The sequence below is a fragment of the Ixodes scapularis genome, unplaced genomic scaffold (assembly GCF_016920785.2).
Source record: "Ixodes scapularis isolate PalLabHiFi unplaced genomic scaffold, ASM1692078v2 PGA_scaffold4__175_contigs__length_147842914, whole genome shotgun sequence".
Classification (NCBI taxonomy): Eukaryota; Metazoa; Arthropoda; class Arachnida; order Ixodida; family Ixodidae; genus Ixodes; species Ixodes scapularis.
In genome coordinates this window covers 29,060,121-29,132,209 of record NW_024609879.1, presented here as the reverse complement: position 1 = coordinate 29,132,209, position 72,089 = coordinate 29,060,121, and the positions used below count along the sequence as shown (strand labels likewise).

The following is a 72,089-nucleotide window of genomic DNA, read 5'->3' as shown; positions in this document are numbered from 1 at the left end:
TTTCATCGCGTTCGTTGGAACTAGTGTGTGGGACTATAGAAACCCGTGTCGGCGGTAACGCGTTACAAGTAACTGTGTTCTCGCAAACGTAGTAACTTACTCGTTACATTTTCAAGCAGTAACGGGTAACCTACTTAAGTTAATTATTTCAAGTAGCGTGTAACGTAGTTATGTTACTCGTTAAGTCTTCTTCCCAAGCCTTAAACATTTGGATTTAATTTTTTCTCAAGCTTATAGTTTTCATGGAATTAACATTTTTGTGTTTTAGTGTTTTCTTTTTCTCTTTCCTTGTGAGTACAGAGGTAGAACCGTAAAACAGATAATCATGCTCAGTTTCTTAATGGACATAATGGTTTTTGAAATATGGCGCTTTTGCATACCTGTAGACTGAGAGTAAAACTTGTCAATCCATAATTGAAATGAAATAACGCAACAGTAACGTGCGTTACGTTTTAACAGTAACGGTAGCAGTGACGCGTTTCTTTTATTTTGAGGTTACATAGCTTGGTAACGCGATCCCTTTTTGAAAGTAACGGGTAACGTCTTTCGATACATATTTTCAGTAACGCGTACAACACTGCTAGAAACACATTAAAGACATAATGAAGAAGAAAGCAGATGTATTTGGGACATAATAGGTGCAAAAATCCCAAACTATTGAGCAAATTTGCCATTGTTGATGACGTCATTGGTCTGAACGCATAGGGAACTGAAACGACAAGAGCGTGAAACAACCATGTGCGATCGTCCCAATTGTTGGAATTAACATTCATCTATGAAGATGTGAACTCTCAATTGATTTTCAGGTGTCGCAAACAAAAACTTGGAGTGAAAATCGTGCACTTAAAATAGTAAAAAGTGTCTCATGTACCTATTCAGTCGGTCTTACCAATGAAAAGTTGTCCTAATTATCCGACGTTCTAGAACTGTATTGTCAGGGAACACTCGCGTTTGACAATGATAGGCACACCCTCCGAAGCAGCATTTTGTTTTTTGTTGTCCAATTGCAGTGCCCCGTTAAAGAGAAGCTGAAGAGGTTCATGAAAAAGACAAGTTAGAGGTGAATTTTAGAGTATTTTGACACTGCATTTGATTATCAGGTTGATTTTATTCGAAGATGTAATTAAAATGGAGAAAGAACGAAAATACTTCCAACGAATCGTTCCGTCACATAAGCATCTTTCAGGCGACAAGCTCGTTTTGGTCGTGTGGGGAACACGTGCTGTTTTAAGCTTGCCAGGGATATTTTCCCGCACTGACAACAGTAGTGACCATATACTTATTTTGTGTACTGTAGAGGCTCAACTGACGCCAATGTGCTGCTGCAAATTGAAGCGGAGAGCAACCAGTAAGAAATTGACTTCTGGCAATGCATTTCGATGTGAAAAAGCGGGTGCCTTTTTTTCCAGCGCTTGACTAAAAGAGCAAATGTTACGAAAATTCTTGCGCGTTTGTAGGTAGACAGGAGCATTTCTCAGTCACGCAATTAAATTAGGTGGTCAGTTACGATGTTTCTTCTTTAATTCGTGGCATCGAAACCGTGCTAAAACCGATTCTTAGATACTTATATTTATTTGCACTGTCGGACACTGTTTGCGCGAACACGGCATCGGCCCTTTGTAGCATGGGGAATATACGTGCCAAACGAACGTGGAAAACCGACAGGGACGTCTAAAAACCACGCAGTAACACTTGATCACTACGTCCGTGCGCGTGCAGACGATCAAAATAAAGTGAAAACCACGTAATTTAGTGCAGTTTAGAGTATATAAATACTGCTTATTCTTTCTGTACCTGAATATGTGCGAAAATAATAGTTCTGCATTGAAAACAACACCCGCATGCTCGGAATCTTTCAAAATAGGTAACAGCCGGATAACAGGTGCAAAATGAAAGCTGCCTGACATAGAGAATTATAAAATTACAACCTTTTATAGCCCATGTACTTCTTTATGTTTCGAATGTTTTTTTTTTAGCCGCTCTAAAATGACGCAGGACAGTCATCTTGATAATGTGTCAGAACGAGGATGTTTGCAATGTATAAGCAGAACCAGGAATTCCGGCGAAACTTGAACGCGCTTTACGTTCCTTTCGCTTGTTATTTTGCTTAGAATCGTCGCTCTTTTTACATACCGGCCATGCAACAGTGCAACAGAGGTTCGGGTCTGAAATAGAGCGTTGGTGTTTGCAGGTTTTATGGCGCAAGGGCTCCGACAACCATACTACGCAAAACTAGGCAAGCTAAAAAAATCATTGGTGAAAATACACTAAGGCTTGACTAGACTTTTCTCAATACCTGTAGTTTTGAGGAAAACGAAAGGACGTTAAAATAATATGAGAGGGTGCTCCCCTGGAACCAATACAGTGTCATAGGGGATGTTGTATTCGAAGAACGCAGGGAAATAGGTCTTGTAAAGTTGTAGGATGCCAGTGGAAAGAAGAGAACATGCAGAACAGGTAAAGTTTCTCCACAGCGCTCCCATATTGGCGGTTCCTCACCTATAAGTAAGTGTTGATGAGTTTGGAAGGAGTGGCCAATTCTCAACCCTCACAGAAGGACTTCGCAGAATTGATTTTTATTATAGAAGGTTTCCCATGTACGGAGTCTTTGTTTGATTCTATAAATGTTATTATCGGCCAACTTCCATTTAGATTGACAGTAGAACCATCATCATTCCACCATGGCTTACATTTTTTGGGAATGCTAGAGGGGGCCTGAGGGATAGATCAAAAAGTGGCATTAGTGTCGGTTGTGTAATGTATGTTGTGGCTTCATCGTATTGTCACGAATTAAGGCGACGAGAAGACGAAGAGTGACATGAAAGATAAAAGTTTAATTGGCGAACTTGTGCCAAACGAAAATAAGTAACGGAAGAGCGTCGAGTCAGCAGAAAAGGGGCGGCGTTTCGGCGACACTACAGAGCGCTATACTTCGTCTCATCCTACGATGGACTAAAGGCCAAATTCACGGGCCGCCGGGTCCAATCACGTTCCACGCTAAACTATGACACGCTTAGCATTGGTTAGGTTTGGACAAATAATAGCCCGAATCCACAGACGCTGAGTCATTTTTATAGCTTCGACACTGCAATGAGCCAGTAAGCAGTGGCTTTCTTTGCAATGTAAAATTGCTGAGTCACTCATTGCTCGATCCCATCCATTGTCGGCCCATTCCCATCAGTCATCCGAGACGTGGAAACCGATACGTGCTTCGAAGCGAAATACCACACAATGTCTAAGTGGCTCGTGATTGGATCTGGCGGTTCGTAGCTTCTGCCTTTAGTACATCGTAGGGTGAGACGAAGTATAGCGAGACTGGGATTGACTCGACAAGGCCGCGGGCAGCTGCTTATCTACCGTGCGTCACTATCTCGAAAGTTCGGCAAAGAAGATTCGAGCGTCGCGCGCTCGGGGCGAGGATGAACTGGCACTTTCGAGAATAACAAAGCAGAGGGAAAGTTACGTCTGCTGCGAGAATGACCGGTAATCTTCTAGAAGACCGTGACCAAGCGTTGCCTTCTCGGCTCTGCGGGCGGCATTATCCCCCTTTAAAAGTGCATCGCCCCGATGCAAAACGAAAGGAAAACGGAAATGGCTAACACAATTACGGCGAAACAAAACAAACATGCAATGTCACAATCCTAACGCGCGTAGAACGGCTTGAGTCGAACTACGTGGACGACTTCGGGTCGTAGCTGGCGGCGTCCTGATGGGCGAGTTCTGTCGGGGAGCACCTCGTAGTTCAAGTTGTCAAGGCGGCGGATGACCTTGTAGGGTCCGAAGTAGCATTTTAACAGTTTCTCGCTGAGGCCGCGGCGGCGAATGCGCGTCCACACCCATACTCTGTCTCCGGGCTGGAACTCCACGTCGCGGCGGCGAGGGTTGTATCGGCCAGCGTCCACACGTTGCTGGTCCTTTATTCGAAGACGGGCTAGCTGGCGTACTTCTGCTCGTTGGGTGACCAGCTGGGCGTCGTCAGTGCCGTCGTCCGTCGGGTCGTGGGGCAGCATGGAGTTCAGAATCGTCGCCACCTCTCTGCCGTGCACCAGCTGAAAGGGTGTAATGCCGGTAGTCTCTTGAATCACCGTGTTGTACGCAAACGTGACGTAGGGCAACACTTCATTCCACGTCTTGTGTTCCACGTCCACGTACATCGAAATCATGTCGGCGATGGTCTTGTTTAGTCGCTCCATCAGCCCGTTGGTCTGCGGGTGGTATGCCGTGGTCCGGCGGTGGTCGGTGTGGCTTAGGCGGAGTATCTCTTGTGTCAGTTGCGCCATGAACGAGGATTCTCGGTCCGTAATCAGGACTTGGGGAGCGCCGTGTCGGAGGACGATAGACTCTACAAAGAACTTGGCTACTTCCACGGCGGTCCCCGACGGGAGTGCTTTTGTCTCGGCGTACCTGGTGAGATAATCAGTTGCCACGATTATCCACCGGTTTTCCTGCGTTGACGGTGGAAAAGGTCCGAGAAGATCCATTCCAACCTGCTGGAATGGTGCAGTTAGGGGCGCGATCGGTTGCAGGAGACCTGCCGGCTTCGTCGGTGGTTTCTTGCGTCGTTGGCATTAGTGGCACGAACGGACGTAGAGGTGGACAGTCTTCGGGAGCTTGGGCCAGTAGTATTTTTCTCGGATCCGTGCAAGAGTCCTACTGTAGCCAAGGTGACCAGATATTGGGTCGTCGTTGCAGGCTTGGAAGATCTCTTCTCGAAGACTAGCAGGAATGACCAGGAGCCACGTCGAGTTGTTGTCCCCGAAGTTCTCTTTATAAAGGAGACCTCTCCGGACGGCGAATCTTGGCAGGTCACGCGAGAAGGTTCGGGGAATCGTACCCCCTTGTCCCTCCAAGTGGTCGATCGGTGAATGCAACTCAGAATCGTCCCGCTGGAGCGCTGCCATGCCGTGAATGCTCACCGCGCCAAGAAAGTGGTCGTCGTCGTCGTCTTTGGCACATCCGGTAGCTGACTCGACAGGGGCTCTGGACAGGCAGTCGGCGTCGCTGTGTTTTCGGCCTGACTTGTAGACCACGGTCACGTCGTACTCTTGCAGTCGTAGGCTCCACCGAGCGAGGCGTCCCGATGGGTCCTTCAGGCTCGCTAACCAACACAGCGAATGGTGGTCGGTGACCACCCGAAAAGGAGTCCCGCACAAGTATGGGCGGAATTTCGTGATGGCCCAGACGACGGCCAGACATTGCTTCTCGGTCGTCGACTAATTGTGTTCCGCGTTCGACAGCGTCCGGCTAGCGTATGCGATCACGCGCTCCGCACCGTCTTGTCGTTGGACCAGTACCGCTCCGAGTCCTGTATTACTGGCGTCCGTGTGGACCTCCGTTTCGGCTGATTGGTCGAAGTGGCCGAGAATCAGTGGTGACTGGAGCCGTCGCTTTAGTTCGTCGAATGCCTGTTGTTCTCCAACCCATTCGAAGTTCACGGCGTCTTTCGTAAGGCGTGTTAGCGGCGCAGAAAGCTTGGCGAAATCCTGAACGAATCGTCGGTAGTATGCGCAAAGTTCAAGGAATCTTGGGACGGCCTTTTTGTCGGTGGGCGGTGGAAAGGCCGCTACGGCGCGAGTTTTCTCAGGGTCAGGACTTACACCTTCGTTGCTCACAACGTGGCCCAGGAACTTCAGTTCGCCGTAGGCAAACCGGCACTTCGTCGGCTCGAGGGTGAGTCCTGCGGTCCTGATTGCCTCAAAAACGACACGAGGGCGTCGCAAATGCTCGTCGAAGTTGGCCGAGAATAGCACGACGTCGTCGAGGTAAACGAGACAGCTCTGCCACTTGAGGGCTGCCAGGACGGTGTCCATGACACGTTGGAACGTTGCCGGCGCCGTGCACAGTCCGAAGGGCATCACCTTGAACTTAAACAGTCCGTCGGGCGTGACGAAGGCAGTCTTTTCTCGGTCCCATTCGTCGACTTCGATCTGCCAGTAGCCACTCTTAAGGTCCATCGACGAAAAGTATCGGGAGTGGCGCAACCGGTCCTGCGTGTCTTCGATGCGGGGGAGCGGAGACAAGTCTTTCTTGGTGACCCCGTTGAGCCGCCGGTAGTCAACGCAGAATCGAAGCGTTCCGTCTTTCTTATTTACAAGCGCGACTGGAGAGGCCCACGGGCTGCTCGAAGGCTGAATGATGTCGTCGTTGAGCATCTCCTGTACGTGTTCATGAATGGCCTCTCGTTCCTTTGGGGAGACCCGGTACGGCGGCCGATGCACAGGGAGCGCGTCCTCGTTGATAATGATGCGGTGTTTGGCAACTGTTGTCTGGCGCACACTCGACGTCGTCGCAAAGACTTGTCGAACTCGGCGAAAAGGTCTCCAAGCTGTCGTCGTTCTGTGGCGCTGAGCTTGGGGTTAACGTCGAGCTGTGGCGGCACTGTATTGGACGGCTGACATGGCGAGGGCTCGTCGGAGATCGCGCCGATTTCGGCGTCGGCCCGGCGTTCCTCGACGTGTCCTATAGTGGCACCTTTCGTGAGATGTAGCGCCTCCGGTCGAAAGTTCGTCACGAGGACCACACAACGTCCATCCTGCAGCTCTGCTACGCCCCTTGCGACGCCTATTCCTCTTCCGAGAAGCAGTTTGACGTTGCCTTCCAGAAGGACTTTCCCGCTGGCAACTGCGTCGGTAACGACGGGCACAAGAACACTCGACCGTGGCGGCAGGTTCACGTGGTCCGCAATGACTCGGACGGCGGCTGGCGACGTTTTGGATCCCTCCGGAGGTAGCACGGGCTTTCGCAGCGTCAACCTCTTTGCTCCAAGGTCGATCACAATACCGTACTCACAGAGGAAGTCCATGCCAAAAATGACGTATCTCGAACAGTCTTTGAGGACGACGAATTTCACGGGGCAGGTCTCTCCGTGGATGTCCACGCGCGCAGTACACCTTCCCACTGGTGTGATGAGATGTCCGCCGGCGGTTCGTATTTTCGGGCCATCCCACGGCATCATGACCTTCCGAAGGCGGCGAGAGAGCTTCCCACTTAAAACCGAATAGTCTGCTCCGGTGTCGATGAGCGCCTTCGCGTCGTGGCCGTCGATGATTACGTCGAGGTTATTGGACACCTTCGCAGAAGCTTCGCTCTGATGAGTCTCGTCGCTAGTGGGGGAGCCCTCCGACGTTTGTGGAGGATATTGGCGTCGTTGGTCATCGGCAATACCACCTCCCGGTATTGCCGCACTCAGTTTTCCCGGCGAGGCAGGGGGGGCAGTCTTTCTCGGCGGGACCTACGCTGAGGCGATGCAGGGCGTTGTGGTGACGGCGATCGGTAACCGCGGCGGGGAGACGGTCCTGGTGATGGCGAACGGCGGAGGTATTCGTCGCTGTCCCTAGGTCGCTCCCCGTAGCGCGGTACGCAGCAGCCGGTACCGGCAACGGCGGTAGACATGATCGGCTTCCCCGCAATGGTAACAAAGCGGGAGTCGGTCGGCCGTTCGCCACACGTCGGTCTTCTTGGGCGCCCGTTGTTCTCGCCGGATGTACTGAGGTCGATCGTCGATACGTCGGGGGTACGGTAATGCTGGTGCGTTTTGTCGTTGCGGCGCAGGAGCTTGACGGGCAGCAGGTGGCGGTCGTCGGGCCATGGCGGCGTAGCTCACCGTCGGTTGTTCCGCGGGCACTGAGGCGTAGCACGTCCTCAACGAAGCTGGTGACACTTTCGTTGTGGTCTTGGGTCCTTGTGTGCAGCAGGTCCTCAGCCCGCTGTCGTCGATGCTGGCTTGCGAATGTTCGCTTAAGTTCAGCAAAGCAGGTGTCCCACGTTGTAAGGGAAGCCTCGTGGTTCTCGAACTAATGCCTCGCAGTACCCTCTAGCGAAAAGTATAGGTTCTGGAGGCACTGCTCCGCAGTCCATTCGTTGTGGCGCGCCACACGCTCGTAGTTCTTGGTCCAGTCTTCAACATCCTCGTGGATCTCGCCATGGAAGGGAGTCGGCGTACGAGGAGCGGCGGTCAGGTAGACGACGGCAGGAGCGGCGGGGTTCGGCGACTGGTTGGCCATCGTCGTCTTCGCTTGCCTTGTCCTCGCCGGGAGTGGTCGGAATTCAGGAGCTTGCCCTTGAAGACGGAGGCTGGCACGATGCTCCGAGTCTTCAACGGAAGGTCGTCGGGAAATGGGGTCTTGCTGATCGAGTTCTTGTAGGGGTACGCTGCACAGGTTTCTTACCCAGCACCTCCACCAGAAATGTCACGCATTAAGGCGACGAGAAGACGAAGAGTGACCTGAAAGAGAAAGGTTTAATTGGCGAACGTGCGCCAACCGAAAATAAGTAACGGAAGAGCGTCGAGGCAGCCTAAAAGGGGCGGCGATTCGGCGGCACTACAGAGCGCTAGCGAGACTGGGACTGACTCGAGAAGGTCGCGGGCAGCTGCTTATCTACCGTGCGTCACTATCTGGAAAGTTCGGCAAAGAAGGTTCGAGCGTCGCGCGCTCGGAGCGAGGATGAACTGGCACTTTCGAGAATAACAAAGTAGAGGGAACGTTACATCTGCTGCGAGAATGACCGGGAATCTTCTAGAAGACCGTGACCAAGCGTTGCCTTCTGGGCTCTGCGGGAGACAGTATGTTAAGAACAAGAATATGCAAGTGAAAATTTTACCGACGTTTTAAGGTCTTGGCAAGGTATGCGGACATTCGATGGTAAAAGGCTCTGTTAAGAGGCGTCCAGTCTATCTGCAGCCAAGTGTCCTGAAATGCCCACATGGCTTGGGATCCAGCAAAAAGTTATGTACTTCCCACTGGCCAGTTCCTTTGAGCTGTTGCCCGTACGACCTGAATCAACTTGCTCGTAGCTGGTGTAACGGAACATACTGCAGTAAGAACTCTTGGAGAGCATACAAAATAATGGCTTTCGTCACTTAGCTCCTGATTTTATAGTCAGGTGTGCCAGAGCACCATATAGTTTCGCAGTAAAAATGCTGCTGACATTGTTAAGCCTAAGAACACGGGTAAACGAATGAAAAAAATGAAAGCCCTTTACAACTCCCTGTAACGCCGAATTAGAGCGCAGCTCTTTAGGAGGAGGAGGGAACGGTACTGATGGTCCCGTGTTCTCGGGGCGGAGGGGTCACGTGACCTCGGGGGGGAAGTAATGTGACCTTGGGGTCTCGTGATGTCGGGGGGTCACGTAATGTCGGGAGTCACGTGACCTGGGGGAGGCGTCACGTGACCTGGGGAGGGGTCGCGTGACCTCGGGGGGGGGGGGGGTCACGTGACCTCGAGGGAGGTCACGTGACCTTGGGGAAGTGTCACGTGACCTTGGGGGATCACGTGACTTCGGGGGTTCATGTGACCCCCCTCCCCGAGGTCACCGAAGGAACCCGAGGTCCTCCCGAAGGAACCCGAGCTCCTCCCGAGGTCCTCCCGAAGGAACCGGAGATTCTCCCGAGGTCCTCCCGAAGGAACCCGAGGTCTTCCCGAAGGAACCCGAGGTCCTCCCGAGGTCCTCCTGAAGGAACCCGAGGTCCTTCGAGGTCCTCCCGAAGGAACCCGAAGTCCTCCCGAAGGAACCCGAGGTCCTCCGAGGTCCTCCCGAAGGAACCCGAAGTCCTTCGGGAGGACCTCGGGTTCCTTCGTTAAAATTTACCCATAATGCACCGCGCGGTTATGCCGACGGCGACGGCGACACCGACGCCGCTCAAGCCGGAAACGGGCGCCTAAGAGCTGCGCTCTAAAAAATCAAAAAAACAAACAAACAACGGAGCCGGCATACATTAAGGACTCGGTACAGTCAGTGTAAAACTGGCTATAATGTCTCTAGTTTCTTGCAGAGCTAAAAATCATTGTTGTGAAATGAGTGTAGAGATGTTATGTTTATTAAATTTTGTAAAATACCAATCACCAGCTATAGGTTTCATATCCCATGGGGCAGAATAACATGCATTTCTAGGAAATGCATGTCTCAAAACAAAGACTCAAGATTAGAACAGCAGTTGGTTTATGTTCAAAAGTACAATAAAATTTAGCCTATCGAATACTATGCGGCCACCTTTTATCAAGTTAGATTTCATTGGAGTCAGCATGTAAGCTTAAAACAGATGTCCTAAAAGCATCACTTGCAAGACGCAACCTAAGGTGATGCACAAGGTCAAACAGTTTTAAGGCAGACGACCGAACAGACGCAAACACAACAGACCCATAATCAAGGCGCGATCGTACAAGAGAGAAGTACGAACGAAGTACGCAACTCCTATCAGAACCCAGAGACCTATGCGAGAAGACTTAACGGATGTTCAAAATCGTCATACATTTCTGATTTATCCATTTGCGATGGGAGACAAAACTAAGTTGGCTGTCAAATATAACTACCAGAAACTTATGTTCAGCTGTAACTTTGAGACATTTTCATTCCCAACGAGAGTGGGATCATACCAGAGCCCTCGCCTCAAAGAAAAGGGAAAACAAATAGTTTTTTTTCTGAAGAGAACTTTAAACCACTCTCATTAGACGATTTAGTCATTTTTTTTATTGCTAGGATTAATGAATATGCTACTGAATAAGGTATGACATGGCAAAGAAAGTTAATTTAATGGCGAAGAGGGTGACACTAAGTACTCCGCCCTAGGAACGCAATTCTCCTAGAGAAAGCAATTAGATACTGTCGCGCCTAACCGCGCACGGAAGAATCGTCCACTAATATAGTTTATCAAACAATGGAGCAGTCTTCCACGTACTCCATACGTGAACAAGTCACGCAGGATGCCATGTCTCAAAGTGGTATCGTTAGCGTTTACTAAATCGAAAAAGACAGAAACGCGATGCTGCCTATTCACAACCAACGCAAGTACAAGTCTCCAGCCGAACTAAATGGTCTATGGTGGAACGTCCTGAACGACACCCGCATTTATTTATATTCAAAATGTTGTGTTCCTCCAGGAAATAAAATAACTCGCTTATTAATCATTCCTTCGAACGTTTCCCCTAAACAACTAGTGAGTGCAGTCGGCCTGTAACTTGCCTGAAGTTAAGGATTTTTCCAGGCTTCAGCTGCGGAATTACTTCTGCCTGCTTCAATTCCGCGGGGAAGTGTGCATTGCTCACAAGTTTACTGAAATATGTCAGGAGGGCTGCCAGTGATTCCTCCGATAAATGCCGGATCATCTGATAATGCATTCCTTCAGGGCCGGGGGATGAACGCCTCTGAATTTTGAGAGCCATTTGAGGTTTAACCATTGTAAACGTCTGGTTATATGGTGCAGAGGCGCCTCCTGCGAAGCTGATCTTTGTTCTTTCTGCATCTGTTTTAAACTTCAGATACACTGGCGAGTAATGAGAGGATTTATAAACGGCTCCAAAGCGTGCGACTAAAACATTTGCCTGGTCGTGTAGCGAGCTTACAGATGGAAACAGAGGGACTGTAACGCAACAGAATTTGCCTTCGACCTTGTGCGGTTTATCCCACACTTCCTTTGCTGGGAGGCAGCTGCTGATAGATGACATATTGTCACGAGTGACAATTGATGAGGCCACGATAACCGAAGAATCTAAACGTTTAATTGTGCGAACTTGTGCCCAAACCAAAAAGGAAGCAAAAGGTAACGATAGATCGTCGCCGGCGTCGATGGCGGCGTAACACAGGAACGTACGCTGGGGCGAGACTGACTTTGGCTCACCACGCGAAGACCCTTATGTACAAGCGTGGGCTTCTGAAATAATCAACGTAGAAGGTTCGACGGGTAGAATAATCGGGCCAAGAATAAACAACAATGCTTTCCAATTCACCAGGATATTAAACCAAATGAATAAATATAAAACGCGGAACTCCCAGGAATCGAACCCTGGGCTTCCGCACGAAAGTCAAGTCAAGCGCGGTAGCCACTCGGCCACGCACGCGTTCGTTCACCGACGCACGTGACAATATAGCCTTTTCAAGACTTCCTCTCGGCCTGCTTCCAGGTTGAACGACCTTAGGCCCTTACGCTGAAATTATATCAAATTCCTAAACTTCGGATATGCGTGAAGTGTACCCCACGGCTTGTCCTTGGTTTTTTTGGTGGTGGAACAATCATCAGTTTACCGTGTTTACACTTCTTGTTGATTCTAGAGGAGGCCTGAGGGACAGAGAAAAAAGCGGCATTAGTGATCTGTTGTGTAATGTATGTGGTGCCTTCATGATGTGTTAAGGACAAGTAGATGCAAGGCCTAAGCTGTACATTTAGGCTGAATAGAACTCAGTTTGCTTTTCAAGTTTCCAACGAGGGGTACGTTTCATTAGGCTTGGAACTGAAACCCGACTCTTCAGAATTACTGGAATGTGGTAACATCCAAAAGGATTATCGCGCACTTTCCCTGTAAATAAAGAAAGCACTGAAGGGGATGTGATGGAAAGATCGATATATGTAAATGAATGGCGAGCTGCATTGAAAAGGTTGGGTACCTCTTATTCATAAGGCAGGGCTCACGTGATAATATAAACCGCTCAAAGACCCCACCACGTGAGTCTTGACAGACGCTACCAAACCAGGGATGGTGAGTGTAAAAATTTTCTTAAAGTAAAATAGGCCGAGGAAGCTGTGCAACAAGTCTTCGGAGATCATGAAGATGGAGTGGTGGAATGTAAATAGAAACAAAATATATAATGCCGTCTAAAATAAGACGTACAGCCACGGCCTCAAGAGGCGAAGCAAGAGGAACCTTAGAGCAGTAAACTCCATTCTGGACAACCACAGCTACTCCACCAGATGAATTCCATGCAGGGCAATCTTTTCTAAAAAATTGATGACGGCAGAATACGGACATATGATGATCATTTGGGTGGGTATCTTGTAAAGGAAGAGCAGTAGGACGATTCTAGTTCGTAAAAATTATTATCGCCAATATTACATAAAACAGCGTGGCAGTTCGAATACATAATATAAAATTAAACCATTTCTCTAAAAAATAAAGGAAACATTTATTTAAAATGCTGCTAAACCTGTAAAACTAGGAGGGAATACATAAAAAAGTCACAACTCTGCCGTACATTGCAAGAATGGTTCAACCACATCACTCGGGGGGGGGGGGGGGGGGGGAGGGAGGGGGATTACGGGTTTTTGTTCCTGTGCTTACTCTTAAGAGTCTGCCAGTCCATTTCGTCTTGGTGAGACGCATGTATGGAGACTTCCGCGTCATCATCCATTGCCTCTGGTTGTTGAGGTGAGCCCTTTGCTGCAGGTTTGGGTAGGCTCGGAGAAGGGAGCGCCATGCCCTGTCCACGAACAGCCTCAGCCAAAGGGGCGAGGGAGGTGCTAGGCGGGGCATCGCCCAAGTTCCTCCGTTCCTGCCTCTAAGGCGCTGCAGGTGCGAGACGGGAGCCATGCCGCTCCTTGGATGACTCTTCATTCAGGAAGTGTGGGGGAGAGCGTCGACCCTCCCTTCTGGAAAAAGATCGCGGATGAGGGACAACTGCCGTAGTCGCCGGCCCATCCTGAGTTTGGGGAGCAGCTTGCGTAGCGTCTACATGAGAAGGCAGAGGCTAATGTCCCGCAGGCGTGCGAGTGTTTACGCTCTGGCTGAAGGGGAGGGGGGGAGGGGTTAGTAGAAGGATCAGCTGAGATTGCACGACCTGGAAGCTGAATCTACAGCTGTAGCGTGGGGGACCGCCGTGACTTTCTATAGTCTAGAAAGGACGTCGGGGTTACCACTGCGCCTTTCAGTGGTGGAGGTTCCCGCTGCACCTCCTGCGCATAGCCACCCTTGAACAAGAACACAAAGCGACGGCGCGCTTCCGGGTAGGATAGGCTTTCTTTGACCTTCAAGGTGAGTACTTCTTTCTCTTCTTTTCACGTCTTGCGAGATGGGGATTACGGGGGGTGCGGATCACTACAGTTCACACAATGAGCTTCATTGGAGCAAGAGTCCGCAGGATGGTGATTTTTACCAAACTTGGCACAAGTGGCTTTACCACGGCAATTCTGAGAGCCGTGGCCAAAACTTTGGCAGTTGAAACATCTCCGAGGGTTAGGCACATAGAGCCAAACCCTGCAGTGCAGTTAGACAGCCTTCACCACGTCGGAAAGTGTGGTGGACTGGAGAGTTACAACTATGTGCTCAGTTTTATGTTCCAGGTGGGCTATGACGCAAGGAGATGCACCATGCAGCAATAACTCCTAGATCAGAAAGGCCCTCAAGTTTTTCGCTGTCAGTGGTCTCAAGAAGGTCATCCTTGCAGATAACTGCTTGGATGGAGTTCAAGGTGTGGTGAGGAGTGACCGTTACTTTATGATCAGCTACTGAACTCAAGGCAAGGAGAGCAGAACTCTGCTTGCCTGTTTCAATTTGGACGAGTAGGTCACCGGATGTCATTGTATTGGCTTTAAATTGCTTACCAACAACACCTCCGAGTGTTTTTGCGATAAGCAATGTTGATATTTTCGACAGCTGTTTCTCACTTTCACATTGAAGAACCAAAAACTTAAGAAATCTGGTAGGTGTAAGTGGTGTCTTTGTACTTCGGACATCGGTGCGTTCTCTTTTCAGGGGCCTCTCGAGGAAGGTTTCTGCTTGGAACCCATTTGAAGGGCAGGAACTTTGGGATCTGTAGCGCACCACCCACCACGGAGTCCAACAACGGGAGAGGTCCCACCTCACAGCAGGCCTGGCTTGTCTGAGTATGTTACTCTACCAGTGCTACCAGGATGCCATACCCAAGTGTGAATCAAGAGGGAGTTCTGTCGCCACCCAATGTTAGCCCTTTCCGCCGAAGAAGGGGAAATAGGAAAGAACATGTGAAGGAGAAAAAGGTTAAAGATAGGAGGAGGAGAAGAAAGGCGACTGAGTGAGGCATCCTGGTCAGGCCAAGCCAGGACACCCGTCTGTGAGAAGCAGGAACCGAAGTGGTGTATTTCCTCTCCCCGGGGGGCCCCGAAGGATCCAAACCGACACCGGGTTCAACTCCACCACCAGGAAGTACTTTTCCCCGGACACGGGAAAGGCACGCACAGCCAGACGTGGGCGGGCGAACCGACATGGCTTGGGGTTCGTGGTAACGCCACCCACTAAACAGCTGGCTTCACAGGTGCCCCTGCTGGGCCGAAAATATAGCGAAGTTTGACATCGCTCAGTGGTAAAGAAATACCGTGCAACTAAAGCAAATAATCTGTAAAATTTTAATGGAGGTACATTTAACTCAGTGCAAAACGAATAAGAAAAGTTATCTATGTTATTTGCCGTCGAAGAGACGAAATGCACCAGCGTTTTCCCATAGGAATTTACAGGAGCACCGCAAAAGTAGACTGGATGATATCTTCTTCGTGTTGCCACCCTTAATCGGCATTGACACAAGCGCCAATTGGACCTCTAACGCACAAAATCATACCTCTTATGGTCGTGACGTCTTTTTATGACTTGCTTGAAAATACCAAGAGTGCGCGCGCATAGCTCTGATAGGCGCTGAAGATGCTTGAGAGCGGAGATTTCGGAAACTCCTTTTATGCTGTAACGCTACGGAAAGGGAAGACTTCAGCGGTAGTTTAAAATGATTTTCTGCAGCCTCCGTTTACTAAAGTGAAACTTAATCTTGATATTCATGATCAAAGAGGCCGAATAAGAAGACTTAAATGTACTCATTCAAATGAGACGAAACAAGAAGTTATAGGCGTACGAAACTTCCCCAAACGAAAACGCTTCGAAATCGGGGAATTGCGGTTTATGGTGCTTTAGTTCTATTCAAGGCGACGCGACAGTGCATGGCACGATACAGCTTTGTTTTGCGCATGGCCTTTAGGATATACCCGTTGGAGGGACGTTTATCGCGTGCTAGGGCCGATGTGAGGCGAGTGCGAAGATCCAACGAGATCCAACGAGTCCGAAGGTACAAAAAAAAGTGAAAGCCGTTTACAAATCCCTCTAACGCCGAATTGGAGCGCAGCTCCTGAGGAGGAGGAGTGAAGGGTACTGAGGGGAGGGTAGACCCCTCCTCCTTCTCCTCCTCCTCCCCTCATTCTTTAATATGCTCCGGGGGAGCTGTCACGTGACTTCGGGGAGGGGGGTCACGTGACCTCGGGGAGGCGTGACCTGGGGGTCACGTGACCTTGGGTGTCACAGGGGGGTCACCTCAAGGTCACGTGACCCCCAAGGTGACCCCCACGTGACCTCAAGGGGTCACGTGACCTCAGAGGGGTCACGTGATTTCAGAGGGGTCACGTGACCTGGGGGGTCACCTTGGGGTCACGTGACCTTGATATTACCTTGGGAGGGGTCATGTGACCTCGGGGGTCACGTGACCTCGGAGGTCACGTGACCTTGGGGAGGAGACCACGTGACCTCGGGGGTCACGTGACTTGGGGGTCACGTGACCTTGGGGGCCACGTGACCTTCAAAGGGTCACGTGGGGCCATCTTGGGGTCACGTGACCTTGAGATGACCTTGGGGGTCACGTGATCCCAAGATGACCCCACGTGACCCCCAAGGTCACGTGACCTTGGGGGTCACGTGACCTTCAGGGGGTCACGTGGGGTCACGTGACCTTGAGATGACCTTGGGAGGGGTCACGTGACCTGGAGGGGTCGCGTGACCTTGGGACGAGCTTGGTTACGCCGACGCCGACGCCGCTCAAGCCGGGAACGGGCCCCTAACAGCTGCGCTCTAATATAAATCTAACGAATCCAAAGATCCCATTGGTCCATTGACTGATGAGGCGAATGTCCAATGATGTGGTGTATTGAGCGCGCGCAACTGGCCAAGTGAGGAGGGCGACTGGGGCCTAAAGGTTATTGTGTTTGCCTCCCACGCAATGAGCCAGTGTTCGATTCCCGGGAGTGACGTGTCCTTTATTTATTCTTGCAAATTCGTGTTCTGGTAAATTCGAGAATCTTGTTGCTTGTTTGATGTCCGAATATTTTCCACGCCGAACGTTCTACGCCGACTGTTCCAGAATACCCCGCGCGTACATAGGGCTCCGCGTGCCGAGGCGGAGTCAGTTTTCGCCCCGGCTTTCGACTCTGCTGTCACGCGCGACGCTCTGCCTTTCCTCGGTTCTCTTTTTTTTTATGCACAAGTTCGCTCCTATAAACGTTTCAGGTTCCCCAGTTCTTATTTGTTTCTCCTTGTCGTTCGTGACATTTCTGTGGAGGGGGAGGGGGGGGGTTATAACTGTCTAAGCTCGTGGGGTGTACACCTACGAAGACATCGCGGCCAAATGACGTGCTTAGCCCAGGAAGGGTACCCGACGCTGAAGACGCCGACGCCGAAGCAAGCTGCCGTACCAGAGCTCAACCTCCTGACCTCGGACCCCTGCCTCAGAAACCAAAAAAGAAGGCCGCGACGATGACTGCTCCACCCGTCGTTGTCCCACCCGTCGCTGCCCGTACGCCCGCGTCCTTCCATCGTGAGGCTTATGAAGACATCCAGGACTGGCTACAACAGTACGGCCCAGTGACCCAGCACAGCCGATGGACGGACGAAGAGCCCCTGCAGAACCTCCAGTTCGCACTCGAAGGAACGGCTAGGCACTGGTTCGAGAATCGCGAGACTTCGTTGATCTTGTGGACCGCCTGCAAGGATGAGCTGAGAGGGACTTTCACGAACCAGTATCGACGGGAGAAGGGCGAGGACCTTCTTCAAATGAGGACCCAGCGCGCAAACGAGATCATCACCAATTTCTTCGAGGGTGTCCTGCACCTGGTCGTTTGCGCCGACCCCCAGCCACCGACGAAAAGAAGTGGCGGATCCTAATGCGAGGTGTAAGGGATGGCATATTCGGAGTCCTCATCCGCAAACCGCCGACCACCGTCGAAGCCTTTGTCACGGAGGCGACCAACGTTGAGCGCTCCCTACATGCGCGCTTGCCCCTGCCAACGACATCTAGGCGTCGGTGCATCCACCCTGCTTAGCGGCGAAACCTCCCCTGTAACCCCGGACATCCACGAAATTATCCAGGACGTCGTCCGGTAGGAACTCAGCAGGTTGCTGCCAGCCTCGAGTCATCCAGCAACACTCTCCATCGCTGAGGTTGTGCACAAGGAAGTCAAACCAGCGGTCCGACCTGAAATTCCCATCAACACGACGACGCCAGAAGAACCGACGTTAAGCTACGCCGCTGTGGCCCGACGACCGCCGCAACCTCCCCGCCAAGGTCCGGCGCCACCACGAAGAGACGCCCAAACGTCGCGGTATACTCAGCGTCAGGAGGAACAAGCCCGCTACGTCCGCCCGGGGCGACCCTCTCGACAGGAAAACCGACGTATGGTACACGGCCGACCGGCGCCTCCTTTGCTACCACTACGGGGAAGGCAGCCACATCTACCGCGGCTGCACCTACCGTTGACGTGGGCTGCGTGGTTTCCACCCGAAGGACCCACGCCGGAGGTGCGGCGAACGTCTTCGCGGCATCGAGGCGTACCTGCGGAGTTCGCTCTCCTCAGTGCCGTCTCTCCGCCGCGAATCTCGCTCAACATCGCCAGGACATTCAGCCTCTCAAGCGCCATAACCCTGCCAAGAGAGCTTGTCTCCTCTCACCAGGAAAACTAAGTGCGGCAACGCCTGGAGGTGGCGCTGCCGAAGACGACTAGAGTAAAGAGTCTCCACGAACGAGGCAGCGCTCCCATTCTTTCGACGCCACGCATTGTAACGAGGCTTCTGCAACGGTGCCCAATCACCTAGAAGTTGTTATCAACGGCCACGACGCATCTGCACTCGTGGACACTGGAGCAAACTACTGAACCATGAGTGGGAAGCTCTCTCGCCGCCTGCTAAAGGTGAGAACGCCGTGGGATGGATCTCTAATACAAACAGCCGGAGAGCACCTCATCACACCAGCCGGAAGGTGCACTGTTCGCGTCGAGATTCATGGTGAGGCATGACTTGTGAAGCTCCTCATTCTGTGCGGGGGACGTTATCCTCGGAATGCACTTTATCTGTGAATACGGTGCCGTCATTGACCTTGGAGAGTACAAATTGACTTTGTGGCCATCTGTTCCGCCCTCAGAGAAACCCCAAACAGCGCCAGCCGCCGTCCGAGTCGTTGCCGACCACGTGAACGTGCCGCCGCGATCAAGTGTTGTCGTACCCGTCGTGACCGATGCAGCTACCTGCGGTGAAGTTGTTCTAAAAGGCAGCCTTCAATTACTCCTGGGAAGAGGAATAGGCTTCGCAAGAGGAGTGGCTGAACTTCAGGATGGGCGCACCGTGGTCCTGGTGACGAACTTCGGACAAGAAACGCAACACCTCAGAAAAGGTGCCGTTGTGGGCTACGTCGAGGAACTTCGTAACTTCGCCGAAATCACCGTGATTGATGAACAATCATCGCCACCTCAGCAAGACATTACGCCGGCAGCGCAGCCCGACATTAACCGCAAGCTTCCAGGACTGAAACGACGGCAGCTGATTTACCTCCTCGCAGAATACCGCGACTGCTTCTCGACGTCGTCGAAGGTGCGCCTAACCGCCGTTGCGAAGCATCGCATCGTTACCGAGGGCGACGCGCTCCCTGTTCACTGATCGTCGTACATAGTCTTCGTAGAAGAAAGGGAGGTTATTCAAGAGCAAGTGAAAAAAGTGCTGAACGACCACATAATCCAGACTTCAAGCAGTCCATGGGCCTCTCCATTCGTGGTTGTTAAAAAGGAGGACGGACTACCTACAGCTGAACGCGGTAACGAAGAAAGACATGTATCTACTCCCCCGCATAAATGACACGCGAGACCGGCTGCGCCATCGATGGTTCTGAAGAGCGGTTACTGGCAGATCGAAGTCCACGAGCGGGAGAGAGAGAAGGCAACTTTCGTCACGCCGGATGGACTGTACGAGTTCAAGGTGACGCCCTTCGGACTGTGCACGGCGCCAGTAACTTTCCAGCTTGTGATGGAAACCGCACTGGCAGGACTGAAGTGGAAGAGCTGTCTCGTCTACCTTGACGACGTCGTAGTGTTCTCAAGTGACTTCGGAAATCACTCGCGACGACTCCGAGCGGTTCTCTAAGCCATACAGACCGCTAAACTCACCTTAAGCCGTGCAAGCGCCGGTTCGCCAGTGAAGGATTGAAGTTCCTAGGCCACGTCCATAGTAACGACGGCGTCCGCCCAGACCCCGAGAAGACTCGCGCCGTTGTGGCATTTCCAGCGATTTCACACAAGAAACCGTGCCAAGATTCCTTGGACTTTGTGCCTACTATCGACGCTTCGTTCGGGATTTCGCAAAGATTTCCGCACCGCCCACAAAACTCACGAAGGACGCCGAGAAGTTCGAATGGGCCGAGGAGCAGCATTACGCATTTGACGAGCTGAAGCAACGACTCCAGACATCTGCTATTCTTAAACACTTCGATCAAGATGCGGAAACCGAGATGCATACGGACGCAAGTAACCAAGGACTTGGCGCTTTACTGGCTTAAGTGCAAGAAGGCACCGATCGAGTCACCACCTACGCAAGTCGTACACTGTCGAAAGTAAAGAGAAAACTCTCCACAACTGAAAAGGAATGACTTTCGGTGGTCTGGTCAATCAGGAAGTTTCGCTCGTATTTATACGGGAGTCCTTTCCGCGTTGTCACGGACCACCTTTCACTCTGCTGGCTGGCGAGCCTAAAGGACCCTATCAGGACGCCTCGCTCTATGGAGCCTCCGAGTGCAGAAGTTCAACATGACTGTTGTCTGCAAGTCAGGCCGCAAGCACAGCGATGCCGATTGCCTGTCCAGAGCCCCTGTCCAGACATCTCCCGGTAGCAGCGACTACGAGGACGACGAGTGCTTGCTAGACGCGGTGAACACAGACGACATGGCGCCACGTCAAAGAGACGATCCTAAGTTGCGCGCGCTAATCGAGCACCTCGAAAGACGAGGGGGTACTATTCCCCATGTATCCTTGAGAGCCCTGCCGACCTTCGTCCTCCGAGAAGGTGTACTCTACAAGGAGAACGTCGGAGACAAGAGCTCGCGATGGCATCTGGTAATCCCTGCCGACCTTGGAGAGGAGACCTTCCAAGCCTGCCAGCCATATTGAAAAAACCAGCATGAAAAGCAAACTGGCCAAGCTTGTAACTAAGCTGGTCAATCTGGTCAATGTGGTAGTCAAACTGGTGTAACTCTTAATCAAGCTGGTTTAAGCTGGGCAAGCTAGAATTTAAGCTGGTCAGTCTGGTTTAGGTAAAAACCAGCATGGTCTCCCTAGAATCTGGTTTTAGATTCAATCTGGTGTAGCTGGGATCCAGTCTGGTCTTAAGTGGTCAAACTGGTTTTTCATGGAGCCAATGTGGTCAAGCTGGGAGACAAGCTAGTCATGCTGGGAGACAAGCTGGTGAATCTGGTCGAACTAATAACCGTGGTGGCCAAGCTGGTTATGCTGGGAGCGCGCACGCCAAGGTCGACTAGAAATAGCCGAACTGGCATTGCTGGGAGCGCGCGCGCCAAGCTCGGCTTAGGCTGGAACGAGGCCACGTCCTGTTCTTTGTCCTCTCGTTTTTGGTAGACGACCGGGCGCGTCAGGCGCGCTGCAAGCTACCTTTGCGTGCGAGAAAATAGAGAGAGAGAGAGCGGCAGGAACGGAGAATTTGCGACGTGTCTGGCTACCTTGGACAGATTTTCGAAGGGACGGCTGTGTGCGCAATGTTTTGAGACTACTTGAACGACGGTGCAAGCAAAGCGGGTTTTGAGGAGACAGCGAGCGGCAGTCCGTTCGCTGCGGGAAGATGTCGGACGTCCCGACTGAGGCGTCGCTTCGTGTCTTCGAACGTGTGTGTGCTCAAGAATGACGGCGGTGCCGAGGAGTATCGCCAATGCCATTCAAGCCACACGGATTTCCTTGCCTCTGCCGATCACGCAAGTTGCCGCTTCGCAGCCATCACTGGCGGGACTCAGGTTCGCTTCTCTCATCCGTGTAGTATTTTCGTTTGCTATTGCCTGTTTTTGGCGTGTGTCTAGTATTTTTCGTGTTGAAAGATAAGCAATCTGGTTTCATTAACATTGTAGGCTTTGCACCGAGAACCACTCTCTGTGCGTCGGTTTGTACTGTGTCAGCGCCGAGGATGTGTAGCATCTGAGTTCATGTGAGGCGGCCGCAAGTACGAAAATAATAAATTGGATTCCGAGTTGGCTTTTCTGAAGAGCTTGGCTTGTTTATCCTGTGTATTAATTTAAACAGGTTAAACTGGTTGGGAAATTCACCAGCATGACCAGTTTAACCAACAATACCTGCATGCCAAACTGGGCGTGCTGGGGCAATAACCCAGCTTGAAGCTGGGACCAGCTTAATCTGTTTTTTTCATTTGGGAGACGACCCAACGGCTGGGTACCTTGGCAACAGCAGGACAGTCGCCATTATTCGGGAGAAATGCTATTGGCCAAGACTACCGAAGACCGTTCACCGCCACACTCGATCATCCCAGGAGTGTCAAAGCTTTAAACCAAGAGCGCCAAAAATGTTTTCCAGAACTTTTTCGAGATACCTCCCCTTTCATCTATATTTCCTGTTTGGCGATCAATCATTGGTACCATTCGATCGAGTTTTAAATTTCCTTCATAACACTGGCCTTTTACATCAACTGTAACTTGCAGTTCTTTTAGATCACACCTCTAAGCCCTTTGTGAAAACCTTTGTTTGGCGCAATATGGCCTAAGTTGCTCTTGCGCCATAGAGCCCCACCGAGTATCAGCGACTCAGGAGTATCAGCGACTCAAGAAACCACCGACGAAGCCGTCAGGGCTTCTGCATCCGATTGCTCCTCCGTCCACGCCGTTTTAGCAGCTCGAAATGGATTTACTTGGCCCTTTACCGTCGTCAATTCCAGGAATCCTGTGAAGAATCGTCGCTACAGATTATTTCACGCGATATCTGAAACGAAAGCCCTTCCATCAGGAGCTGCTGTTGAAGTCGCGATGTTTTCCATCGAGTCTATTGTCCTCCGGCACGCTGCCCACCAACTCCTCATTACAGCCCGTCGATCATCGTTCACGGCTCAGCTTCACCAGAAATTCTTCGTCTCAGTAGCAACCGCCACCGTCTAGCCACTGCGTACCATACACAGACAAATGGACTAACAGAACGACCAAACAAAAATATCGCCGACATGATCTACATGTTTGTCGATGTTGAGGACAAGACTTGAGACGAAGTGTTACCCTTCATTACGTTTGCTTACAACATGGCGGTGCAAGAGACCACAGGAGTAACCCCGTTTCAGCTGGTGCATGGCAGAAAAGTAACGACCATGCTTGACGCGATGCTACCTCACGAAGTAGCTGACGATGGGATCGCCTGCGACCAGGTGGTTGCTCAACGAGCCGAACAGGTGCCAGCTGTCCCGACTCTGAATTCAAGATCAGCAGCGGGTGGACGCTACCCGGTACGACCTTCCCCGGATCGACGTTCGCTTCAATCCCGGAGACCGTGTGTGGGTGTGGACAACGAGTCGCCGCCGTGCTCTCAGCGAGAAACTTTCTGAAGCGCTACTTCGGACCCTACAAAATGCTTCGTCGACTTGGGGATCTGAACTACGAGGTGACGCCCGACGGAACAAGATCATCACGCCGCCCACCACGACCTGAATTCGTCCACGACCTGCGCCTGAAGCCTTACTACGCTCTATAAGACTGTGGACCTTATGTGTTCCAAAATACACTTTAGTTTGGCGTTCTTGTGATTTTCTATTATTTGTTTTGTGTTGCATCAGGGCGATGCACTTTTTAAAGGGGGCAGAATGCCGCGCGCGCGCAGCTGACCAAGTAGGCAGCACGGCTTTGGCCTAACGGTTATCGTGTTTGCCTCCCACGCGAAGAGTCACGGTTGGCTTCCTGGGAGCGACGTGTCTTCTCTTTATTCCTGCAATTTCGTGTTCTGGGAAATGCGAGAATCCCTTTGCGCGTTCGACGTCCAAATGTTCTCCAGGTCGAACTCTACGCCGATTGTTCCAGAGTCCCACGCGCGAACACAAGGGACTCCGCGTGCCGAGGCGGAGTCAGTTTTCGCCCCAACGTTCGATTCCGCGGTCACGTCGACTTTGACGCCCGTGACGCGTCGCCTTTCCTCTTTTCCCTTTTTATTTCTTTGGGCACAAGTTCGCCCCATTAAACGTTTTAGTTTCCTCAAGCTTTTTTTTTTTGTTTCACCTTGTCATTCGTGTCAATATCAAATTGGGACAAAATCTTGAACGAGTATGAATAATAATAATATTAATCATATATTTATTGCACGAAGAAATATATATAATTTCCAACAGGTTCGCCAAAGCACTTGAGTGGTTGTAGTCGTGACCTGTGACCAGCAGAGATATTACTAGCAACATAAAATAACGCAACTCACATATAAACAGAAAAAAAACAATTTTCGTAACCCATACAACAATTTAAAAATCGTAGGTACAATACCACTTTCTAAGCTCTTTTTTATCACTTTTAACGACTGCAGATGTACAGGTCCATTGGCAACAAATTAAAATAATGTGAAACGTAAAAAGACGGAACCCGCTTACCGTAATTTGTGTATACCCTAGGGAGGGCGAACCGCTCTATTTTTCTCAAAACCTTTTGTTTTTTTACAGGTTTCATAAACGTACTATTATAATATTTCCTAATTAGTATTTTATGGACATATAGTCTTTCAGTTGACAAAAGCTGGAGCGAACGCATTTTTAACTCAGTTCTTAACTCTTCCAATTGGTTTCCAGGTGCTAAATTTCTACAAATGTTATGCAAAATATTATCTAATTTACTTTTCTAGAGTTTGAACAAGAACCATAAAGCGTAACACCATACCGAAGCACCGGCTCCTCCCAGAGCTTAAAAAACCCTCATTCTCAAAGTCAGGTTGGTTACACCTCGCAAATGATATAAATATGCAGATACTGCGCGAAGTCGTTTCGCAAGATACTCAATATAACTATTCCAAAAAAAGATGTTCATAAAAAAAGAAACCCGGATATTTTATCGAAGATACATATTCAAGCGGCATGCAATTACATCTCTCGCAGTTGGATCGATGTAGAACCTGCGGTATATTAAACGTTATTGTTTTATGAGGATTCCGGAAACACATACGTTTGGTTTTATCTATCTTAACACAGATAAGATTCCTTATGAACCATGCCATTAGCTCGCAGTTATCGGCTTGAAGGGACGACAGAGCTTTCGATTCATTGTTTCCCGCGTGCACAAGAGCGGTGTCATTGGCGTATTGGAAAATGCGTGAAAAAAAAAGTTTAATTGATGTATTTTATTCACATAGATGTTAAAAAAAAAGACCCAAATAGATCCCTGGGGGCGCCAGGAGGATGTATCAGTAAATTGCTCTTAAACTCACCAATTAACCTCACCAATCTTTATTAATTGACTCCCCTCTGAAAGGTAGCTGGTTAAAATTCTATATATGGGTCTCAAAAGCCCAGGTGCTCTAGTTTGTATATGAGTAACTTGTGATCAAATTAATTGAACGCTTTTTTTTTCAAATCTAGAAATAAAGTACGGCCGAACATATTTTATCAATATTATCATGAATAATCTTCCAGCAAGGTAATTGATCCTCTGTTTTGTCGAAACCCGTACTGTGAATAGCATAGTAAAGAATGGTTATCACAAAAGGAGGTCATGGACCAAAATACAAACTTTTCAATAATTGGCCATAGTAAGGACAAAAAAGAAATTGATCTATAGTTTAGCATCGCGTTTTTACTTCTTTTTTTTTTTTAAACAAGCCTCACTACAGCAATTTTAAGACCATTCGGAGTCTTTCCCTCAGAAAAAGATGAATTAACTATTCCTAATAAGTGATGTTCTATTTTTTCGAAATTGTCTAAAACAATTCCTTAAACGAATTCTATCATGCCCAGATGGTTTCGCCACCGACTTACTATTCATAACTACGTATAAGTCTTCTTCTTTCATCTGTGGCAAGTAGGCGGAATTTCGACACCTTTCTTCGCATGTGGGGAAACGTTAGAAGGGCCAAATCCCTTGTATTGCAAATCTGTTGCACCTTGTAGGGACAAGGCATTGAACCTATTGCACAACCCTATTGAAAATTCCATCAAGCTACGTAATTTGGGACACTGACTGCCAGTCAGCTGCCTTGGCGGAACGTGATGGACCATCAGACGTCAGATGACGTCTGACTGCCACTGCCAAGGGAATTCCATCAACAAGGGCAGCATTTATATAAGAGTAAAGCTATACGCACTCATAAATATCGCCAAATGCCTCGATAAAACAAAAAGTTCGAGAAAAAAAAAAAAAAAAAAAAGCAGCACCACCGCGCATCGAACCCGTGACCACATGTCTACAAATCGGACACCTTAACCGCTATGCTACGCCCCACCGTTAGAAAAAGTCGATTTGACTATTCGTTTTATACAAAATGCTTTGGCTGCAAATGCAGTTAAGCCGTCACCATGTTATGCAAAGCACTCGTACATCACTCGCCGTACTTCAGTTCTACTCACCTGCCATGTAGAGTACTTTCGCGTCGTAGAACGATCCTTTTGTTCGCGCATCACCGGCCAAGTAGACCTGGTATTCCCTGTCGTCTTCAACTACACCGCTAAAGTCCCTTACATCGTCGGAACTCACAACAGGCTGGGTCTTGTCGAGTAGAAATTCTACTAAAACATAAGACATTGTAGACTCCGGGCAGGATCGACAGGTTGGAGCAAGCGGGCAAACAAAACGTGTCGAGAGCGATCGTTCATGAAAGCTCGGCGAAGCCTCTATGGGCGAAGCGAAGTGCGAAGTGTCGTGCTCGGCGCTTCGGCGGGCTTCTGATCAAGGTTGTCGGTCGGTTGCGTGTCATATCTCTAACGTCAGCGGTTTTATGGGCTCATGTCCCAAAATCGTTTTCTCGTGCATAGATTACTTTTCGTATTCATAGATTTGACGAAATAGTGGTATCCGAACGAACTTTACGTCCCTTGACCGTACGTCTGTCTGCACGTCAAAGCTTTCTGACGTACAGTCAGAGACAATCGATGTACAGTCAGAATCACCACCAAGACATCCTGATGGCATTTCGCGGCGGCCGACTGCCACCAGGAAACCTTCAGAAAGCCGACAAGCGGGGTCTGACTGGAGTTTGACTGTCGGTCAGAGTAACTTGTTGGCCAATCAGACATGCTTGACGTACGGTCAGGCACAGTCAGCGGTCCACTAGAAAACATTGACTGCCAAGCAGGGTTACATTGATGGATTTTTCCTTTGAGAAGGACTCTACATCGGAGTCTCCAAGTGCTTTTAATGCCATTTGATCAATATTCTGCGTACTTTTACTGCATATTAATTTGTGAACAACATCGCAAGTTTTTTAGGTTACTCTGATGAGTCCGCCTTCGGGCAATATAATGTCTTTTGTTAGCTAACCTAATTTTTGCAGGGACCCTAATGGGGAGGCTTCTAAATTATTCTTTCGGAAACGGGCGCCTAAGAGCTGCGCTCTTAAAGGATGGCTGGGCGTCCTCCAGCACGTGCTTGTACCCGTGTTTGGAGGGACGTGCCCACTCGGGACTCATGAGACGCTGAAACGTCATTTGAAGGTAGCAGGCGGGCTGGTGGCGGAAGAACTGAGACTTCTCCCTGCCTTTTTCATTTTGTGAGTGGGCGTGTACTTCCATACTTTAACTTGGCTTAACCTGGACAGAGCTGAGGAGAATAGGCTTGCCGAGTGCCCTTACTGCATGTGCATTTATACAGCTGAGGCGCTTTCTAAATCAAGTACGTTGTGTATCTTGCGTTCAAAAACACATTATTTGGAGGGTGCAAGGGGAAGTCTAAGACATAGTTTGTTTCTATTTCGTTATTACGCATCCACTCCTTCAACTAATTGAAGAATCGACCCAGCCTTTCGAGGTCATGAACTCAACTCGAACAATCGCTGGGTACAAGCTGGTCGTGTAGTTACAAGCAGCAAACATCCCGGTTGGAATGTTTCAGTACCAACCTCGCAGTATAGCTGAAGACTAGGCCAGGGCCCCACTCAGAAACGTCTATACCTATACTTTTTATCTCTTAAAGCTGGACCACTTTTGACACTACAAGCCATTGCTACAAAAACAGCGTAACACGTGATTACAAGCTCAACATTTTTAATGGCGTCTGACTACAGGTCACATGGCTTGCTTTCTGCACTGTATTCGCAAGGATAGCTTGTAGCATCCGCCATGGTAAACTTTAAGCTGAGTAAGTTTGGATTAATGCTTCCGATGTTTTGTGTTGCCCGACACGGTTAACACTTAGGCAATATAGTGCAGCATTGAGATGTAAGCACATTCATGCCAGTATCACCAAATGAATCCATGCTAGCTATTAAACTGTCTGTTCGGCAGCGAAATGAAAGGCGCTTTACTTATAATTGCAGCTGTTTCTTGAACTTTATGGTATGAAGCGACTTCTGCAAGCTCTTACCGGGTCTTGTTCTGTGGTCTGCGCAAGCCCATTGCAGAGAGTCACTCCGAAAGCCTCACCAGAGTTTCCTTCCAGTTGTCGTTCTGAATATTTCTGTTGTAGGTATGCATCCCTTCTGTCTTTTTTTTGGTGGTACACGGGAGCTTTATTTTCATTGCCACCGATTTGCCTGAAAATTGGTTAAGCAAACGATTAGACACTGTAAATCTGTATCCTACTTATTTTTGTCAAGATAAATTTTCTTCGCCAGAGTTACACATTTTTTAATAAAGGTTGGTCTTCCTTTTTTTATTTAAAAATTTATTTGAGTCCCCACAGACAACACTAAAACGTTATCCCGGTGGCGAGAACACGTTTACTGCTCGAACTTGTTCTTAACTGATTACAAAAAATTTTGTTGTGAAAAATGACTGCCGTGAAAGCTCGTTCCTGCACTTGCTCTGGAGCACGAAAGAAATATATACATAGGACATACCCTGTTTTTTTTAGACTGCTTGCTTATTCTGCTGGTCTGCCTGCCATAGACGTCGGGCTACTGGAGAGCAGGCACATTCGATTGTTGGTTTTGCGATTGCTTTTTTTTAGCATTTGTCTTAATACTTCTTGTAAATTTAAAGATTTTCCTAAAAAGCAAGCCCTGCAGACACCTGCCCTCTGCTGGTACACTCTACACTCCCGCCCATTGACTGTATGGAGTGGAGTTGTATCCCCAGTCGACACTCGTTGAAGATGAGGGTAGAAAAATCTTTCCATTACAGTAGTAGGTCTTTTTTAAAGTCTTTACTGTTGAATGTGAATATTTGCCAGAAATCTGTCAGGTTGGGCCGACAGAGGGTTAAACGAACGCGTTTATATATTTGCCTTAATTAGTTATCCATCGTTTCAATGCCTCCATGGCCCTCTCCTCGAGTAGACTTTGACTGTTGCAGTAAACCAGCAGTTTTTTTATAAGTACAAGTACAAATAATGAAAATAAAAGGATATATGTGCTTATCACAAAAGAATATGCTAGCCATTGTAATGTATCTCTGCCATGTACCTGAGTGTGATTTGTTTTTATTTTCAGCTACTTGGGTGCCTCAAGATCTGGAAAACCTAGTGGCCACATGCCAGAACTCAATCTATACTTCGTCTCCCCCTACGATGGACTAAAGGCAAAAGCTACAGACCACCAGATCCAATCACGAGCCACTTACAAATTGCCTGGTATTTGGCTTCAATGCACATGTCGATGCCTGCGTCTAATGGGGATGGGCGGACAGTGGCTCGAATTGAATAGCACTGAGTGACTCACCAATTTTACACCGCCAGGAAAGGCACAGCATAGAGGCTCTTTGCGGTATCGAAGCTACAGAAATGATGCAGCACTTTTTGATTCGAAGCATTATTCGTCGACCCCTAACCAATGTTAAGCATGCCATAAACATGATTAGACCTGGCGACCTGTGGCTTTAACCTTCAGTCCATCGTAGGATGAGGCACAGTATAGTAGTAGTAAATATGTGCGGATTCGGCCACCTGTCGATCACAGCACCAGGTGGGCGGGGCCAATCCTGACCAATCCCGAAGCAGCAGGGCGGGGCCTCTCCCTCTCTCCCATCCCAGGGACCAATGACAGTGCATGGGCGCAGGCCAGCGACCAATGGGAGCTCATCGAGGTCCCGCCCTCGAGTCACGTACGTGATATAGGTGTGAGGTCACGTAGCCAATGTTGACACACGCTTAACAGGGTGTTAACAGCCGATGTTATCAGTCACGTACGCGGCGCGTGTCAGAAGCGTGGGAAAGACACGTACAGAGATGTCGTCACCACCGCTCTGCTGACAACCACGTGATTTTCCCCGGGTTCGCGCTGCGTCCGACAGAGGGCGCTCACGTGATGTCACACAGGGTTCGTGTTGCATCCGACAGAGGGCGCTGCGCCGCGGTCGCATGATGGTCACGTGACATTATTCGAATCTCTGTGCGGTAAACGACTTTTATTCGCTAAAGAAAGCTCTGCGGCGGCCGGGAATCGACTTCGCTACCTTGTGCACAGCAGCCCGACACTCTACCCCATGAGCTACAAGAACATGCCTAGTGCACTTAACTCGTGTTAGTTGTCCGTTTGTGCAGATCAGATCACGTGTTTTCCCGCTACTTGGCTTTTGTACTATAGGTAAATATAAACCCCACAGGGGGATATGAATGCGTCATTATCGCAGGTCATGTGGCGATGTCATTATCCGTATGACGTGCAAGTCAGATCACTTGTTAAAGCTGTTCAGATACCTGGTTTATGCAATCTGGTATTCGACCTGCTAAATTTGGGCGTCATGTGACGGTCCCAAAAGGCACCAGCTGGGTCCCGCTCAATTCGGGGGTTGGGGGGGGGGGGGGGGGGGGTGAGGTGATGGTAAAATTTTGGAGTTCGCGGATAGCGATATATCTTGGTCCAGCGTAAAGATTTAAAGTAGCCGTGCTAAAATTTGGGGCCAGCTCGTAAAACTTCGTAAAAACCCAGCGAATTTCGGGAATAGGCGCCATCTAGTGTTCAAACTGTGAAGTGGTCCTCGTTAAAATTTAGTGCCATCTGGTGGTAAAAGCTTCGACCTGCTATAAAGTTTGAGCGTATGTGAAGGTCACAATTAGCACCAGTTGGGTGCCGCTAAATTGGGGGTGAGGTCACGGTAAAACTTTGAAGCTGGCGGACCGTGTTAGTTAATTGTTGGGCCAACATAAAGCTTTGAATTGGACCTGCGTAATTTTGCGGGCCAGCGCAAAGTCTTGAAGCTCAAAGACCATGCCGGACCCAATGATTTTTTTTTTTTTGGATAAACACCATCTAGTGTTAGAGCTTTGAAGAGTTAGATGCTAAAATTGCTGACATTGAGTGTAAAAGCTTCGACCCGCTAAATTTGGGCGTCATCTGAAGATTCCATTAGCACCAGCTGGGTGCCGCTAAATATTTCGCTGGGGTCACGGTAAAACTTTGAAGTTCACAGGCCATGCCACATCTTCGCCCCAGCGTAAAGCATTAAAGTGGCCCTGCTAAATATCGGGTTCCAGCGTAAACTTTGAAAAGCTCACAGACCGTGCTGGACCCAGTGAATTTTGGAATAGACGTCATTTGGGTTAGAACTTTGAATCGCTCATCGCTAAAATTGCTCACATCTGGTGGTAAAAGCTTCGACCCGGTAAATGTGGGCGTTACGTGATGGGTCCTTAGCACATGTGGCAAGCTGTATCCATCTAATTTTGAGGGGTGACGGTAAAATTTTGATGCTCACGGACCGTGCTAAGTTCAGACCCAGCGTAAAGTTTTGAAGTAGAACTGCCATATTTTGGGGGCTAGCGACGTGGATGTGACCTTGCGACATCTTTTGCGGAAAAGGTGAATTTCTTGTATTTCTAAGGCGTGCTCATCTGTATTTTCACGCTCGCGCAAGTCCGGGCTTTGCGCGGATGAGTTGCCAATTCCGTTTGTACATGGCGCGCACCTGAATCCCTTAGCTGGCGTGAACGTTTAGCATTATCGCGCGACATCTTTCGCTACTTTTAGCGTCAGCTTGGTAGATGGCGTCAATTCTCTTTCTCGCGCGCGTGTCATCTCTCGCTAATTTTAGCGTCATCTGTCTGCTGAACGGAGCAGTGTTGAAAATGGAACCGAGCGTGGTCGCATCCATACGCGCTAAAGAAGAGACTGATATGGTGTTTCATTTTTTTTTATTCTCCTTCGCTCTTAGAACACGCACACTTATAAATTTAGGTACGGCGGTTAAATTCAATCTACGCAACAAAGACATCATTGGAAATACTTTAGACAAAAAAATGTACAACAGAAGCAGTTTCATGACAAATCCGAGGCAAAAAAAAAAAAAAGTTGTGAAATGACTTCTCACGAGCAACGCGCGATACAGTCAAAAATAATTACGAGGTCAGGATCTTCGACGAGGACAGAGATCGCTCGCTTCCGTACACTATCAGATTATAGAAAAAAAATATACAACAATACAAGATGTTTCAAGACACACCGACGGCAAAAAGTTTGGGAATTGACATCTCGCAAGCAATGCGGTATACAGTCTAAAAAGTATTTACAAAGTCAGGACGTGCGATGAGGATTTGAAGATCGCTTGCTTCTGGGAACCCTCTTTTGGCAGTCGCAGCTTTGTGGGGGATCCTCTCCAGCCTGGACCGACAGATCGCATACCGAAAGCTGTAAAGAAAAGTCTGATAGGGCGTGCAAGTTGATCGGCTCTTCTTTTACCCACCGAAAGCAATGACATTTTTCCGCCCTTTTTCCAACCAATGTCGGCGAACGCGTTTCTGCCAAGTCATCCATTACGTACATCAGCATAACGTTCTACACGGATTTCTCACCAATCAGGAGGTGACACGAAGTATCAGCGGTTATTCGCTGTCCATATAGTCATCCTCCACACCACTATCGTCATCTGAAAAAAGAAAACGAAAAGTGGATGAAGCTATCAAGCTGTACATACGTGACTCTCCAGTCCGCACTGGCAGCAGGTGCTCAGCCGCTATCAGACGATCCCGCACAAATTCTCTCACCTGCTGCGTCGCTTCGGCCGCCCCGGCAGCCTCGCGGGATCCACCCAACCCAGCCCAAAACTGTAGAGTCCGGAAGCGGGCCGTCAATTGTTGTAAAAGGCCAGAGGGTGAAAAATACGATAAAAGCATCCCGCAAGGGCAGATACGCTCACCGAAGGCGACCGCAAGGATCGCCGACATTTGCATCGCCAAGTATGCAAATAGAGGTGGTTGTTTATCTCTCCCGGGATCAACTTCTTCCTCGTCCAAGTTTTCTCCTTCACCCAAGCCATAGTCATGGAGGAGTTGCGGATTGACAAACGCAATGATCTCCTCCAAAGACTGAGGGTTTCTTTGCCAAAAACGCTCGATGAAGTGAGAATGTACAATACCAAAAAAACTCGCTGTCCCCCCCCCCCCCCCCCCTGTCATCTTTAAAACAACGGGGGTAGTCGTTTTAAAGGTCAGGTCATGTGGTGACGACGCTGGTCATCGCTACATGACCTGCGATAATGACGCATTCATATCCCCCCGTGGGGTTTATTTTTTACCTATACTACAAAAGCCAAGTAGCGGGAAAGCACGTGACCTGATTTGCACACACGGACAACTAAGACAAGTTAAGTGCTCTAGGAAGCAATGTTCTTGTAGCTCAGGCTATAGACGAACTACAGTCCGGAAAATCACCCGGTCCGGACGGGCTGAATGCTACTGTGTATAAAAAGTATAAGAACGTTCTAGCACAAAAGCTTCATAAAGTAATATTGGAAGCGTTCTAAAAAAAACATTGCCACCTTCTTTCCTTAATAGTCACACAGTCCTCATTCCAACAGTTTCCGACGACGAAAAACTTAGGAATGTCAAAAACTACAGGCCGATTGCTTTAAGCAATGTAGATTATAAAATTTTTATGAAAGTGCTTGCTCGTAGACTTCAAGCTGTGATACACAACGTCATAGGAGACCACCGAACATGCGGGATTAAAGGGCGGACAATTTTTACAAACATTCACTGTGCGCGCAGTATTCTCGAGTGTTGTGACATGGATCAAGGCCAAGTAGCCATGTTACAAATAGATTTAGAGAAGGCATTTGATCGCGTACATCATGATGTTTTGTTTGATTTACTGGACCGCGTTGGGGTTGGCGAAGTTATTCTAGCTGGTGTACGAATGGCATATAGTGGGTGCACCACGCAACTGATTGTGAATGGTCGCCTTACCCAACCCATCCCAGTTTTGTCATCTGTAAGGCAGGGATGTCCCCTTTCACCTCTATTATTTACCATATATTTAGAGCCTTTCTGTCGTCGGATAATTGAAAATAGAGATATACAAGGTTTTAGGTTGCACAGCAAAGAAGTCAAACTGCTGGCTTATGCGGACGATGTGGCTGTATTTTGTAACGACAAAAAGAGCATATCAGAGGCTGTGTGTGTGATTAAAAGTTTCTGTGAAGCAACCGGGGCTTCTGTAAATTGCGCGAAATGTGTTGGATTTTGGCACGGGTCATGGGCAACGAGGCCCCATCAATTCGAAAACATTAGCTTCATGCTCACCCCTGTCCCCTATCTTGGAGTGCCTCTTCAGCATTATAAAACAAACAATACGTATTGGTCATCGGTCATCAATGAAACCCGGGGAAAAGCACAGAAATAGACAGGAAGTGACTTATCCATTTTTACTCGGGCCACGGTGTGTAACGTGTTTTTAATTGCCAAAATCTGGTATGTCCTTCAAGTAATCAGTTGTTCCCGCATCAACATTCAGAAGCTACATCGTGTTTTTGCCGTATTTATATGGCAGTCTGGATGGGAGAGAGTAAGCCGCGATAACCTTTTTTGTCGTGTCACCAAAGGCGGACTTTCCTTGTCACACCTTTTCGTTAAGCAAGTGGTTTCGAGATTCATGTTTCTACGGGATCAAGCCGACCCTTTTCTGCGTACTGTGATACAAACCTGTTTGGCGGAGCAAATACCTTCGTTTGTCGTCTCGTCATTTAAACGCAGTGCGTGCCATCTCAGCCCTTACCTGAGTGAAGTAGTTAGCGCATTTCAGTTTTTGTCTGTGCGTTTTTCTTTAGAATATCTTTCTGGTGTCGCGCAGAAGCGTCTATCGGGTGATTTATACGATGTTCTTTTTCCTGTACCTTTGTACCGTAACAGATTCTGTGAACGCCGTGAGCGTGACGTTCTTAGCCGCGTCAAGAAAATGCACGTTCCGCCAACAGTTAAAACCTTTTTCTTTAAGCTCCATACTAATACTCTTCCTGTGAAGACATGGCTTAAAGATAAAGGGATCTTTGTTCCTTGGGGAGTTCATTGCTTTCTGTGCCAAAAACCGGAAACGATTGAGCACGTCTTTCTAGAGTGTTAGGACGCCCTGCTCTTTTGGGATGTCTTGCAGAGGCCCATAAAAAAAGATCTTCCCATCACCCCGGACGGTATTAGGTTCTTAAATACAGAAGTTCAGACTGACGATACGATTCCTTTAGATGCAGTCATGCTCATTGGCCTCCACAGCATCTGCAAAAGTCGTATGGCTGTAAGACATGCTGATGTGAATGTAGGACCTGTGCGAAAATATTTCGTGCAAACTGTGTGCGAGTTAACAGCTGTCTACAAAGCCAAGATTCCTCCCCCTGAGTGGTTACCTGTCTTCGAGGAACTGAAGGCCTTAAAAGACTTTTAAACTAACGACCATCTCAAGCCTTGGTATAGGCTGGGCGCTTTTCTTTTAAAAAAATGTTTCTGTTGTATGTCATTGTGTTACAAACTTTTACTGTGGCAATAAAAAAAAATGTTCTTGTAGCTCAGGGGCTAGAGCGTCAGGCTGCTTTGCGGAAGGTAGCGAGGTCGATTCCCGGCCGCCGCGGAGCCTTTTTTAGCGAATAAAAGTCGTTTACCGCGCAGTGATTCAAATAATGTCACGTGACCATCATGTGACCGCGGCCCAGCGCCCTCTGTCGGATGCAACACGGACCCTGTGTGACATTACTTGAGCGCCCTCTGTCGGACGCAACTCGAACTCTGTGGATGGATGGATGGATGAATACGGCTGAGCCCTTTGGATCGGGCGGTAGCTTACGCCGCCTAGCCATTTTGTTTTACCATTTAAGCTTAGAATATTTAAATGTGAAATCTATATTCACTTCGCAGTGCAAAGAAAGTGAGGCTATGAAACCCCCTTGCCATCAGTGAATAAGAAAATACCTAGTATTCTCTCGACTTCTGCCACCATTCACTTAATCTTTGCTTGATAATCTCTACAGTCTTGAAATCCACCCTCCCTTCGCTGTCTCTAAAACCCAACGACTTTATTAAATCTATGTTGTCTTCGGTAGGCATAGGGTGAAGCCTTTTACAGTAGAGTATCAATTGCTCAGCCGTCTCGTCCTCCTCTCCACAAGCAGTGCACACTGTATCAATTTCCTGGTACTTCACTCTGTATGTTCTGGTTCGCAAAACACCCGTCCTCGCCTCAAACAGCAATGAGCTTCCCCTAGAATTGTCATAAATGTTCTCTTTGGCAATAACTCTTTTGTTTAATCTATAGCTTTCCAGAGCCGTCTTTGTCTGCATTCCCTCTAGCCACCGATCTCTTTCTGTGACCTTAACTTTCTTCTTAACTGAGACTTGCTCTTCCGTAACTTCGCTATAGCCCAAAAACTTTCCTCTTAATTTCCTAGTGCGCTGTCTCCACTTTCTGTCTACACTTCTGATGTATAAATAGCTGAAAATTTTTTGTGCCAATTGCTCCCCATCCAGTTGCCTCAACCTATCCTCAAATTCTATCTTGCTCACCGCTTCCCTGCTCTCAAATGACGCCCATCCCATGTCTCCTTGTACTCCCTGGTTTGGCGTTTTCCAATGTGCCCCCAAAGCCAGTCTACCTACTCCACGCTGTTTTATTTCTAGTCTCGCATGCACTTCGGATTTCATGCAGAGCACTGTGTTTCCAAAAGTCAAGCCAGGCACCATGACCCCTTTCCAAATCTCTCTCACCCCCTCGTACCTGTTGTAATTCCAAAGTGCTCTATTTTTCATTACAGCTGCATTTCTGTTGCCCTTACCTATTATATACTTTTCATGCTCTCCGAGATATTCTGCACAATCACATATCCATACTCCTGGATACTTGTATTTACTAGCTCTCTCAACTGTAATATTCTGTATCTTCAGCCTCTCAACTTCATCCTCGTTAAAAATCATGACTGCTGAATTTTCACTACTGAATTCTAAACCCTATTCCTCTCCTTCCCTACCACAGATGCTCATTAATTCCTGCAACTCTGTCATGTTGTTAGCCATTAGTATGATATCATCCGCATACATCAATCCCGGTAAGGATTGCTGAATTTTTTGGCCTAGCTTACTGTAAGAAAGGTTGAATCCAAGCCCACTCTTCTCTAGTCTATCCTCCAATCGTCTCAGATACAACATAAACAGCAAAGGCGATAACAAGCACACCTGCCAAAGGCCTCGTCTTATCTCTACTTTCCCAGTCGCCTTTCCTTCCCATGTTATAATCACCTTGTTATCTTTGTAAATGTTCTTTAATAGTGCTGTTAGTACTTCATCTAGGTTTAAGTTCTTCATTATGTCCCACAGGTTTCTTTGGTTCACATTGTCATAGGCACCCTTGATACCCAGAAATGCCAGCCAGAGCTGTCTGTTTTCTTTTTGCGCTATTTCTATACACTGTGTTAGAGAAAATAAATTGCACTCCAACCTTCTTTGTTTCCGAAACCCGTTCTGTAACTCGCCCAGTATACCCTCGCAATCTACCCATTCCTCCAGTCTGTTCTTTATAATCTGCATTACCAACCTGTAAATAACCGGTGTCACGGTTATAGGACGATAATTCCTAATATCAGACTTATCTCTTTTTCCCTTATATATCATACTCATCCTACTAAGCCTCCATTCATCTGGAAGATTTCCTTTTGTTATCATGGTACTCACTACCTCCCTTAGCTTTGCCTTAGATTTAGGACCCAAATTCTTCACCAGCTTGATAGAAATACCATCTGTGCCCGTCGACGTGCCACTAGGGACTCTTCGTTCCGCCTTTTCCCATTCTCTTTGTCCAAAATCCGCGATGTCACAAACTGGACTGCTACTTCCTTCGGTTCTCCTATCTCCCACATGTACCCGTTCCCGAAATTTCTCCTCCATCACTGCTCCTATATATTATATCGCATCATCTTCCTCTAATTGATCTCCCTGATGCGAGAGTATGAACCTCTGTCTAGCTTGCGTTGTTTCACCGAGTGAGCTCAAGTGCTCCCAAAACTTCTTGGCAGCGTTTCTATCTTTCTTATTTACATTACTCATCCATTCCTCACCCTTTCTCTGAATTTTCGCATTGATCAAACTGGATGCCTCTCGGCGACAAGTTACAAAAGTGTCCCATTTTCTTTTTACTTCCGTTTCGGACTCCCCACTACGCTTGGAATACCTGTGTTCTCTAGAGGCTTCCTGACGTTTTTGTATCGCTTGCTTCACTTCTTTGTCCCACAAGCTTTTTGGTCTATGTCCTTGCTTCCCCTTTCGTTTACTCTTAACTTTGTCTAGTTCTAGAGCAAAAAGCCTAGTTAGGTTCTCATAGGTCCAATCTGCATACCGTTGCCCTGAAACTGCTGCCTCTATTCTTTCAACAACTATTTCCAACTCTTTGTCGCTGCAGAAAGTTTGCTTTGAATTATGTTGTCTGGTTTCAGCATTTACTTCTCTGGCAAAATTCAGCTTAATACGTTTGTGATCACTACCAAGACTTTTAGAACCTTCTTCATCTACTTTCATTACTTGTAACTTACCATAAATTTTGTGTGACATGAGTACGTAATCTATAGTTGAATGCAGATTGCCAGTTTCCCAAGTTATATGCCCGTCACACTTCTGACTGGTATTACATTAAACTAAGTCATGTTTTTCCACCAGTTCTATTAATATGCTTCCAGTTCAGTCCGTATACCCATCCAGACCCTCAATATGGGCATTCATGTCTCCCATAATAATGATTTCGGAGCCTTCCCCTAGTTCACTAATGTCTCTTCATATGCAATCAATCATTTTTCTGTTTTCCTCTTTCGCACCTGTCCCTGTCCATAAGTAAACAACACCAAGGACTGTTGATTCCCCAGCGACTTTTCCTTCAGCCACAAAGGTTCGGCGAACTCCTTTCTGATCCTTTGAAAGTTTATACTCTTCTTAATAAATGCTCCAATTCCACCTCCCTTCCTCGTTCCCTCCATTCTGTCGCATTCTTCCCACACATAGTCAAGGTTGCAAGGTGTCTGCTCCATGTCTCTGAGATGTGTTTCCACAAACCCATACACCATTAAATCCTCCTTTCTTAGTTGCTTCTCTACCTCTTCCCATTTTAACCTATTTCTACCACCCTGCATGTTAATATATCCAATGTCTGATTGTGCTGTTTTTCATACCTGTTCTTACATTTTCTCCTCTTTTTATTCCTGGGTGCCTCTCCTGACTTCGTTGGGTTTTCAATTACTTCAGTGCCCCCAGGGCCCTCGGTCCGCCCAAAAAAGCGGTCACTGTGCGGCCCATCCTATCCCCCACCCTGTAACCCGTGGCCTCACAGTAGTGAATGCCATCTGCAAAAGGGCGGGAGCCAGCCTCGTACACTTCTCTGTTTACTTCCATTACGTCGTACCGAAGCTGTGGACTCATACCGTTAATTAATCCGTTGGCTTCGACAACCCTCCTCTCCGTTAACCCGGACTGCCCCCGAACTTCTAGAATGGTGCACACAACCACATGCACATTCTCAGACACGTCCCTCAGCTTACGTATTCCCACGTTTAGCTGCTTTCCGAGGTTCTGGCTCCTACCCTTCAGCAAATCATTAAGCCCCGCATGAACTATTACTAGGTTCCTTCCCTCCCGGTTATCCCACACCCCCTCACGTGCTGCAGTCATAGCATTTACCATACACTTCCCTGGCTGGACCTTTACGGTTACCCTCTGGTCTCCCTTCACCCTGTTATGTACACCCCTCCTAACCCGTGCTACATTAGAGCTCCCCACTAACAGTACCCTAGATCCCCCTGGTGCCTGCGCGCCTTTGTCCTGCGACTTATCTCCTGTCACCTGACTGCCCGACGCCTGCTGCTCGAAGGCGCCATTGAGCTGAGTGTCACTCAGCTCTCCAGCGTCGTCGAGCCCGCCAGCCAACAGGCCGGACTCCCAACCACCAGGGACCCCAGCCTGCAGACTGGTGGTTCGTCCAGCTAGAACTGACAGTTCCTCCTTTCTTCCCTCGCTACTCTCACTCGCTCGAATTACCCCTTCCAGGCGCTCTACCCTACTGTAACACTCCCTCTTACGCTCCTCTAAACCCGCCTTCCATACTTCCCCCAACTCTTCCGCCTGCTTCTCGAGGCCGACCCGCTGCTCCCTCTCATGATTAAGCTGCCTAGTCAGCTCTTCTACCTGGGTCTCGAGACCCACCCGCTTCTCTCCTTCTGTCTTAAGCTGGGCCTCAATCTCCCGAACTCTACCCTCCCATTCCCCAGTTACCCGTTGAAGCTTCACGCAAAGCCGACACTCAAAACTCATCCCCGCCGCCTCCTCCAGGCTCCCGAAACCCGTCTCCTCTAGGTAACACCACCCCCCACACCCCTCGCACTGCACCAACCCGTCCCCACCCTTGTCATGCCGACCCAAATCTAGACCGATGTCGAAACCGGGAACAAACCGTCCCTTCCCGCCAAAAATTCAAACAGAGCCTACTTTGCGAAACTAACGTTAACTGCTGCTGTTCACACCTAATACTGCTACCGCATAGTCACTTGCAATCAACTCTCAAAAAAAGAGAGAGAAAAGAAGAAAAAACTGGCACTTAGCTTCGGATGCTCGAGGAGAACCAGGAAACACGTCCGCTCACCGCAACTGCCGCCCGGAGAAAACTCCGGGCGGCAGTTGTTGTGATGCCTGTGTGACATCACGTGAGCGCCCTCTGCCGGACGCAGCGCGAACCCGGGGAAATCATGTGGTTGTCATGAGAGCGGTGGTGATGTACGTGTCTTTCCCACGCTTCTGACACGTGCCGCGTACGTGACTGATAACATCGGCTGTTAACACCTTGTTAAGCATGTGTTAACATTGGCTACGTGACCTCACACCTATACCACGTACGTGACTCGGGGGTGGGACCTCGATGAGCTCCCATTGGTCACTGGCCAGCGTCCATGCACTGTCATTGGTCCCTGGGATGGGAGAGAGGGAGAGGCCCCGCCCTGCTGCTTCGGGATTGGTCAGGATTGGCCCCTCCCACCTGGGGCTGTGATTGACAGGTGGCCGAATCCGTACATATTTACTACTACTCAATCTTCTCCTGTGGTCTGGCCAGGACCATGGGGGAGGTAATCCCAGGAACAAGAGCATCGCAGCATTTCCCTGCCAGTGACGTTTGATTAGCGTCACGACAGGAAAGTGCTCATGCAACTATGCGTTAGGTATGCCACTCGAAGTAAGCATTCTCCTTACCTATTCCTTATGTGAAAGAGCAAAAGCACTACTAAGCCTAAAATGCAAAAGATATTCAAACCTTGTGTTGGATACAGTTCCAATCAGAAAAAAAGTGTCTGCAGACATGATTAGATTCTGAAGCTAAAGCCCGCGGATGTAGGTTCGACTTTGTCACACAAATACCTTCCCGCATATGGCTTCGCTCGTGCTATACCCAAACAAGTTCTAAAATTAATCAGTGTGTCGCCTTGGTGTCACCAATCTTACGTACCTATCGCGCGAAGCATTCGGGAGATGTGAAATGCAAGAAAAACAAGATCTTACACATTGTCACCTCTGGGAATATATATATAGTGAGCAGAGCATAGCACGGTCCAACTTAAGAAAACAATTCAGTACAGGCCTCGTTTCAAGGTTCACGTATGGGTAATTGCTCTTCCTAATGAAGTGAAAACTGCTTAAGTTGTAGCCCACTAGAGGCTTTCTATTATTGTTAACATTCTTACGGCGTTTTAAAAGCTCGCACCGAGTATTTTCTTTAAATGCATAGTTTCATGGAAATTATTGAATGTTTCAGACAATCATGGTGAGACAAATCTTTAACATTGAGAATTTTTCTTAGTCAGAATTCGTTGGGTCTGTAAATATTGTAAGTCGCAAATTAAATTTTTATGCTATGCAATTGGCACAATCATCTGCAATGACTAGCTCCGCCTACGCGGACTTTATCTGAACGTTTGCTATGGCAAGATGTTTTTTTTAACTAAGTATTTATTTTATTGAACTCCTACATTAACATTGTCTTTAGAAAGTTTTCATATTATTTTTGCGATGCTGAGATGATATTCTGGAAATTGATTTTCTAGAACTATCCTAGATTCGCCAGTTCATCAACTTGCTCTCAAAGCATTCGAGAATCCGAGAGAGCAAAACCCTCTAATGTACGCAGGGAACTCACCGAAGGACGCGGCTGACGGTCGGTTTAAATCTATAAAAAACAGTCGGCACTGTAACTGTAATAAAGACATGCCACTTGCTTATGTGATGCTCATTGTTGCAGATCAAACAGCTTCCTCCGTCTACATTCATTTTCGCTCGACTCATTCACCAACTCCCTCCCGAGACTGCAGCGCTTGGTTCTCCGAAGTAATTTGCATGAATGTAGATGCAACAGGTTTCATCGACTGTGCATCTAACACATATTCTTCATATTGAATGTGGTAACTGTATTCATTAACATATTCATATACGTATCCACATTCTACTTAATAATTTTATTTTGACATTTGAGTTTCCGACAATGCTTTTCTACACATCTGTGCTTCTTGAGCTGTACTCAAGCCTATACATCTTGTATTTCACTATTATATCGATTGTAAATGTGTTGATGCCAAGTGAGAATTCGAGGTAACGAATCTGTCATGCGAGTTAAGAAGCAAAAAAAAAAAAAGCTCTATAGAGGAAATTTTGTTGAAGAGGGCTGCATGGACATCAGAATTGCACATGCCATGCTCAAAAAAATGCAAACCACTTTAGGTATGCAAGGGTAACAATACTGCGCCACTTCTGATATCGGACAGAAATTTCAGTTGCATACAGTGTTCCTTATGGATGTTTAAACTGTAAAATTCAAAACGTAGAAGTTTTATTCAATAGCGTTTCTCACTACAAATGTATGCGGAGGGCAATTTCGCCTGCTTCTTGCGCAGGGGGTAGCGGTGACGTCAGAACGCCAAGCCCTGATTGGCTGATCGCGACCCCCTATCTGAGCGTCGTCTGCTCCTTTGCAATGTCGTCTGCTGGCAACGTCGTCTGCGTGCAGAGGCCAGATTCAAGAAACGATCTTACGCCAAAAATGTGCGTAAGACAAAACTTAAAAAGAAATTCGTATTCACGAAACGAAATTTTCGTAAGATTTGCGCACGTTACGACGAAATCCTACCGCAGCTCCGAAGCTGTCTTACGCACTCCTTACGATCAAATCAGCATGGCCGACAGCGTCGCGGTCGTGACCATTCACGGACGTTTATTTTTCTACGTGCGCTTCTGACGCGTCCCGACTTCAAGCAGCAAGAAAAAAGTACTTGAAACAGACCACGACGAACAAGAACGCTGGATCTACCAACACTCGGGAAAAGCTCCAACAGCCACGATTCCACCGAACGCGACCAAGCGAGTTCCGTAGTTAGGCCTAGCAGGCACTCCGCGACTCGGCGACCGTCTGCCCACGACCGGCTGGCGTGCTGAATGGAAGATGCCCACGCGACCCTTGTGATCCCTTCCCGTATTATACTTTGATCGCTGACCTCAATTTTAGATTAAGAGGTCAATTTCTTCATCTTGTTATCTCCTTGTTTCCCGAGGCAGCGGTGACTCTCGCCGGTGAAAAAGCGGTGAATCTCCGACAGACGCAGGAAAGGTAAAGCAGCCATCGCTTTGACTAGCAGACGTAAAACAGACGACGTTAACTGCGCCAACCCGAAGACGCTGTTAAAGAATGAGGGGTCTCACCGCACACGAAAGGAGGGAAAAAGTATTTGGGAGGAAACTTCCGGACACTAACACGCTCACTGTCGGTTCTTAGCAAAGAAACCTCGGCGCCTCGGGACACTTCGCCAGTGAGTCCTTTGACTTCCCTCCTTGATGCGCGTATGTTAGTTGTTAGACAAAAACAAAGTACCGCTCGAGTTATTTCGTCTGCCCTCTCTTAAAGGCGAAGTCGAGTTCGCTCCGAAAGTCGCAGGAAAGGTAAGACAAACACAGACGATGCTGCGAGCAGACGACGTTGCAAAGGAGAAGACGACGCTCAGATAGGGGGTCGCGATCAGCCAATCAGGGCTCGGCGTTCTGACGTCACCGCTACTTCCTTTCTCATGCGCAGAAGACGAAAATGAGCCAACTTGCGAGGCGTACTAAGAGATTTCAGCCACCGTCTCATGCATAACTATGTGGCAGATATTCATGTTCATGTGGGTCATGTCTTACAAGGTCTAGTGTCAAGTGATTTATTGCATTCACGCTGAAACTGGAAGGGGTTCTCAATGTATAAATAGAAAATAAACATTTCTAGAAAAAAAATGAGAACGGGCAAACGGAATGCTGTTAAAGCGATATCTTATATTCTCTTTTCTTTGTCTTGTCTCTTATTTTCATTTTATTTCTTGTGAGGCATTTAGTTTTGTAGAGCGCAGCTTTTAGGTGCCCGTTTCGCGGCGTCGTCGTCGGCGTTACCACCCCGCTGAACTTCGCAGAAAATTGAATGAATGTTGAGGTCGTGTGACGTTAATTTTTCTGCTAAATCTATTGGAGAAACTGAATTTGTTAATGGCTGACGTGATAAGAAGTCATGCGATGTCATTTTCCCCGCTACATTTAGCGCGAAAACTGAATTGGTGCTCATGTCACGTAGCATCAATTTTCCTGCTAAATTTAGCGGGGAGGCGTAACCCACTAAATTAAGTAGGAAAATTTTCCTGCTGAATTGAGGGTAATTTCCCGGTACATGTCAGGGAACAGAAGAGGAGGAGGGGAGGGGAAGGACTGGCATACCCTCTCATCCGTCTCCTCAAGAGCTGCGCTCTAATTTCGCATCACAAAGGATTGTAAACGTCTTTCATTTTTAATTTTATGTTTATTGAATTTTTATATCGCAGGTACGCTCGCAGCACAAATCTGTGTTGTGCGGATCCTCTACGCACAATTTAAGAACTCCTGAGCGGCAGAAGTGGGAGTTTGGTCTGACATCTAAAGGAACACCTTTGTTCAGTATTGGTTTTATAATTATCATCTTTTGAGCAAAGTTAAGGTTTGCTGCATGCAATTCTGCTAGAAATAAATACTTGCCACCAAAATTACCGCGTCACTAGATTTTGCCACTGCTATGAGTGCTCCTCGAGGACTTCGGGCAAGAGCTTATTGGTGTTCAAACACCATGCTTGTTAGAAAACAATTGCTGATGTAGAGGCTTGTTGACATCTAGCATTCCAATGGAACGCTGGATGTCCGCGAGTCTCTCACGAACGATGCAAGCGGGGAAGGAACCATACAATCATATCGTATTAAGAGACATTCTACAGGGTCTTTTTTTTTTGTATGCTCTAGAGAGTTTTTCTGAAAAGAAGCCGTAAACGCTACACTTAAGCGGTCTGTGCACGTGAGTTATATGGCCAGGGGGGCGTAGTATAAATAGCTAATTGTAACGATGTACTAGCTAATTGTAACGGCTTATTAAAGGGAAATTCAAGACTTCTTTCAGAAAACTAGATGAAGGTTGATTCAAGCGTAGTTTTATCCCGTGAATCTGGATATCACTTTCGTTTTCCACAAAGATATAATTAAACGTGAGAAAACACACACACAAAAAAAATATCCGACCAGTAGTGACTCCGTAAGAGGATCTTTCGGCTGCCAAGTTTGTGTCGTTTGAGGGCCGCGCGTCGAATCGCAAGCTTTCTAGTTATATTCTTCCGCACTGGCACCAGCCGGGATGTCTTTTGCTGTCCTTTTTTTAAAAATAGCATGTGCGTGCATAGCTTTGATAGGCGCTGAAGATGCGTGGGCGGAGATTTCGCAAGCTCCTTTTGTGACGCCACTCTCCGGAAAAGAGTAACGAGCGGTACTTTGAAAATGATTCTATGCAGCCTCGATTCAGCAAATTAACGAATAATTTTGATATTTAACATTCTGGAAGTCCAATGAAGATTAAAATGTGTTTCCTCAAATGGAAAACCGCTTCAGCTTCCCTTTAAGTACAATATGTTCCTTAAAGTTTTAATTAGTGAAAATAGACTCCTGGTTTCAGCAGAAACTTGCAAAAGATCATGGAAAAACACTAAATCAACTCTTTTTTGTGAAGATATGAGACAAGAACAGCATTTTACGGCGTTCTAAAAAAAAGTTGGGCCTCCAATCCACGCTGTGAAGCTGGTTGGTCAGCGAGGTAGTGGTATCACCTGCAACGATTGACTACACTCTTAAAAGAAGAGTGATTAAAGGGACCAATCGCCATATTTCATCCCACGACCCTAGCGCTCTATATTCAGAACCGGTAACTCGAGCAGTTTGTCCCTCGGGCATTTCGTTGCTCCCACAGGAGTTGCTCCCCTATTGAATACTTTAGTCCCCTCGTCAATAATGGCTGCCGCAAGCCTTCGATAAAGTGGATGAAGCATCACACGAGTAGCTATTTTTGAAAGAGGCCTTGGCAAAACAAGATTTTGACCCCGGAATTTAGAAATTGTGACTATACGCTCATATTTGGCGAATGTCTCCGTCCGCGAAACACATGCGAACGGAATTCGAGCGACGCGGACGCGCCGGTGACGAGGCGACCTGCTCTCCAACTGCCGCTCCCACGCCCAGGTTTGAAAAGCGGTGACGGTTGACCTGTTCGTGTGGCGGATGCCTCGTCGGATGCAGTCGGAGTGTCAACCGATTGAACGGTGAGTTTTGATTGCTTTGGCTACTTGTAGAGCAGCAGAAATGTTATAGGCATTTCAGAACGCACTTCAAAAAGTTGCAGGATTGCCCTGTACGATAGGCGCTCGCTCTCTGACGCGGTCGGGCGGGTAATCGCCCGTGTTAGCGTGCAAAAGAGGCCTAGAACTTCAAAACTATGCCCGGCGGTAATCAAATTACCAAACGAGCGATGTTACGCCGAGAGATCGTTCCGTTGACGCAGCGGCGTTTTAATGCTACTTAGGTTCATCAAAAAGTTTCCGTGTTCGTTTCCTCGACCAACCTTGCGACGCTTCATCGAAAGCGTCTTTTCCCGGAGATCGCCTCGGCCGTCGGCGTGAAGGTACCGGCGATCAAGGCGATGCGTGCTTGAGGAAACCGTGGCAGTTTGTATGAGCCCAGGTGCGAATTCGAGCCTCTATATTAAAGTTTCGCCCTGACGCTCTTAGGCGAAAGATATCATCGTATCCGGTATGCGTAACTAAACGTGTTCTCAATTAATACTAAAGCTTCCCCGAGCAGAGCGAGGGGTTTTAGCGCGTAGTGCGGACTGTTTGAAAGCGGCGATCGCGAATTCATTTGTGGCGTATCAGAGTCGCCTAAGCAAGTCCGCTTTAGTTGAGGTATGCTTACGGCGAACGAAATTAAACCAATAATGCAATACTCTTGGTAAAAAAAGAAAAAAAAAAGAAAGCTGACGAAACGTTGTAGGAGCGTGTGTTAACGAAATTGAGCGGTGCCGCGATGTTGTGCTCGCGCGCGTTTAGTTAAGCATCACTTTATGTTTTTAATTTCTCTGCTGCTTTCCGAGTGTCTTTCGGCCCTCTATGTTTCGGCCGATGCTGGCCGGCTCCGCGGCACGGTTTATAATTTCCACCATGGTCGGGAATTACCAAATTGGAATTGAACTTGAACGCTGTAACGATACACTTGTTTATTCGCGACTCCAACTAACAATAGGTGGCGCCACTCATTTTCCAAGATGGCGGTTTTAGTGAGGGTCAGAGATGCGTGCCGGCTGTTGAGCCTGTCTAGTGTGCTGGCTTCACCGAGCGACATCAATTATTTCTGGTAATACGAGGAAGTTAATGTTTTATGAGCGCAGGTCCCTTCTTTAACCTGAAAACAGGAACGGTGTTTAGCGCATTATTTACGGAAGGATGCGTGTTTTAATTCTGGAGCGAAACCGAGACTTACCTCTATTTTGGACTTAATTTCTCGATATAGCTCTTAATTTCGGATTTTTTATGACTCATGATGTGTCTCACATCGTAATTATTTACTTAGAAAAGTTGTTCGCGGAAAGTTTATGTTGTGACATACTGTTCGATTTAGGCGGATATTTGTAGTTGAAAAAATCAGTGCTGATATCTGTGCGTTCTCGCTGCCTTTTCCCCCTCAGACAATTGTCGCGGGAAATAATGACAATTATCCCAGCACAAGAATAAGATAATAATTCCAATTTTTACAATATGCCCACGAAACGCATAAACTAATAAACGGCTGCTCTCACTGCAACAACCCAAAGACGCGGAATCCGAGTCAGACAGCTGAAGTGTGCCTGTTTTTTATATAGCAGCGCGTGACGCGTAGGACTTCATATTACATCCAGTGTTTGTCTGTTTGTGTACCTTGATCACTATGTCAGAGTTTTTCATATGCTAAAAAAAAAAGAATTATACCTTTCGGGAAAAACTATTATGGTTAAATAGCGTATTCTCGTGATCTTGGCGTTAATTGGAGGCATACGTTGCCGCGATTTGTAATAATATTAATGTTCACATATTTGAATCAGTAATTCTTGAAGCTCTAATATAATTTGTTGCTTATTATTAATATTCACATATTTAATTCAGTAATTCTTCAAGCTCTAATATAATTTGTGGCTTATGATCTAATTTTAAACGCGCGAAGAAATATGACAATGAAAACTGTGCTAATTATCATCACTGGTTCCGATTGCTACATTTTAATTACCAATAAAATAAAAATAGTCGAAAAGTATATTAATTCTGTGTAAAGTACATTGTGCTATCAAAGTCGCGTCTTTTGACAATCGGCGAAACGTCCAAAGTCTCCGTCAATATACTTCCAGACCAAATGCCCCCCCCCCCCCCCCCCCAAAAAAAAAAAAAAGTGAATTAGTAGTTTTTTTTATAACATTTATTTACTTTTGTATTTGTACGCCGTCGTTTTGCCAATCTCAGCCTCTCCAGTTCGAAGGAACGCCTACCTGCTTGCACGTCTGTTCTCTGCAGCACGTTTCGTTGGCGTTGGAAGCCGGAGAAACAGTAGTGAGTTTTAATATTGCGTGTACGAGCGAACTCAAGCCCTGTGTGTTTGCGTTAGCTTTGCGTGTTCCACACTGCGCGTGCGAGGAGCCCGAGATTGCGGTCTTGGATGGTGCATGGCGATGAGGCGCACGCACAACGTGGGGCACGCAACTCTAATGCAAACGCACATCGCTTGCGTTTGCTTCTATGCGCAATACTAAAACTCTCCAGTAAGGTACAACCCCATACCAGCTGCAACACCACGTTGGGACAGTGAAGAGTGTTGTTTGCATTCGGAAACGACATTTCGCGAGCTATGATTGCGAGCACTTCCGCCATGCCCGCTTAGCAGGGAGAATCGGGGAGCCCTCACTAGAGCGCTTCCCGTTTCCGCCGCGGGAGGGCGAGCGTCGAGCTGCAGACGCGAATAAGCCCAACGTGGAGGTGTTTTGTCTTGTAATAGTTTTGCATTTGAGATCCTCACTTCGAAATTTGGTTTCGCCTTGTGTCGAACTTATCTTGTGCTCGTGGCTTCGAAATGCGTTTTGTATTGTTCAAAGCTGCGCTTGTGAACTTCGTTTAAAAGGTTTTATTTTTTTTGCTAATTGTCATCTGATAGTCGTGTTTGCTTTGGGCTCTGAGCATTTGCAATCAGTCTGGTTGGGACACGCGTGTCAAAATATAAATTTTACGCGAATAAAAAAATTAGGGCAATATTTATCTATTCATTTATTGAAAATACCCTCAGGGCGGGAAGGCATTAGAGAGGGGAAGCGGCACACACATAAAATAAAGATAGTAATACAGTAACAAATTATCAAATCTTAAATTTACAACAAACAAAGAAAAACAACAGGTCATTGGTCATTGCTAAAAACGTTAGTGATTGCGCGAGATGGGATTTAGTCGGTAGCCAAGTCCTTTCCACTTTTTCCCTCTCGGCATTTCGGGTGCGGGGAGGAGAGGTGGATTGCCTTGGCTATCGCGTTGAGGTGGAGAACGGGTTTGACCACCTATTGAGATGGGAAGTGCGTTTTACCATTCCTTGACGTCATGGACTTTGCGCGCTGAATTTGAAATTAATCTCGCGCCGTCAATATTGCTCGAATGAAAAAAAAATATTTGTGTGCAAAATTTATTTTTGGACACTTGTGTCCCTTACAAACTGTCTAAAAAATCTTTCTTTTTCAAAGGCCTTTAGGGTGCAATTTTCTCGTCTTGAGTGTCATTTAATTTCGCATTAATAAATTTTGGTTATGACAGGCACTATCCTTTATGACAGTATCTTACATAACGCACAGGGTGATACCACATAACATCGTCGTTTTGAAACAGAAGTAGCCGCAAACAGAAATAAAAAGAAGTCACATAAAAACAAATTTTCACACGCCATGAACAGTTGTCATCATGACACAAAATGTTGCTATCGCTTCATTTAAAGGACGCTTTAATTTTGAGTTGGCCAAACACCTCCTAAACACTTGATTTTCTTTTCTCGACTATCACGTTTCACTGCAAAGTGCACAGTGGACACTTCTATGTTAGCATTGGCTTAGAACTCGTGTTCAGTTGGTGATAATACGTATTCCAGCTGAATGCTAATGCAGTGCTTTTTTCAGTCTGCCTTGCGATGACCTATGAGAGGGGGTAGAATCCAGCAACACTATGGCCTTGCGATCTAGGAGGCATTGAACTAACTGAGTAGTGTTTGATTATTGAGCTGTTTAAACAATTGATTTCGGGCTTGTAGGCTCCTTTGTCTCTGGAATGTTATCAGAGAAATACTTGTGATGCAAAAAAAATATTCGGCCACAGTTGGAGGGCGGACATATGAAAAAGGGTTGATTTATGAACAGAAGTTTAGGGCCAAAACGAGCTGGTGCGAGTTAATTAAGACTATCTCTGTCTCTCCTTTTTTTCGCAATCTCGGAGTGTTTTTACTATATGCATGGTTGGTTAACTTCGTTCCTTCTCATTTTTGGAAGCTGCAAGCATCCTCGCCCACAACTGAAGATTGACATTTCATAGCCGGTCACATGGACGCAATGAAAAGAGAAAGGAAGGAAACGGCTACGTATATGGAGATGGTGAAATATGCCATTGAGAGGACCTTTTGGGCAAAGAGAGGACATCTGCATACACTCTACAATCTCAAATATCGTAGACGACTATCCAGACCTAAAGCTCACCAGGTAATATGTTGCTTACTACCCTTAAAACTCCACGTGTGTGTCGATGTTTCTCATACTTTTAAGAGGAGTAAGTTCCCTGACAAGACCCCAGCCACCCCCATTATGGTGCATTCGCGCTGCTAGTGAATGGGAGCCGTCGCAGGGAAATCCCATTGGCCCGGTGACGCGGTTGGGCAAAAATGTCCCCCACATGCAGGTCTGCTTTGCGGTTGCGACTCCAGTCCTGGCATAAACCCGCCGTTATCACTGGCTCCATGATGTGTCTGCTTTGTTATCCCACTGACATCAATTACGATTTTGCGATAATTATTAAATCATGATTTTTCTCGCTTTTTTTTTAAAGAGCGGTTTACAAATGTCTTTAAGTAGACTAAAGATGTGAAAATAATTTTTCTTGCAGATCTTTGCAGTGTTTTTTTTTTTCTATTAGTACTGGCGTCAAGGCAAAGGGAGCATTTTATGGATGTTGCCTCAGAAACCCTGGCAACTGTCCTTATAAAGACTGAGCGGAAACGAAGACCGGCTATGCTCTGTGAGATCATCGTATGGCTTCATGATGCAGAAGATATAGAAAAAAGGGTGCACTTTACCCTGTGTTGTATTATACCCCTTTTTTTTCAGCACATTTTCAGGAAATGAAGCCGTTGTTCGTCTTTTGCTATTAATTTCCTTCCAAGGGCTCAGCTTACGGGTTGGAAGAATCTATGGGCTCTCTGGACAAGTATTTCATTACCTGACCCTGCCCTCATGCACATGAGTATGTGCAGAAAGCGTGGTCACCAGTTTAATGACCGAGAGCTGGTTAAATCTGAGAGCATATCCCATGTGATAAAAGGGTATAAAACGGCACTGCCCTGCCAACCTGCCGGACGTTATCAACCTAACAAAAGAGCAAGCGCACTTTCCTTGTCCTGTTGCTCGATTCAGTGGGGATTATTCAAGTTTACCATGCATTTCAAAAAAAGAATTATCTTCATAGGATACCTCTTCCTTGCCTTTTTTATAGCAGCATTATAAGAAAATACTTGCGTTTTGGCTATATTTCTTGGAGGGCTAGAAAACCGTGCAAATAGCTTTATATTTTGGGAGGTTCCTCCTGCTGAGCGAGATTTGGTGCAGCTGAGATGCATCTGATTGAAACTGGCCAACCAAAAACACTACACATTCTCCATTAGTTGGCATATGTGGAGAATTGGGGTACATCATACTTGTTTTTATTCCTTTGTTTATTTTAAACTAAGTATTAACAGCATTTCTTGAAGCACGGGCAAAACTAAATGTGATCGCAAGCATAATAAAATGTGCTTGGAACAAATTACTTTCAGAAAACTGATAACAGTAACTGGCACTTCCTCTATGGCAAAAGCAAGCACCACGAGTCTGTTTTTTATCCCACTGACATCTTTCCAGTTACGATTGTGTCTCTCATGACAAATGGGAATCTTTTTTTATCGCCTCCTGCTTTTCTACAGGGTAGTTTACGATTTATAAGTTCAGTAAAGATGAATTATTTTTATTTCAGATTTTTGCTGAGTTTCATCGCATCACAAGCATTGATGCCAAGAAACGCTTTTTTGAAACTGGCTCAGAAGACCTAGCTACCGTCCCTGAGCTGAGAGGGCAAGCCAAAGCCAGACATTTCCTACCAGACTGCTGAAAGAATGGATGATGTTAAAGAATCAGAGAAACAAGGTATACCTGATTTAGAATTTAGCCTTCATTGACTGTTAGCGGAAGTCCCAATCCAGCTTGCTTTCTATTGCAACCAAATTGGTGCCGACTTAGTTCATGGGATAGATGGGTGCGAACTATGGAAATTAAATTTCAGATATCTAACAATGAGCTATACGGCATCTAAAATCCCAATTGCTTCTGTACATTAATTGTAAATTGTGAGTGAATGTCTGGTGATGAGTGACATTAAAAAATGGTGAATGGCTGCAGTTAAAAAGTAATATATAAATTTGCATTACTAATGCGATGCGTAAATACAGCCTTCATATTTTGTGTTGGATTGCTGTGACAATGGACACTAATCACAATTGAATGGATTAGTTTGAAGAAAATCTACTCGCATGGGTGATTAATTTGTTCATTAATTGTGTGCACATAAGGAAACAAAATCAGGCCCTTTTTTCTCACCTGGTAAAATTTGGCTGCATGGTACTACTGTTTCACCCTACCTCCGGATGCAGCGGATGCTAAGAGCGATCCCAGCCAATCATGCTCTTTAAACATAGCACATAACGCGTGTCGCTGCGCCCGCTCTCTAAGGACACATGACACTCGTACGACTTTGGATTTGCTTTGATGGCTTGTAGTATCCGCTGCGCCCTGACTAAGGTGAAACGGAGTATAGTATAGACGGTGATTAACCTAAAAATCCTGAAGTGTCAATGCAATGTGCTGTGGATATATATTAAAGAACTACTTCAACAAAATTTGAAATATACCAGTCGAACCACGCGGTGAAGTTTGGGTACCCGATGATGACCTAGCCTGGGGATGATATTCCAGCTGCTCCAATCACCAATTTAGCTTTGAATTGTTTGCCAAGAATAATATTTGGGTAACTGGTTTGGGGCGTTAGGTTTAGGGAGTATGGACTGTAGCTGTTTCAGCTAGTCTATCATCAGTTACCTGCATGTGCTGTAAGGGTAGGCCTCTTTTTTTGTTAAAAAGACTACGATTTTATCATCTGTCTTAATTCCCAGCCTTTGTTTAAGAAGTGCCCGCAGTCTATTTCATCGCAGTGTGTCCAGGACATCAATAAAGCGCTGCAATATGTTTTTTTTTTGTAAATCAGGCCTATGAGACAGAGGTCACTCTGGAAGCTGTGGCACTTTGTTTCCGCCTGTCATAGGTTTTCGACCTTCAGTACTTGGTTAAATATTCTCGCACATTTGTTTCTTTCGAGAGACTTGTAGGTTTCAAACAGTCAAAACTGGGCTGCATAGGCACACGGTTGCTGACCAGCCTGAATTCAAGAGAACAAAACAAAAAAGTATTTTTTTCCCACACATGCAGTTAAAAGGAAGCTTTTTTTTTTGCGCTTGTGTAGTGCATTGAAGGAATGCATTCGCATTTAAGTGAACATTATTTTGACTTTCTTGAGCACATATATTCCGGAAGGTCAAAAACTCATGCCATGTTTTTTTGTTCGTTTTTTTTTTTTTTAATTTATAAATATAAGGTGACCAAAGTCATGAGGCTCGATCTAAAATGGATCGTAGAAATCGTCACCTTCACGTATCAATCTAAACTTGTCGTCGACGGTGTATTTCATAGGTCAGTTTTTTTTTTTTGTAAGTTACAAGGCGTAGCTCTCTCTCTGTAAGATATAGAGCCAAGAAACTTGCCAGAGACTGCGGCGGGCGGTTCGTATTGATTGATGGCGCTACCTCTGTTTGCGAGGGCTCGCGACCACCGTGGTTTATTAAAATGAATAAAATCTTTTTGAAATGTACCTTTGGTTAAAAAATAATGCGGACAATGAAAGCGAAACTTAAAGTAAAACTAATTCTTCTGGGCGTTTTCAGATAAGATCGAACAACCATGTCCGGTCACCATTTTTAAATTTGATGAAAAAATATATTTCGCTGGCTTTATGCCCAGAAGTATAAAACCAATCCTAGTTTTCGGAACAAAAATGTTTGTATTTGCGAAAAAAACTTGTAAGCACCCTCTCAGTCTCCTGTACTTTTTGCGTATTGCGCAATATTGACATTTTGGGCGGCTTCCTCCAAAACAACTGTTCTGGCTACGGGTCTTGAAATATCCACTGACCAATTAGGCATAGGAAGGATTGACAAAAAGTATTATACACCGAGTATTAGGTTAGTTATTTTGATAAAAAAATCGCAAACACGGCACATTGCGCAATGACGCTCTGGATTAAAAAATATTTTTCTCCGTAAATATAAAAGCTAAGGTCTTCAAACTTTGCCAGTGTGTTGCCCTGTATATAGTGCATATTTGCGTAAAATATTGTTGTCCTGGTTAGCGGGAAAAATTAAGAACAATTGTTCACACAGGGGCATTTAACTAAAAATGCACTATTTTGAAAATGATTTTAAAAAAAGTTCATCTTTAATTTTCTTTAAACTCTCTGAAATTAACGTTTCTAATATTTACTAACAGAGTCTGCAAAACCATGATGCAATATTTGTGTGGTTTTTAGGTTATAAAGCGAGAAACATGGCCAAATTGACGCTAACGCGGTTGCCATAAATGGGACGTGCACATATCCGTTCTTCACAATTTTATTATTATTAAAAAGTGTAAAAATGCTAAAGGTGGTCAGGAAAACACAAATCGACAGCACAGAGATGGACAGTAGTTTTGAAGCGAAAATTCCTTATACATTTTGGTACAACCGACCCAAAAATGCCCCTTGGCCGGAGCGACCGAGGTGCGCCCCCCTCTAACATGCTTCGCGGTACCTGTTTCAACAGCCGGTGTATAGCGTCTCCGCCTACGCGACGTAAAGGAAGCAACCTGAACTACCTTTCAAACAGATCAGCCTACAACCTTGGCGGTAACAGGATAACGGAGGTAGTGCGCGGCAGAACCTGAACCTGCGCCGCCTGTGAGCGCTAATAGATCCGCCGACGTGGAGGGCCGCAAAATGCGTAGAAAATAAAGATACATAAAAAAGAGGAAAAAGAATTGCGATTGAATGAGATTGTCTGTAACTTAATTTATAAGACAACGGTTTGGAGAATCGTGAAATCCAATTTGGGTATGCTCATGTCACCTACATAAGTGATGGTGCAACAAGAAACTTTAAGAACAAGTACCAACTACACGAGGTGCAGAGCCACAAGTACAAGTCAGCGAGGTGTATTTTTTCCGCAACTTGACATAGCAAGAGTGCCTGTCATTGAATCGGGGGTCGTGTCAAGCACCAGACAACGTTGTACAACCTCCGACGGCCCACCAAGGTGGTGATCAAGTCGGCGTCAGAGATGGTTGCCACACTGAACACTTAACTGCCGAACGTGAAACTAATCTACTTCCCGAAAGCTGCCGTCGAAGTGTTCAGGGACATGAAAGAAAATGTCTGCGACTTTCCGTTGTGCGTGGAATTCAGTCATGTCACTTGTGGCAGTGTACGCGGTCCGGCACTTCGCAACCACAGCTGTTTTAGCAAGAACAGTAGCCGCAGAAAAGATATATCTTTAAAAGTAAAGTCTCCTATGGCTGCGAGAAGCAGATCGAGGTCGCGAGATTGCGGTGCCACCGAGAAGAAACGAATAGTGATCGCAGGCAAACCGGGAAAAAATTTTCCTTTTCGGAGTGCCAGGAGGGCGCCGTGACTGACTCAGGTCAGCGTCCGGCAGAAAGAATTCACGTGACAAGCTCCGAATGTGCGCAGATGATCTTGATTATTTGAACTAGTTTCAATTGTACCACTTTAAACATGTGTTCTTTCCTATCACTATTTAAACGTCAGCAGCCCAGCATTCCCACGAAGGGTAGGCTCCGAAATTCAATGATCGTAGAAATCTTTATTTAAATTGTTGACTTGTGCTTCAAACTCAGCTGTAATCATCTGCATGAATTCTAATTTTTCACAAATTCCTGTCCCAGTGCTATCTCTTCACAGATTTCCTCCATTTTTCGACCCCTTGCTTGCCCTTGTTTGAAATCGGCAACGTCCTATACTTCTCCACTCCCGTTACGTCAATTCTGTATATTTAAAACCCTGTAAAAATATTGCGAAGCATTTTTGAAGGGCCTGATGGGACAGCTTTGGAGCCTTGATATGTGAAAAGTAGAAGAAAAATTGTGATGGCCTTAATTTCAAAATGATTTTCCAATTATTGCAAAATCGGTAACCTGTCTAAATTTCAGTGTATTTATTTGAGAAAGGTTATCGTTTTCAAATTAAATGACAATTTACGTAGATGTAGAATAGAACCGTCGAAATCATTGAAAAATTTTGAATTTCCAGTCTTTTAAGATACGAATCCATAAAGCTCTAAATTGCTTCGTAATCGATAATAGATATTTAACGCCTTTTATTTTATGTAGAGTCTCTGCTCAAAAAAAAAAAAATATTAAACCTAAGACGACAACCGTTTTTCTTTAATGAATATCCAAAAAACGGTTTCACGAAAGTCGCCAAAACGAGAGCGTATACCAACAGCGACTTTGTGATTTTTTTTTTCTCAAGAAAAATTGTTTCTTCTGCTAAAAAAGTTTGAATATGTTTTGCGCTTGCACAACAAGTAAAACATGTATCCTTTGCTAAAAAAAAAAAAAAAAAAAAAAAAACTGTCGAGCGGACATGGTCGTTTCATTCTATTTGAAAACGCCCAATACAGACAATCTCAGTCAATCGGAATTTTTTTGGTTTTAAGTATATTTTATTTTCTACGCGTTGTGCGGCCCTCCACTGCGGCGGATCTATCGGCGCTCATAGGCGGCGCAGGTTCAGGTTCTGCCGCGCCGTACTTCCTATATCATGTTACCGCCAAGGTTGTAGGCTGATATGTTTGCAAAGTCGCTCCGGTTGCTTCCTTTACGTCGCGTAGACGGAGACGCTATACGCCGGCTGTTGAAAGAGGCACCGCGAAGCATGTTAGAGGGGGGCGCACATCGATCGCTCCGGCCCATGGGCATTTTTGGGTCGGTTGTACCAAAATGTGTTAGGAAGTTTCCCTTCAGAACTGCCGTCAACCTCTGTGCTGTCAATTTGTCTGTTCCTGATCACCCTGTAGCATTTCTACGCTTTTTAATAATAATCAAATTGTGAAGAACGTGTATGTGCACGCCTCATTTAGGGCAACCACGTTAGCGTCAATTTGGCTATGTTTCTCGCTTTATAACTTAAAAGCCACACACATATTGCAGCATGTTTTTGCAGGCTCTGTTAGTACATATTATAAACGTTAATTTCAGAGAGTTTAAAGAACATTAAAGATGGCCTTTTTTTTAAATGATTTTCAAAATAATGCGTTTTCAGTTCAATGCCCCTGTGTGAGCGATTCTTCTAAAATTTTCCCGCTAACCAGGACAACAATATTTTACCAAAAGATGCACTATATCATGATAGGGCAACACACTGGCAAAGTTTGAAGTCCTTAGCTTTTATAGATACGGAGAAATATATACTTTAATCCAGAGCGTTACTGCGCAATGCGCCGTGTTTGCAATTTATTTTCTGAAAACAACTGCCCTAATAATCGGTGATTAATACTTTTTGTAAATCCTTCCTATGCCTAATTGGTCAGTGAATATTTCAAGGCCCGTAGCCAGAACAGTTTTTTGGGGGAAGCCGCCCGAAATGTCAACATTGCGCAATACGCAAAAAGCACAGGAGACTGAGAGGGCGCTTACAAGATTGTTTTCACAAATACAAACATTTTTTTCCCGAAAACTAGGATTGGTTTGATACTTCTGGGCATAAAGCCAGCAAAATATATTTTTTCATCACATTTAAAAATGGCGACCGGACATGGTTGTTCGATCTTATCTGAAAACGCCCTTCTGCATAACGACGGTGCTTTTCCTGCCAAAGGATTTCGTCTGCGTGTCGTCTGCTTTCTTTCGCTGGTCGGCTGCACCTTCTGAAGCTGCTCCCGACGCCATTTATCAATACGCATGCCAAACACACACCCCTATTGGACTTGGTCGTCTGCGTCGCCGCCCGCCGTAGGCTCTGGCAAGATTCTTGGCCCTATTTTTTACTAAAAGAGAACTACGCTTTGTAATTTTACAAAAAAAAAAAAAGACCTGTGAAACACATCTTTGACGAAACGTTTAGATTGCGACGTACTGGCGTCGATTTTCACGATCCATTGTAGATCGAGCCTGGTGACATGTCTCGTCCTATGTACTAGCATTTTTTGAGCAGATATATTCCTGAAGGTCAAAAACCCATGCAAGTTTTTTTTTTAATTATAAATATACTAGTACATTTACTGCCTCACATTTCATGATTGGGAGCTTTTTTACTCGGGTGTTTGATCTTTTCTAATCATTTTCATTACACAAGGAAACAAAAGTCATTGAAAAGAGCTGTCTTTTGGTAGTTTTGTTTTCATCTTTCCATCATCAAGATCTTCCAACAGAGTGGCGTTATTAAAAAAACACCATATAAACCCAAACTCACCTGATAAAGGCTCGTCTGTCACGTTGGAGAGCTGACAACACAGTCTGGTTCTTGCGAACATTACAAGGGTGCACATTTTTGCAATTTAAAGTGATATGTTCTGCAGTTGTTACCATGTGATGATTATGCCAGGCGCAGAGCTGAGAAGCAACGCTTGGTGACGCACTTCTAGAAGATTCGTGTTTATTCTTGCTCGGGGCGTAACATTTGTCATTTTGTTCTTTATACTTTTTCTCCAAAGTACATGTTCATTCACTCCCCAAGCCCGCTACGCTCCGAGCTTCTTTGCCGAACATTCCAGATGCCGACACGCTCAAGATATGGAGCGACCCCCGACCTTGTCGAGTCAGTCTCACTTTCACTTGCTCTTACGCCGCCAAATCGCCGTAAACTTTTCTGCTGACACGGCGTTCGCCTTTTATTTTGTTTGGCACAAGCTCGGCTCTCGTCACCTTCATCTGTGGCATTTCTGGTGGAGGTGCGGGGTACCGCATCTTATGAAGCGTACTTCTCAGAGGCCTCGCAGCGCAAGAACAGTCGCCGGCGCAAGAAGACCGTCCATGTGGACAGCCGAGACCCGAGGAAGCCGCCGCACCAAGGATCAACCTCCGGAAATCGGACCTCTACCGCACACTCGGAGGAAGAATTCGACGAAGCCAGCAAGAACCTGCCGGAGCCTACAAACTGAGACACCCACCACTGCCTCCCCGGTCGTATACCTTCCCCTCGCCCCTCGCAAGCCGACGCCCTTCCATGGCGTGATCCACTAGGATGTTGAGGATTAGATCATACAAACGAGCGCGTAGCACGCCACCACCTATGGACAGCTGAACAGTGCCTGCAAAACATCTACTTTTCCTTAGAAGGGACTGCGTGGCACTGGTTTGAGAACCGTGAGGCTTCCCTTACGTCATGGGACCAGCTGAAAGAAGAAGTTCGGCGGACGTCCGCCAGTCAGCAGAAGCGGGAGCGAGCCGAGGTTTTTCTTCGAACGAGGACGCAGGGCCCCAACGAAACCGTCACGAGCTACGTTGAAGACGAGCTACGTGTGAGTGCATGCGCCGACCCTGACGCGACGGAGAAAATAAAAAGCTGAAAGTTCTCATGCGCGGCGTTAAGGAGAGCATTTTTGGTGGCCTTGTACGCCACCTACCGTCAACCGTCGAACAATTCGTGACGGAAGCCAAGTAGCATCGAACGTGCTCTCAAGGCACAAGCCTCCCACTACCAACGACTACCTGGCGTCGTTGCATCTGCGTCGTCAAGCTGCTGCTTCTGTTCCACTACATCGGACATAGGCGAGATCATCTGGGACGGCGTCCGAGAAGAGCTCCGAAAGCTGTTTTCCGCTCCTCAGCGCCCGGCATCGCTGTCACTCGCGGAGATCCTGTGCGACGAGGTACAGCGAGTGTTGCAGCCTGAAACTCCCGTAGACGTGCCGGCCCCCGAGTAACCGGCGCTGACCTAAGCTGCTATGGCCAGACGACCGCCGCAAGCTCCCCGCCAAGCTACGGCGCCACCACGACGTGAACCTCGAGCACCACAGTACCCCCGACGTCGCGAAGAACAGCGATACGTGCGCCCGATAAAACTAGCATCCAGGAAGACCGACGTGTCGACGGCGGCCGACCGACGCCCACTCTGCTACCACTGCGGGAAAGCCGACCACATCTATCGCAGTTGCCCGTACCGGCAGCAGGGAATACGCGGCTTCCATCCCGGCGACCCGTGCGCACGCACGGTGAGCGACCTTGGAAAATCAACGACTACCAACGACGCCCACCATCTCCGACGCCTGCGCCTTGACGTGGGTCCAAGTCGCCCTCACCACGAAGTCCCGCTTTGCCAATGCATAGGCCCTGATGTGAGAGCCTGTCCCCATTCGCTCTTCGCCGGGGAAACTAAGCGCGGCAACCACCGAATAGAGTTGCCGACGGCGACCGTCGGAAACATCCTCCAAGAACGTCGGAGGGCCCCCACTCTAGCGACAAGTATAGGAACGACAATTCTGCAACGGTGCCCAACAACTTCGACGTGTCATCGACGGCCACGGCACGTCGACCCTCGTGGACATCGGAGCAGATTACTCCGTTTTGAGTGAGATCTCTCGCCGCGATGCCCTGGGACAGCCCACAAATACGCATCACCGAAGTCGTCCACGTTGTTCGACTGAAGATATTCTATGCGCGTTAGGATTGTGACGCTGCGCCTTTATATTGTTTCACCGTAAATTTTTAACCATTTCTGTCTTCCTTTCACGTGGCATCACGTCTATGCGCTCTTAAAAGGGGGGGGGGGGGGGGAATAATTCCGCAGCGCAGGTTCGAGCAAGCAATACTCAGTCACGCACTTCTAGAAGATTAATGTTCATTCTTGCTCGGTGCGTAACTTTTATCATTTCGCCCTCGTTTCTTGTTTTCGAAAATGCATGTTCATTCTCAGCCGGAGCAAGCGACGCTCGAAGCTTTTTTGCCGAACATTCCAGAGGCCGACACGCTCCAGATAACAAGTCACCTGCGAAGTTGACGGGTCAGTCTCGCTTTCGCATGCTGTTACCCCGCCAAATCGCCTTACGCTCTTCTACTGCCTCGACGCACGTCTTTTATTTTGTTTTGCTCAAGTTCGTCGATTAAACCTTTATTTTCAGTTCAATGCTCGTCTTCTGGTCGCCTTCAATCATGACAATTTATTCGCTTGATCAGTTTTTGAGGATAGCTTTCAAATCGCAAAACTTTTGAAAACTAGGTCATCACGAAAATGAAGTCGATTTGAGTAGGCGTACTCGCGGTAACCCTGTACGTGGAGCGGCGCATCCTGTTTGAAGCGCACGGTTTCAGCTATTACTTGTGGTGTGGAATGTTAGAGCGTTTCAGCTGTGCCGTTTGCTCAGATGGCAGCGTGCAGCAGGGACGGTTTAAAACCTGTAAACTTTCAATTTTATGTTAAAGAAAAAATAAAGCTTCACCATTTGAAACTAGACCGACGACGACGCGTTAATTCAGTGCAATCCCGAAAGAACACTGACGTAGTAGTCCTATCCAATCTCTCTCCTCTTTTGGTCGTGCTGTAAGAACGTGAAAGTTCGAGTGTATTCACCTTCTTGTCTAGGCGGCGTTGGCAGAACAGACTGCAAAATGCAGAGGTAACCGTGGTGCGAGGTCAATTTTTTCGGCTAGTGTTGAGACAGGCGAACGCGTAACATCTCAGTCTTATGAAGAAAAGCAGAGGGTTTATATAGTGGAGTCACTTTTGAAACGAACGACGCGTAGCCCAAAGGTACTCCACGTAAACGCCACGATTGCGCATTAACGTTTTGCAGGATGCCTTCATCTCAAATTGTCGCTGCCAAACCGGAGACACCTGAAGGTATCATGATGTCCAGACAGAAAGAACTGCCCATCTTACCCGTGGTGCCTCTGCAAGACATGCTTCGCAGATACATGGACTTCGTGGAGCCATTTCTAAATGGACAAGAGGTGGAGGAATTTCGAAAGGTACACAATGATTTCTATTTTGATTTGTGCTTTTAGTGCCGATCACGATGATTAACGTGGCTGCTTTCGCCCCGCCAAAATAGGCCAAGTGCCGTGAGAAATGTTTTTAGTGGGTAATGTCCGTTTTATATGCAATAGCACTTTCTTCAGCGGCCTTGAAGAGACCATAAAAAATTAAATTGTTTAAAAAAAGCTACCCTAAATGAAATGTGTGTTAAAAGAAAAAGTGAAAGCTGCTTACAACTCCCTGTAACGCCGAATTAGAGCGCAGCTCTTGAGGAGGAGGAGGGAAGGGCACTGGGGGGGGGGGGGCTAAACTAACCAAGGGGGGGTCATGTGACCTTGGGGGGTCACGTGACCTTGGGGGTCACGTGACCCCCAATGCCGATGATGTCATCACTGAGGTCACTGATGACGTCATCATTGACGATCACGATGCGGGTACCGATGACGTCATTAGTGACGTCACTGATGATTTCACCAGTGATGATGACGATGACGATGCGAATGTCGGTGACGTCATCAGTGACGTCGCTGATGACGCCATCAGTGATGATGACGATGACGATGCGGATGTCGGTAACGTCATCAGTGATGATGACGATGACGATGCGGATGCCGGTGACGTCATCAGTGATGATGACGATGACGATGCGGATGCCGGTGACGTCATCAGTGACGATGACGATGTGGATGCCGGTGACGACCTCAGTGACGTCACTGATAACGTCATCAGTGATGATGACGATCACGATGCGGATGTCGGTAACGTCATCAGTGATGATGACGATGACGATGCGAATGCCGGTGACGTCATCAGTGATGATGACTATGACGATGTGGATGCCGGTGACGTCATCAGTGATGATGACGATGACGATGTGGATGCCGGTGACGTCATCAGTGATGACGTCCAGTGATGATGACGATGTGGATGCCGGTGACGTCATCAGTGACGATGACGTCATTGGGGGTCACGCGACATCGGCGGGGGTCACGTGACCTCAGGGGAGTCACGTGACTTCAGGGGGTCACGTGACCTCGGGGGGGTCACGTGCCCCCCACGAGGTCACGTGACCCCGGTGGCGGGCTCGCGCGGTGCATTGTGGGACATTTCCCATGATGCACCGGGGTCACGTGACCTCGGGGGGGTCACGTGCCCCCACGAGGTCACGTGACCCCGGTGGGGGGCTCGCGCGGTGCATTATGGGACATTTCCCATGATGCACCCCGCGGTTACGCCGACGCCGACGGCGACGGCGACGCCGACGGCGACGCCAACGGCGACAGCGACGCCGACGGCGACGCCGACGGCGCTCAAGCCGGAAACGGGCCCCTAAGAGCAGCGCTCTAAAAAGTGAAAGCCGTTTACAACTCCCTGTAACGCCGAACCGGAGCGCAGCTCTTGAGGAGGAGGGAAGGGTACTGAGGGGAGGGTGAACCCATCCTCCTTCTCCTCCTCCTCCCCTCATGCTTTAATATGCTCTGGGGGGTCACCTGACCTGGGGGGGAGGAGGTCACGTGGCCTCGGGGAGGGGGGTGTCACGTGACTTAGGGGGGGGGGCGGGTCACGTGACCTTGAGGGGGTCACCTTGGGGGTCACGTAACCTTGAGTTGACCTTGTGAAGGGTCACGTGAAATGGGGGGTCACGTGACCTTGGCGTGACATTTGGAGAGGTCACGTGACCTTGGGAGGGGTCACGTGACCTCGGGGGTCACGTGACCTGGGGGTCACGCAACCTTGGGGTGGCCTTGGGTGGTCACGTGACCTTGAGGTAACCTTGTGAGGGGTCACGTGAACTGGGGGTCACGTGACCTTGGCGTGACATTTGGAGTGGTCACGTGACCTCGGGAGGGGTCACGTGACCTCGGGGGTCCCGTGACCTGGGGGTCACGCGACATTGGGGTGACTTTGGGGGATAACGTGACCTCGGGGGTCACTTGACCTGGGGGTCACGCGACATTGGGGTGGCTTTGGGGGGTCACGTGACCTTGAGGTAACCTTGGTTACGCCGACGCCGACGCCGCTCAAGCCTGAAACGGGCAAAAAAAGAATTATACGACACGGTTGTTTTTGTTGCGCAACACCGTCAAGGTAGAGGGGCTTAGAGCAATAAATTTACAACTGAAAATGACCCCCACCCGGCCGCTGCCATGTTGCATATTTTTGACCACCAGACACGTGACATTATAATTTTACATCTAGATTTTAACACCGTATTGGGCACAGATATAGCTCATTGATCTTTAATAAAAGTACTGACGAGATAGGTTATGTCTTGTTTGTTTTAGAGCCAAAATGTGCTCAGAATGGAAGTTTTGGTAGGGCATGATTATTTAAAACGTACTGCGAACAGACGGGACGGAAGAAATAAGACAAAGAACCGTTGAGCTTGCAACTGAAGATTTAATCGTCAAAGCGTGGTATCTATGCTCGATCAAACAAAGGTAGCACACAAAACCCATAGCACCCCACTGAAACCCGCACAATCATCCCGCATGCTGTCGTCGTCAAATAGAATATAATTCTTTAGCCGACAAAAGAACCGACGGGCGCTGACACACTCTTCCCCTAAGCGCGCAATCGCCTCTGCCTTTATACCCTCCCTATACTTCGTCTCACCCTACGATGGACTAAAGGCAAAAGCTACAGACCACCAGATCCAATCACGAGCCACTTACAAATTGCCTGGTATTTGGCTTCAATGCACGTGTCGATGCCCGCGTCTAATGGGGATGGGCGGACAGTGGCTCGAATTGAATAGCACTGAGTGACTCACCAATTTTACATCGCAAGGAAAGGCACAGCATACAGGCTCTTTGCGGTATCGAAGCTACAGAAATGATGCAGCACTTTTTGATTCGAAGCATTATTTGTCCACCCCTAATCAATGTTAAGCATGCCATAAACGTGATTGGACCTGGCGACCTGTGGCTTTAACCTTCAGTCCATCGTAGGATGAGACACAGTATAGTCAGGTCATTGGCACTTCTTCAAGTGACAGTATATTTTTTTTTTAAATTTCGCATCACAGCCACAGTTACGACAATGAATGCTCAAGTGTCTTGATACAACCCTGTTCATATTGTAACAATGCTCTCTTAACCTATCATTGAGGCATCTGCCCGTCTGGCCTACGTTTTGTTAACCGCAGGATAGCGGTGTGGAATAAACAACTTTGATTTGTTTTATTCGCTACCCCACGATAAATTGCTGTTTTGTGTCGATGAATGCACAGATCAGTTTGGGTCAGTCGCCTTCTAAAATGCAACAGGCGTGTCAGTCGGGGGCTTGCTGGAATTACTTTCACTTTATCTTAAATAAACGTTCGCCTCATGGGAACAGAGCACTTTTTTTGCAAAGAAAGGGTGTGTGCATAGGATCTTGCATCTCGCCCCCTCCTCAGTGACATATATGGCGCACATCACGACACAGATCTTTTTAGCCATTTACACGGTCCAAATGTGGTAAATATTTGTAGATACGTTGACGATTATCTCGTGATTCTAGATAGTAGCAAGCATGACGTGACTCCCTTGTGTCAAATGTATTGTCTGTGCTTGGTGACTGCTTGGCCCCATTGATTTTAAGCCACAAGTTGGCTGCCAATGTGTTCATACGTTTCCTCGACCTCCGACCTCATTTTTTGGAAGAACACATTTATTGGTTGTTCAAACCTCGTGAACTAAAGCCACTTTCATGAATCCGCCCATTCAAAATTGGAAAAATGGGGCATCGTGAGCTTGTGCTTTAAGAATGTCCTGAAGAAATCCTGCTTCCATCAAACACAGGTCAGTCTTGACGCTCAAGGTTCCCGCCTTCGGCCAGCGGATTTTCCGCAACACTTATTCGCCTCGGAAGCAGGCGCTTTGTTGAAGAAAATTAAATTAGAAGGCGGAGTAAATGCGGAAAACGCTCATAAAGAAAGAAGAAACAATGTTGCCGTGGTCCCGTAATTACATAGAGTTTCCCATGACTTAAAGAAAATACGAAAGCGGGGAGACGTCTCCGTGGTCTTCTCTGCCCCGAACAAGTTGTCTAAGCTTTGCAAAAATGTAAATCAGTCTTTCGAGAGGCCTCTGGAGTGCACAAAGAAGCATCACAATTGGTTTGTTCATTGTACAGAGAAAGTTGTTTATTTCATTCCGCTATCCTGCGGTAAACCATACGCAGGCCAGACTGGCAGATGCCTCAAGGATAGGTTAAGAGAGCATTGTTACAACGTAAAGAGGGTAGTATAAGGACACTTGGGCATTCATTGTCATTGCTGTGGCTGCGATGCGGGATGGCGTGCTTGGAGGAATAGTGTGTCAGCGCCTCGTTGTTTCTTTTGTCGGCTAAAGATTTAGATTTTATTGCGCATCGACAGCCTGCGCGATGATTGTGCGGGTTTCATGGGGTGTTATGGGCTTTGTGTGCTTCCTTTGTTTGATCGTGTATATGGGGTGCATCCTGATGACTAAAACTTCACTTGTAAGCTCAGCGGTTCTTTGTGGCCTTTCTTTCATCCCGTTTGTTCGTTGTACGTTTTAAATAACCCAAAATGTGCTTCTGTGACAAAAGCTCGAGCAGCTTAGGAATGGCTACGCTAGATGCCGTCAGCAGCGGTCCTTTTTTTTGTTTTATGGGAGCTAGACAACTATCTCAGGGACTAACATTATTGAACATTTGTTTATAATATTTCTTACAGCAATCGGAATACAAAACTTGGCTCAGTTTTGCGTAAAGGCTTCAAAAGTTGGTACAGTCAAGGGTCTAGGGTCAAACTTGTACAAAATAGTGGCAACCAGGTGGAAGTCACTTTTGCCTGGTGAACGGGATACCAGTTTACAGCTCTAAGCCCCTCCACCTCGTTACCCAGTGCTTACGCCTGTCGACGAAATTTAGGTAGAGCTAGCCCTTCTCAAGGGTCCGCGCATTGCGCGTAGGTGCCTAGTCTAAGCTCGATTTCTCACTTATTATTTTCCCGGCTTGGTTAGAAAACCGTTTGGCATCTAAAATCTTCGTTTTAAAATTATTGCTCCCTCCGTGCCGTAATAGTCTCTTGCTGGACATATTTTTGTGTTTGAGAAACAAACAATATAGATATATAGATACAGACGCTAATAAACTCGCCTGCAAAGGGCGTTTTTTTTTTTTTACTTTAGTACAGTTCTAGTTGCAAAAGGCAGTACGCGCAGCGCGTACAACCACACTTCCAAACGCTCCCTGAACTAGGGCCATTCAGCAAAAAAAGTCAATTCGACATGGTGAAACAGCGCACAGAACCATCGCCTCCTCAATACTCACAAAGCCTGGCTGTTCAATGACGGAGCCATAGTGTGCCCGCTCGCAAATTTGGAGCGCGAGGATTTGATAGCACACAGCATTTCTCGGGAGCCTGTAGTCAGCCCACAGCGTTCGCAGCGGTGAGGACTCAAAACATGGTTTTAAAATCCGACGAGAAAAGAAGCGGTAGCCCGAAGACCGCGCGAAGCACGAGCGGCCATTCCGTCGCTCGGGACAAGTGTATTTTGGCGCCTCACCGCATCGGGGCGCCCGGTACATGCCTCTTGTTTTTCCCAACAATGGCGGCGATGAAGGTTCTGCATCTGAAACGGGAGCTAAAGCACGAGGTCTTTCTACCTCTGGTAACAAAAACAAACTTTTAGAACAATTGCATGCTGCCACTAAACCTCTCGCAGATCTACAACCAGATATATCACCAGATTCCCAGCAGGTTATTCATTCTGTAGAGCGACTGCTCAACACCGTGGCGGAGAATGAAGAAGAAGAGTTTTCCGAAGCCAAAATAATTATCCTGAAAGCAATCAATTCTGATACAAAAAAATATGTTGATTGCACTGAGGAGCTCTCAAAGGCAAGGACCGCGTCTAATGTTCAGGATTACCAGGATGAACATCACGTAACCACACGATTGTCGTCTGATGCACTGAGCCAGGCTACTCCAGAACGCCAGATCACAAGACAAGGCTTGCTAGCCAAAACCTGCCCGGGCGCGTGTAAGACGGCCAAGTCAGCTGGGAAGATCAACCTGGAGAGTGCGCCTTTCAGTGAGATAGTTGCAGAGAGAAATCAGGAAGTAATTCATTGCTGCTTCACATTACCAGCTATGAGGTGAAAAAGAGCATGTGAACATAGTTAAGATAAGGACTGCCGACTACAGCTGCACCTTGCGAACCTCACTGTACTGTACGCAGAGGTCTCAACAGGACAATATTGAAGAACTTGAAATCCGGTTGAGACAAATCACTGAGCGATTACACAAAGTGGAAAAAGAAAAAATATAGTTCAAATGGCACTGCTGTTTGAAAGATCCGAGAAGAAATGGAGAGAGAGGGTGGAAGGTCGAGAGGCATTGCTGGGTTCGATTGCCCGCTGTGAAGGGCTAGAGACGAGGATCAACAGACTCTTGACTGTTCAGCTAAACGATCTGTATGTGGCGTAACCAGTGGACTCTCAAAACAACCAGGGGGTACGTACCATCAAGACACGCGAAGAGAGTACACTTGAAGACGCAGCGAATGTGCGAGACAAAGCGTCTACTTCAGAAGACATTCCTACCCGGTCCAAGGATTGCTCCCAAACAATGTATAAGCTACCAGAAACCTTATAGCTAAAAGAGAGACATCATTTGGACATACACAAAAAGAACTGACCCACAAACGTGCGTCAAAACATGAAAATAGCACACAGGAGCTGGAAGAGCTGGCGCAGAGCAGGGATGTCCAGTAAACGGCGCATTGTAAGAACTGTCCAACCTGTTGTAGCTTAAACATAACGCAAGCCCCAAAAGGAGGCACAAACGCGACCAACCAGTCAGTGGACATTTTCATGCAAGACCAACACACAAGCGTGAAGGTTCGGAAGAACGCAACCGTAAAGGAAAATCTGAAGCCGAAGTCCGGCCTCCACGCGGAGTCAAGCGAGAGGTTATCTTCGCTGGAGCTAGCAATGTCGCACGCATTGCGACAACATTACACGATGAGGTTTGTGATCCCAAGAGGCTTGAAATTTTATGGAACAGAAAAGCTGCGGTCGAGGTTATCCATCAACTCATTGACACATATGAGGAACAGGCACGAAAGGTTCTACGCATGTATATATTGCATATAGGCGTCAATGACATCCTTCAAGGAGAAAATACCAATTAAATTTTAGATCGCCTACAGGCGAGGTGGTCAAAACGAGAGTCGGCACTGGCTAGCTGCTCCGTCCCAGAGATTGGCAGCAGAGGAAAAGGGTTAAAGGCCGCAACCATGCTGCTTAACGCCAAGCTCAAGCGACTGTCCAAGGAGATCAGAGCAAAGTTCATTGACCTCTCCCATGGTATGACAGAAAGAGCTATGGAAATATATGGACTACTCTGCCAGAATTAAACAGTGAAAGTCGTGTCTGAGATTGTGGTGGCAGTAGCGAGTTGCTTTTTAGGCAACCAAAAAAAATCAAAACAAGGGACGCACAGATGGGCCCCATGGTATAGTACAGAGAGTAAGGGCCGGGGAAAACGAAGCGGAACACGAATACATTTCCACTTCGTTTTGTTCAAGCACACTGTCTCCCCTGCCATCCCCACACAAGATCTATACTATGCTGCAAGAGAAATAGACCCGCATCAACCGACTCACTACCTTAGCGACCTAGTTTTGCCCAACGACTATCGAAGAGTTAAAGCACCAACTGCGAACCTCCCTCACGATATATATGAGTCCCCCATCGCTATGAAACAAATCGGCAACGCAGAGATACACACCGTTGGGGTGCAAGAATGGCCCGGGAATGGCAGTGTAATCTACCATGCCCCTGCCTCTGGGAATGCCTATAAGAATTGCTGTACCATTGCACTCACCACTCCTGCCGCGCCCACTCTTTTTTTACAACACGACGCCACAAAGGGCAAGTAAGCAGCGTATGAAGCTGAAGCGGGGGTGGGTGAACCAGAGGTGTTCCAGCCAGACAGCGCCGCAGCACGTTCTTTCAGCAATATCCAGCGCAAGAGTGGAGGTAGAAGAAGAAAAGGACAGTGCCGACGACAGGCAAAGGTCACCAGCTGGACTCATAAATCTACAAGGAGCGCGTAGAGACAGGAAGTGGTGATAACTCTTCTAGGAGATGGATGCTGCAAATACGTCCCTATTGAAAAATCCACCAGACCGGTTTGGTGTGTCCTAGTGTTTTCTGACGTAAACATCAGACCGGCCTGGTGTGTTCTGGTGCGCACATCAGACCAGCCTAACGTGTTCTGTTGTCCCCATCACATCATCCTAGTGTGGTCTGATGTGCACATCAAAACACACCAGGCTGGTCTGATGTGCACAACACAGCACACCAGAATGGCTTGATCTGCACACTACGCCACACCAGACGGGTCTAATGTCCACACCAAGGCACACTAAACTGGCCTGACATGCACACCAGGGTGCCTCTGGTGAGCACACATTACGGATATATGTATGGTGTTGAATGAAAACATGTTTTCTTGTAAAATTATATAAGATGTACAGAGCTCAAACACCACATTTGATTTTATAAGGTGCTTAATTGAAGGGGCGATGCAATGATTCACTTCAAATAATATGTACTTTGCGTAAGCATGTTGGCACAGTGTAACAAACGTTTACCTATATGCAATAGCCTGATGGAAAGAATACAGGTCTGCCTCGTCAACAATCGTCAGCAGCTTGTCATCAATGAAAACTTGAAAATATTTCAGTCGGCATTTGACATCATCAGAGGCCGTAAACATCGGTTCCGCAGGCTCCAGAAAACACCGGTCTTCTTTTCCCCAGTCAAAAACTTGCGTCGGTGACTTTTGCTTCTTTCTTGACGTTGACAGAAGTGGACAGGCGGGCGTTCTGCCTTCAGTTTCGTTATCGCTTGGAAGTTCTGTTGTTAGGCCGTTCGTTGGCAAGTTCTCCTCGTCACTGTCACTCACTTCACTATCACTAGGTCCCGCATCAGACACTGTTCCACTTTCTGGAATCAAAACCACACAGGGACGATCGCGACACCGTGTCTGGTAGAAAGATCCCGATGGAATTTCCTTCAAGCAGCAGTAGAATACGAAGCCTAAAAGAAAAGAGCACCACGTCAAATTCTATTAGAAAACAGGGATGTACTAAACCACGCCAAACAGAAAGCTTTATCCCGACAATTAAGGCCGATTCCTCGTGCACAGGTATGTAAAATTCAGAGTGAACGCCCGCCCCTAAAGGAAACTACTGAAACACTGCC

At 47.3% G+C, this 72,089-nt stretch overlaps 1 long non-coding RNA gene across 1 annotated transcript; it reads left to right on the top strand.

The window, feature by feature from the left end:
* Nucleotides 1-50,824: 50,824 nt before the first annotated feature.
* Nucleotides 50,825-62,702, top strand: LOC121837628. Its single transcript, XR_006078270.1, has 3 exons — nt 50,825-51,241; nt 52,764-52,933; nt 62,680-62,702. It is a non-coding gene; the product is annotated as an uncharacterized LOC121837628 (long non-coding RNA).
* Nucleotides 62,703-72,089: the final 9,387 nt, after the last annotated feature.